This window comes from Falco biarmicus, chromosome 7 (genome assembly GCF_023638135.1).
Source record: "Falco biarmicus isolate bFalBia1 chromosome 7, bFalBia1.pri, whole genome shotgun sequence".
Taxonomy (NCBI): domain Eukaryota; kingdom Metazoa; phylum Chordata; class Aves; order Falconiformes; family Falconidae; genus Falco; species Falco biarmicus.
In genome coordinates this window covers 49,855,234-49,926,788 of record NC_079294.1, presented here as the reverse complement: position 1 = coordinate 49,926,788, position 71,555 = coordinate 49,855,234, and the positions used below count along the sequence as shown (strand labels likewise).

General features: G+C 42.3%; 2 protein-coding genes across 5 annotated transcripts in view; both read left to right on the top strand.

The window, feature by feature from the left end:
- RCN2 (reticulocalbin 2) overlaps positions 1-7,507 on the top strand; it is a 12,818-nt gene extending 5,311 nt beyond the window's left edge. For both annotated transcript variants that reach the window (XM_056347588.1, XM_056347589.1), the window contains exons 5-7: positions 967-1,063; positions 3,496-3,638; positions 6,706-7,507. In XM_056347588.1, the coding sequence (XP_056203563.1) occupies positions 967-1,063; positions 3,496-3,638; positions 6,706-6,858 (393 nt within the window). In that variant the 3' untranslated portion in view covers positions 6,859-7,507. The remainder of the gene's footprint in view (positions 1-966; positions 1,064-3,495; positions 3,639-6,705) is intronic.
- Positions 7,508-15,600: 8,093 nt separating this feature from the next.
- PSTPIP1 (proline-serine-threonine phosphatase interacting protein 1) lies at positions 15,601-70,343 on the top strand. 3 transcript variants are annotated; one of them, XM_056347584.1, is made up of 17 exons: positions 15,601-15,815; positions 16,184-16,244; positions 17,776-18,014; positions 37,044-37,144; positions 41,224-41,298; positions 49,751-49,785; positions 50,886-50,992; positions 52,840-52,902; positions 53,940-54,038; positions 55,790-55,835; positions 56,666-56,745; positions 59,365-59,463; positions 60,076-60,172; positions 63,229-63,313; positions 64,835-64,905; positions 66,503-66,603; positions 68,583-70,343. In XM_056347584.1, the coding sequence occupies exons 3-17, from the start codon at positions 17,982-17,984 to the stop codon at positions 68,712-68,714; spliced, it is 1,224 nt and encodes a 407-aa protein (XP_056203559.1). In that variant the 5' UTR covers positions 15,601-15,815; positions 16,184-16,244; positions 17,776-17,981; the 3' UTR covers positions 68,715-70,343. The 3 variants fall into 3 exon arrangements, with proteins under 3 accessions (XP_056203559.1, XP_056203560.1, XP_056203561.1); XM_056347585.1 differs by lacking the exons at positions 15,601-15,815; positions 16,184-16,244 and adding an exon at positions 17,659-17,736 and having other exon boundaries at positions 17,831-18,014; XM_056347586.1 differs by lacking the exons at positions 15,601-15,815; positions 16,184-16,244; positions 17,776-18,014 and adding an exon at positions 18,049-20,272.
- The last annotated feature ends 1,212 nt before the right edge of the window (positions 70,344-71,555 follow it).

Below are 71,555 nucleotides of genomic sequence, written 5' to 3'. Positions count from 1 at the left end.
TTAACCATCTCTAAACTCTGTTAGGTTGGAAATACATCAGTGAGATTTTGACTTGAAGAAGTTTTGTGCCTATGTCAGAGTTCAGTTCCCATTAGGGGGACTTACAGGAAAGATTTCTCTGCACAGGAAAAGGGCCAAGTGCCGGTTACTCTCACTTTGCTTAAAGGGACACAGTAGACACTTTTCTGGCCAAAAAAAAAGAGCATTCAAGGCTGTATGAAGCTTTAATATTGACTGCACTATGGTCAGAGTTGGGGGGTTATTATCTCAGCCAGGAACACTTTGTCGCTGGTCATGTGTTTCAACACTGCTATGACTGTTGGTGCCATTCCAGCTCGGTACTGACACTTGACCTCAATTAAAAGTACATTGGTGCTTTTCTGCAATAGAGCTTCAGTTCTGGCTGTCTGATGCTGCAGAGCCAGCTGCCAGGAGGAGTGCCATGCAAACAGTGTCTCTGTTTGTGTTGACATAACTGTTGATTATGGACGAACAAGAAAAGACAGAACTGTGAGAACAGGCGCACTGGCTTCACTGGGAAACACAGGACCAGAAGACCAACCAGTTTTCCTAACAGTTTCTTAGAAGTTGAAAAAATGCAAATTAGTGAATATATCACATGCAAAAAGAACAGTGAAATGAGATGATACAGCTTTGTACAAATTCATGTGTCTCAGCTACTTTTGTATTTTTGAATTATGCTGAAGGATTCCAACACTGTACACCTTTCAGATTTGGTTTTCATAAGATCGGACATCCTAAACTCCTAAGAACACATTTGTTTTGTTGCACAAGAGCCAATCACTGGACTAGGCTGCATAAAACAGAAAAGCAGATTTGAAATGAGGGAGTCTTTACTTCAAAGAATACCTTATTGCTATAAAATGATTTATTGCTGTTTCTCTTGATTGAAAGTTGCTAATTCTTCACAAACTGCTATTTTTGCTTTTTGTATATATACAAAAGGACTTTGTCATTCAGGAGGCTTTAGAAGAACATGATAAAGATGGTGATGGATTTGTTAGCCTGGAAGAATTCCTTGGTGATTACAGAAGAGACCCAAGTAAGGAAAAGGGGCTGGGGCATGAAGGAAGGAACAGACAAAAGCTTTTGGAATGGGGTGAATTGTATGCACCTTTATTTTCAGCTTCACACACCTCCACCTACAGGTTCTGAGTAACATTACCCTGTCTGTTAGAGTAATTCAGTTTCCTGGTACTGGGCATAGCAGCTCATTATTTCAGTCTGCCCTGTATGTATTTGGCAGTAGTTTGCGTATAGCACATTCCACTGTTTCCTTGCACGTTACGTATTGTTTTCCTAAAGACTGAAGCATGTACTAGGTATGCAGCTGAAATAAGATGCAGTTTTGCTAACTGAACACATCTGTGAAACCCGCCAGTATGAATGTAAGGTTAAACTTCCTGGGTCTTTTGTCAGCTTAAAGTGATAGCTGTTAGCTTTGCGTTAGAAGGATGGAAGCTCTGTGTGTTTCAGGAGGTGGAGGGGAAGTGTAAGGAGCCTTCTCACTGTACCAGATATCAAAAGGCTATTTGCTTTCACTTTTTGTTTTTTCCACGCTTGCCCTTCCTTAAACTTACCTATTCCTTCTTTAGCAAGAAAAAGAACACTTACCTGGTGTTTATCAGTACTTTTCTCTAACTATGTCACTAATAGAGAAATATTTTATATGTTGTATTTTACTTGCTGCAAGATAAGGCAGATATATCCTCCAGTTCCAGAAAGACTGGTAGCTTGAGGCATCTGGAAAGTCTGCTTGGTCCTAAGGAGTGCTAGTTCTTAAGTGTGGATTAGCATGTTAGCAGGAGAAAATGTTTAAGCCACATGAGAATATGGAGAAATTGGGGAACAGTCAGTTTTTCATCACTCAAATCAACCACCTGGATTTTCACCTTTTATAACCATCTTTGTTTGCCAGAGCCAGTAAAACAATAGATCTCTGATGCAGCTGCAGGGTTCTTTATCTTTTTCCTGCTCTGCCTTGAAAAAAGCTTTTGCAAGCCAGTCTATCCAGATTTGTTGGAAAGGAGTCAAATTGTTGCTAGGGTCCTTGCAGTAATAGAGAAGATAACAGCTTTGTCATTAAAACTTGTTAGCAAGAATTCAGAATCAGCTATAATTGTAGAAAATACATCAACTTTTCTCCAAATGGCCATCTCTTCTGCAGAAAGCATTTGTACAGCACACTTTGAAATGACTAATAAACTACATGGTGGGTCTGATTTCATAATTGTCTTGTGGTTTTGGCAACAAATTGTGTATGGTGAATTGTGACGTTAAGAGATAATCTGCTTGCAAAGCTAGATGGTAGAAAGGAAAGAGAGAGACTTCAGTCTTTTTGTTCTTTTATAGTAGCAACCTAATTATTTTTAAACTCTTATTTATCTGCTTGCGATGCCAACTACTTTTGACTTTCATAACGTTTAGGAAGTCTTAATATCTATTCGTGCTTGTCTGCAGTGTCTATCAGTTTGATGAATGGCTTCTAAATTTCTTGAGTTAGAGACAAGTTTAAGGCTGCTGGCTAGGTTGCAGTATGCAATAGCAGCGCATAATAGAAAACAAGTATACAAATGAACAAATAAATAACAACAGTAAATGAAATTGCTTTGGATATATTCCAGTTATTTTAGAAAACAAAAAAATTAGACAGTAAACTAATTTGAAAGCCTGCAGTGTTGGCCTGAGACTGTTGAGCCTGCACTAATCAAGAGCTTTGCCTTCTCTGTTACCTGTCGCAGATGGACCTCCCTTGATGTTAAGGCAAGGGAATTGACAGTAGAATGTTACCAAAAACTTCGTATGGCCTTATAATTTCATGATCCCACATACTGAAAAACACTATTTATTTGCCTGCTTTTTGGGACACTTTAAGGCTTTTCCCTCCTTTAAGTGCCGAGATGACCTGTGTCTGAGGCCTGTAGTACAGCTCATATTGCTGTCACATGGTACTGTCCACGTGCTATCTGCAACACGATTGCTTTACATTAATGGAGAGAGTAATCTTAACTTCGTCAAGACAAATACTGCAGATGTAAGATACCTATTCAGTGTTTTTCCTACTGATATATCAGCTGACCCAATAAGTAGGAAACCATCTCCTTGGCGGCACAGTCGATAGAAAGTATGCTTTCTCCACTATCAATTTGGGTAATTGTGGAGATACTAAAATAAACAGTTCAGTTGATGTTAAACCTTGAATTAAATGTCTGCTTAGTTCTACTGTAAATTTACAGTCTTACTATTATCTTAGCTTGAAAATCCTGTTTTATTCTATACAAATATTTTTTTCATATGTAGACAGATGCATTGATTTAATCTATTGGGACTGGTCTGTAAGGTTTGTCTTTGTGTAGTGAGATCACTTTCATATTAATGTTTTATGAGATTAAGTGAATTTGGTAAGGGCAAAAGGTGAAAACATCTGCTTTAAGGTAAAGAGTGGCTTTCAGTTTTACAAATGTGTCTTACTAGCTGCAAGGGAAGATCCAGAATGGATACTTGTTGAGAAGGATCGGTTTGTGAATGACTATGACAAGGATAACGATGGAAAACTGGACCCGCAAGAGCTGTTGTCTTGGATAGTACCTAATAATCAGGGTATTGCACAAGAGGAGGTATGTGTTTTGATTGCTGTTTAGATTTTAATTTTGAAAGTATCACAACAAAATGATAGATGCATTCAGATTTATCATATCTTAGTAGTTGAAAAAGAACATTTAGTAGATCTTTGCATGTATTTTTAACCTTGTTTCAGTTTGACAAAGAATGCAGGTCCTTGAACTGCATTAGGCAAATTTGAAGTTCCTATTAATCGTATGAACGTTTGTAAATTGGCAAAGTGCTTTTCTACAGGTTTAAATAGCTTATCTGGTTTGACTTAAAGGTACAGTGTTGTAATGGGTTATTTTTTCATTATTGTAGATAAATCTATTGAGATACACTACTAAAATAAGCTGTTGTATACTGACAGCATAGTTTTGAAACAAAAATTGATTGTGATTCTTCTGACTGCATAAATCACCATAATTTGTAGAACTAAAAACTTGTCTTTTCATAAGTACACGGAAATGGAAGCATTCCATGATTCAAGATGCTGTAATGCAAACTTTGGTGATGATAATTAAAATGGTTTAATCAGGGGTAGAACATCGTAATAGGTTTAAGTGGATTCTCATTTTAGCTGTCTGTATTTTTTTGTAGCAGGCAGTAGAAGCACTGAGTGTTCCAGAATAACCTGTTTCAGTAAGCACGCTTTACAGTCACGAACTGCAGCAGAGAGGATTTCTGCCTTTCCACTAGTAACTTTTTATCTTGATTGGTCCAAGTCTCTTTCCTTTGCACTGGAGGATTTTGGTGTTCAGAATGGCAGGAACAACAGGTCTTCCCATGCCTCCATAATGCCTAGTAAAGAGGGGAGATGCTTTGTGCCAAATAGTATAGCTTTTCTGCTGTGTTGGAGCATCTCGTTACTGAGGTCCCACCTCTTCCTTTTCAGCTCTGTTGATGACAGAAAAAGCAATGTGGCTAGCACACAGCACTGGGAGCTCACGTATCTAACCTTGTAGGAAGCTAAGCTGTTAAGTTGCTCTAGTAATATTTTTGTAAATGTGGATCTGCAAGTCTTTGCACAGACTTTTAACGTCTGACTCTTGAGGCTGGCTGGTTCCTGTTTTGCAGAAACAATACTGTTCTGACATCGGCTCTGGATGGTGTTGAGTCTATTCATACCTGTGTTGGCTTGGTTGGCTGGTTGGTTGTTTTTTTAGCAGTTCTTTGCTATTTATTCAAATTTTAGCTTCGAAGAAATCTTTTTTTTTTCTTTGTTTCTCTAATGTGCTGTTATTTTTCTTCAGTTAATATAAGGGCTTAGCATCATCACCTGTTCTAAAGAGAAGGTAGCATTGACTTAAGTCATAAACTGCTGCTTGAAAGCTGAATATTGCAGTTTCATTTCAGCATTTCAAAAACGACTTGAGAAACCTGGTAACTAAATAACATAACAAGAGAAAAATTACTATGCATTCCATTTGCAGGAATTATTATATGTTTACCAAGATGCTTTGTTTTAATAAACTTTTAGTTTTTACCATGCAGAGTGCTTTTAAGATCTGCTTGGCTGACATTAGTCCCTGTTATTTTGTTCAGTCCTTTTTTGGTGGTGTAGTCAGCTTAAATGTAGGTAATAGTTAATTTTTAACAAAAATCACTAAGCAGTTACACGGAACCAAACCAATCAGAAAAAGTAGGAACAGAAGGATTCTCTAAATCATTGTATTAATAGATGTTTAGCAAAGGAAAAAAAACCCACCCATGTAATACTGGCTCCTCTCTTTCTCAGGAATAATAGATGGGATAGAGCTGCTGTACTAGCTTGCTAGCTTTCAGCTGTGTGGTACTTGTGAATAAGCTGCAGCTGAAAAATTGTGCACTTGTTTTCTTGTTTTACTGCTGAACTTCCTTTTATAATACATAAATAAGGAAAGATCTGGGAATTATTTTAACTTGCAGTTTCATTTGACAGTCACGATTTAGTATTTAAAAGTTTTTCAGAAAAGCAGGCTTTTACTTTCAGCAAATGAGGGAAAACATGAATTGCTACCCAAAGTTGAAGTTCCTATGCATAGATGGCTCTCTTGTCCACTGTTGAAGGTAGAAAACCCTTTTTCATGATGCACATCACATACTTTCTAGTTACATTTTAATGATGAATTACAGCCATGGAGCATTTTTTTTGCAAATCGTAAATAGACAGAGAATATCCAGCTACAAATCTCTGTCTGTCCTTTCTTGTTTTGGGTTTGGTTTTTCTTAATATGCACATATGGTGGAAAAGTGTCTCCAGACATTCAGGGAATAGAACATGGCTTAGCACAGCAGATGCCTCCAGAGTGGAAAGCAAGCATGCCTACAGCTTAACCTGTAAGCAATGCTTATCTTGTCAGACACAGAGTAAGAATGTGACTGAGATAACTGGTGCACACTTCTGAAAGAGGATGCTCATCCCCAGTGCAACTTAGATAAACAGATTTTAAACTCCTTGTAAAATAGAGTGTAGATTTCACAGAAATCTAATATCTTTCGTTACACAGAGTGTGCTGGATTCTGTTAGTGAGGGACAGAACATGTTAGATGCTGCCTGCAAGGAAGGAGAAGGTTTGTATGCTTACTTGAAGACTGTATTAGCTCAAATCCTAGTTGAGGTCCCACACATCAAGGACTTGCTGTCATTCAGTGCCTGAACGTCCAGAGGGGCTCTCTGAAAACACAGGGGCTCTAGCTGACATGCTAGCTTACATTTTCTGCAGATGATGCACTGAAGACAGACATGTACTGCACTCACCCGTGGATTTCAAGGACAAGGGGCTGCCAGGAAGATGATTAATCTTTTCTGGTTTAATACTGTCTTCTGCCCTCGAAGTAAAGCTATGGGTTTGACGTTGATTTGTTGCTTTAGAATTGATAGTGAGGGTAGAGGTTTAATACTATGATTTTGCCACCAAATAAAAGAGGCCAATGGAAAAAAACTGAGGAAGGAAAGGCTCTTTGCTGAATGTAAAATCTTGCCTAGCTTGTTACAAATAGTAGTGGTGTGGCAAGACTTTGACAAAGCCATTCTAAAAGCATTATTTATAAATGCTAGTATCTATTAACTGTGCACATGGTGTTCCATTTATTTTAAAGGCTCTTCACCTTATTGAAGAAATGGATTTGAATGATGATAAAAAGCTTTCTGAAGCAGAAATTCTTAAGAACCAGGATTTGTTTCTTAACAGTGAAGCGACGGATTATGGTAGGCAGCTTCACGATGAACGTTTCTATCATGAAGAACTTTAGATTATTTATTTTGTAATCGGTTTTTCTTCCCTTTCTTTCATTTGGAGCTTTTGTTAAAAGCCCCTGTGAGCTATGTTGCAAGTTTTATGCTGTAATTACAGTACACTAATATTTGTGTAAATAATGTGCATTCAAAACTTAATTGCCCTCCTGCAGACTTCCTTGGGCCTCTTCTGGCCTTCAAGATTAATCTTACTTAGTTCCAAAATAATATTGTGTTGGGAAATAAATTACTCCAGGGGTAGTACTGTATCGTGAAGAGTTGTTCTGTGGTACTTGAAGAAAGTGGAGAATCTAAATGGTTCTGAAAGAATGCAAAACGTAGTATAACTTGAGAGACTACTATTTTTTCTAATTAGTATAATTACGGTGGGGAGTGGGGAAGATGGGGGGATGTTTAGAGTCAGTATTAACTGTGTTTTATTTAATACGTTTGGAGAAACACTTAGATTAATGCCTCAATTGTTTAAGAGGTTTCAACTTAAATGGTTTCTATAAAGTGTTTTATTGTATCATAAGACTTGCTATTTTTACATCTATAGACAATACTTGTTTTTAATGTACAATTCTACAGCATTAGCAATACAATGGTATTTTACAGTGTTGAGACTCTCTTCATTTGTTGGATTAAAACTTAAAATATTCTGTCTTTCTGTGTTTGTCCATTTATTAATTACTGTGGGCCACCTATAACAACTCTTGAAACGTGAACAGTGTATGCAATGTACATAATGTACAATGGCAACATTCTTGGCTTTTATAAACCAAAGACATCATCTCATACAGATGCCAAAGAAGATTCAAAAAAAGCAACATGCATTTAGCACTTTCTGGACAAGTGTGCAAAAACAATTGTGTTTGGGTTTTTTTTTATTTTGCAAGATATGGAACTCCAAAGCACCAAGGCATTATATAGTATTTGTAGTAATAAACTCTGAAAGTCAGCTTTGGTTGAGAGCTCCACAATTACCATTCATGAAAGTGAGTACTGTCCTATTAAGTGATTGATTGACATGGTCTGAGAGGTTAATGGCATGGCAGAATAAATTTAGGAAAGTACATTATTTGCTTTTTATCTCACAGAAAGTCACAGAAATTAGCTGAGTATTCTAAACAAAGACAAAGCCTTGAAGAACAGGTAGTGTAGAGTGTATTAGGCTTTTTTTTGATTCCTAGGTAACTAGCTCCTGTAATGCTCTTGCAATGTTCTTCTTGACTGATGTTTTCCTTCCTGCCAAATTTCTTTTTCTTGAGTGAAAGCAGTTAGTTCTGCCTTTGTTTTTTTCCCAATATATCATCTCTTAATTATTCTCAGAATAAACAGACATTTCCTTTTGACATAAGTTATGAAGTATCACCATTAGAAGGCGAGCAATTTTGATTCAGAACAAAAACTACATATACTTCTACTGTATATTTTTAGGTATCATAATGATAGACATGCAAAATGCTTTTTCAGTATTAGTGGTTGGGGTTTTTTCTACCCATAGTTTTTGGTTTAGTTCCTGGGAATATGAGTACAACTATTGCCGTGGTGGTGGTGGGATCTGATGTAAAAAAAAAAAAAGAAGTCTAATTAAATCCAGTGTGCTTAGGAATATTAAAACAGTTGCTGTCGTCTTTGAAATATACCCAGAGTTGCCCATTTGTTATTATTCTTTATGGCATTTTTAAACGAGTCTTAATGACGTATTCAACTGCATATTTAGTATTAAAAATCTTGTCATCAACTTGAAAGTTCAACTTCCAAAACAAGGAGAAAAAAATAATGCCTTTGGAAGGATGCCACTATCCTTTGCATTTTACTCAGCTCTAAGTCATTTGCTGAATTGCAATAATTTGCATAAACCAAGAATAAGAAGTGGTGTAGTAAGACTAGTAAAATACCAAACAGCATAGCAGGGGTCCTCGAACTTTTTAAACAGGGGCCGGTGTGTGGATGAAGTGGCAGGCAGTCATCTGCAGCTGCTTGGTTCCCCCCCCCAACCCCCAGCGGGGGGGTCTGTAAATACCGGGGGCCGGATTGAGGACCCTGGGGGGCTGTTATCCGGCCCACGGGCCATAGTTTGAGGACCCCTGATTTATACATCGACATCTTGGAGGCTGTGCCAAATACCCAATTTACTGCTTATTTTAATATTTTTGTAAGCCAATCGTGAGAGGCATTCTTAAAGCTTAGCTCACTGTAAGACAGAACTAGAACTACAGCTTCTGTTGCTTTGCAGCTCTTAATGTAATTTTATGGGCACTGAAAATGTACTTCAAAAGAAAACAGTAAAATCGTTAATGTAACCAAAATGTAGATTTGGAGAAATGCTAAGCTCAGTCCTTTAATAATGCTGTATTCTGTTGAATGTTTCTGTAATTCCTAGAGCAAATTAATCTAGACTTCTGATTTCTGATAATGTTTTTAAAGTTAGGCTTCTTTCACTTTAGGGTTAGAAGCTTAATAGTGCTTTCACAATCTTAGAAAGATTCGTGGCTTTTGATCGTTCGGTGTTCAGGTTGCGCAGATTGGCAGCCCACCACTTACATTCAATGATTTCCATCCAAGTATTCTACCCGAGCGTAGCTCCAGGATTGTCAGGGTTCTGCACTGACAGTCTCTTACCTAGTGTTTTTTAACTCTACTGAGAAAAAGTGCAATGAAGCAAAGTAGCGCTTACAACTGATGCACTGTAGATAGAAATTAAATAGAAACCTTAGTTCTAAGGAGTCAGAGTAGAGATTTTCAGCACTCCAGTGTGGCATATTTTGTTCTATGTATTTATAGAAGGAATGACTGGTACTGAATCGGGGATTACCAGAGCCTGTGAAAGTCACGCACAATAAAACTCAGGTTAGCCTAGTCCTTATGTTTGCTGTTGGCCCTATTCTTTGTAGAAAACTCAGAGCTTCCCTGTTCGGTGAAGGCTGAGAGCAGTGTCTGGTAGCTCCCTCCCCTCTGCCAGGTTTTACAGAAGGTTTTCCACAATATCCAAACTTTGAAAAACTAAGAGTGTTTGTGCCTGGTTTCTTAGGGACGTAACGCCTCGGCAGTCTCTCTGTGTTCCTATCCACCCCACTGCTATTGGAACTTTGATTCTTCTCTCATTTTCTTGCCAATCACAAACCTAACCAAACAACAAAAAATAATGAGGTTGTAGGGATGTTTTGGAAAGCAAGAGCAGATTCAGCTAATGCTACATTTCAACCCAGAATCCCCTTTTTGAGGAATGCGATTGTACTCAATTAAACAGCACAACTTCTACCTGTGGAAGTTTTATGAGCACAGTTCAGGTTCTGGTCAGTTGGAACAGCTCAAAACAGTCAGTCTGAAGAAAACCAGAAAGTTCAAACGCAGAATTGAAACCATAGCTTTGACTTGCGGGGAGAATAAAAAGAGAGATGGTGAAGGTTAAGTGTCACATTTTCTTTGTTAATACACCGTGGTTTACGGTGAGGAGGCATCCTTCTTCAGCATGTTGTGCTGAAGGTCTCTGATCTCACTGTGTAAGCAGCATAATGTAGAATATTCCTAATTCAAATATTAAGGCTAGTAAAAGCACTTTGTCTCCATGTAGTAACCACTCAGGTTTCTTAGAGACTGAGCATTTTTCTTGGTGAGGTAACCTCATTCTCACCCTCAAAATTAGTTATCCCTGTTCAGGGGCAGTCCCCAGCTCAGTGGGAATATGCATTAGGATGGTTCCTTGATCATTCTTCCATGATGTCTAAGTGAGAGAGACTTTCAGAGGAACAAATACTGACTAAACTCAATGAAGAGAACAAAATTCTTCTGTTTGTTCCAAAATCCTTCCATTTATAAAATCAATGATCTAGCAAAATGTGATTTCTAAACATGTCAGGTCAGGTGACAAGGGCAAAGGGAGACTAATATGACAGCAAGTAGATAAAGTATCAATGTTACAGAGCTTAGATTTGCAAAGGTTTCCAGAACATGAAGCAGCTCATCCATTTAATACTACAAAACCCCATCCTACCAGAAGCACAGTTATCTCAAGGAAAGTGGGTGGGTGACAGAACAAGGAAAAGTACATTGCTGGTCTGAAGAAGCCAGACTCCTCAGAGGTGCACGACGAAGGGAGAGGAGGCAATGGTCACAAGTGCCAGCAAGAGAAATTCTGACTAGATGAAAATGTCACGGTAGTGGTGGTTAAGCAGTGAAATGGGCCCAGAGAGGCAGTGGAAGAATTTCTGCCCTGGAGATAGTTGGAGCTCAAAAAGGACCTGGGGAACGTGATTCATCTTTGATGTTAGCCCTGCTTGGTGCCAGAGATTGAAGTGGAGGCCTGCCTTGCACGGACCAGGAGGCACAGATAATCCTCTTCAAAGTGATCCTGTCTAAACAATTTGGCAACACATGTTTGTTTTTTTCTATATTGTAAATTATTTTGAGGATGTGGCATTTCAAACTGCAAGCTATCCTTTCCTCTTCTGTCTTAAAAACCCCAGAGCTTGCTAGAAGTAACAAGAAAAACCTCTCAGGTGGAAACTGATCTCAATATTGGTTTTAAAGTAGCAGTTATTCTTGTTACATGTATATTGTATATGTATATAAATACACCTTCTCTATACAGAGGGTAGTGCCCCATGTGAAGTGCTTTGTGTCCTACTTACAAGAGGAAAAGTCACATTAAAGGGTAATTCCACAAGAATTTGGTCCTTAAAGCAGTATCCTTTGTGCTGCATAAATGCTGCTCACATGGATGTATACCAATGTCTCTGAATGAAGGCGCAGGGAAATACTTGTTCATGAAGAATGCTATTTTACCAGCCTCGCTGATCTATCAAAGCAAAAAGAAAGAAGCTGAAAAAACAATCCACAAGAAATTCGCTATAAATAAAAAGTTACATTGTTTTGAGAAAGCCGGAGATAAACCTTTCTTTTGAGAGTGTAACAGTAGAAAACCAAGACCGTGCAATGTTAAACATCAGGCATAATCACTCACCTAGCTGAAGTGTGATTCAGCTGATCAGCATTTCTGCATTTCAGGTTTGCAAAAAGCACAAATGCTACAAATGCTTTTACCAGTTCCCTGTTCCTCTTTCTAGCTATCGAGGTAGGACTATGGCAAAATATCTGAGAAGGTGTTTTCTCAAACAGGTAGAGGATTACAGTGCTAACTAGTTTGTCTGAACTGTGTTAAGTTACATTTTCTCTGGCAATTAAAACAAATAGACTTTAATATTTCAGGCTGTTTACAATCATAAACACGCAAATAATTTATCTAAAAAAGTTGTTTTTTAAAGATTCTTTTAAAAGATCTTTCAGATGTTCACTGTTGACTTGCTCCAGTTTTGCATTTCTACTGAGAAAAAAAATAATTACGGAACAATGGGTGATGTTTCTAAATGAGGAAATGTGCAGAATATTTACTAAAAGCTGATGAAGGCATCTAAACTGTTGCCTCCCATGATGCTAAACAATTCACTGCGTTACTGAAGAAGGGACATTTTGTACAGAGACAGACCTGCTGGAAACGGTACATTTTGGACAAAGGTCCAATCGTTTGAGCTCAGCTGAAAATGCCATGATTCTGCACAAAGCATATTGGTGTCTTTGCAAATGCCAGTCTGAACAGCTGTTGCCTATGTGCGTACCCCCGTAGTATCAATCAGGTAAGATGATTTCTTTGCAAAGCATATCCTGAACTTCTGTCAGTTTCTGTGAATGTGAAGCCTGCTTGCTTTCTAGAATTCAGAGTAATTTCTGAGAAGTGGAAACCTCTTCAGCACTGCAGGCATTGCCTACTTGGCTAATGAATATGCAATGCTTCCATATGAATAGTGATTTCCTTTGAAATAATGGGGTGGAGAAAGCCAGTATATTGGTAAAATGCAAGACATTAGAGAAATAAAAAACATCTTTCTGCAGGTACCTAAAATTATGAAAAGAAGGGGAGATAGAAACCCAAATCCTTTTAATTTTCTCTTTCACAGAGTGGATGTACTTCTCTCCAAAGAACTACCAGTTACTGTTCGTGTTAAGCCTCCTCTGACATTGCATTTTCCCAGTTTCTCTTCTTTTTTTGTCTTTGAAACACTTTCAGGGGTAAGGGTGGTAGCTAACCATGGTTAAACATGTACCAAGCACAAAAAGACCTCACATTTCTGCGATACGAACAATAATTTTAGGATATGCAGGGTATCATGGTGTTAATTTTAGAGGAAATGCATTCATGTGCTTCATAAGTATGGTGAAGACCACAGTTACCTTTCGGGTAAAACATCAGGGGCTGGGTTTTCCCTGAAAGGAAGGCCTCTGTTGGAAACCACTGTGAGATGCTAGATACTGGTTAGGAATGCACTCTATGCAATTACTCTTTGTTAGTTGTCAATTTTACTGAAGCAAATGCCAGCAGGACTGTCTTGCACTGTGAAACAGTGCTTCTGGAAGGGTGTTTGAATAGTTCCTTCTAAAAGAAGCAAAGGGAGTGTGTCTGAGAGCCGAACAGAGCTGATGTCATAGGGTCTGGAGCATATTGAATCGGCTTTCAGCCAGTAGCCATAGATGGGTTCAGAGGAGTTTCTAACAAATCAAGCTGGATGCTCTGAGGCTGCTGTTTCTGTTTCCATGGGAACAGAGATTGCCTTCTCACAGAAGGCAAGGTGATTTAAGAAATTTTAAATTGGCACGATTGTGGATAATTTGAAAGACCCTAACATTTCTCACACTGAAGCTCAGATAGCCATTTGTATGGAAGTAGAAATGGCACGTGCAGCTAACCAGCTAAAACACTGTGTATTTTAGTTGTGGTTTTGCTCTGGAAGTGGTTTCATTGCTGTTGGTGTCTCTAGGCTTTAGAACTCAGTAAGATACCAGAGGCTGGACTGTTTAAATTTTGAACATGACTGTGTTACAGCAGGTGTTGTGAAGCCGTATCTGTTAGATATAACTGTTACAGAGGCTTGGAAGGACTGTGGAAGTGCCTTCTATTTTCCATTTTCATTTCACAATGATCCCAAGGGACCCCAATATACCCTGGGAATCTTGACAAATACAATGACCTGAGTATTCAACATCCCTCTATATGCTGTCTTAATACTTTTCATAGACTTCCTCATCCTATTTCTGTGTAGACTAAAATGTAGACTCCATCAGACTGCTCAAAATCAGAAACATGACTGTAAAGAATGTCTTGCTTGAAGCCCTGGATGAGCACCGCCCTGTTTGTAGACACTTCATATTTTAACTACTGTCAGGTCCAAACCTGCCACCCAAACCCCAAATAAAAATCTTTGCTCAAAGCAGTATGCTGTTACTAAAAACAAAATGGCACTTCCATTCTGACGCAGATCAAAATTTGAAGGGTTTTAATACGGACTTTTTTTTAAATCACTTTTCATCACTTTCCACTAGAGAACAGATTCAAATGATACGTTCTGCTGCCAAACAAATTAATTACTGGAATACCCCCCCCCCCCCCCCCCCCCCGTACTCTGGCCTGGAGACTGATTCTTGGTCTTACCAAACAGAAAACCTGATTTTTAGCCTTTCAGAGTAGTGGTGGGAAGGGGCTGCAGTGGCTGTTGGGGATGTGTTATTGACACTTCCAAACTTGCGGGTGGAGCTGTATGTGAAGATCAGATGAAAAGCCGCATTAAAAGGGTGAGGAAGGGGAATTGGAAGGCCCTGCGGTTTCCAAAGCATCCAGCCTGTCAATAAGCAAGTAAATGAACAAGTGGCTGATCACTTGTCATTGCCAGCCTAGTCCCACGCGCTACAATGACAAAAGTCTAAGCCCCTTGCCCGCTGAAAGTGCTTCTGCTTGGCACAAATGTATCTGCCTAGCTTTTGTAGGGGAAAACATCATGAAGTTCAGGGTGATCTCAGTAGTTAGCAGTGTTGTCAGGTTCCCTGATTTTGGTGCCCTTCCCCCAGCCCCACAGAGCCCCCTCCCTCCCAGGCTTAGCCTTTCCAGCCTTGTGCAGCTCAGGCCGCTCACCCAGTGTGAATCCACTCATGAGACACAGCATTTAAGAACTGGCTGGGTGCTGTGTTGTTTCGTTTGTTTGTAGAGGATGGTTTGGGGAAGATTCCTTCTCCAGGTGCAGCATTCAGCATGACAGTTTTACAGAAGACTCGCAAGACTATCTTGATACATGCAGTTGGGACAGGGACTAAGACACATTTCTGGAGAGGTCGGGAGGCTGGTGTGTCTCTGAAGCAAGACAGCCTTTGGGAACTGCTATTTCTGGGTACTATTTCCAGCTCTGCTAAACAAGCTCACAACAAGCAATTGCATCCTACAGACTAGCAGTTGTAGTAGATCAGCTCAGTATAAATTTAGTAGATGTCCACTGCAAGGTATTAAGGTATTATTTGGTGCTTTGGCTTATGGGAGAAAAGGAAAATAATCCTTTACCAGTTTTCTTGAACCTGGTCACGGCCAGCGCAGCAGGCAGGTACGCCCGTGGCTCTGCAGAGAGCTCCTTACCAGCTGCGGAGAGAGGTTGTTATACCTTGGCCAAGCAGAGGTGATGCTGCTGCATGCAGAGGAACTGAGCAGTGTGGGCTCATGGATTCTGTGGCCGGTGCTGGTGCAATGGGCTGACGACACCTTACTCCCACCTCAGCTGCTGCAAAGCACAACCACCTGGAGAAGACTCCCTGAAGAAGGAACCCCCTCCCAGGTCTTCACTTCCAGGGCTGTCATATTTGCCGGGACTGCTTGCTGTAGCTTTCAATTTCTTCAGCTGCAAAACTGAGGTAATTTTCTCCCTCTTCCACAGCCCTGCAAAGCCTGACCACCACTGCAAGGCACAGCACCCTCTGGATATAATCCAGCAACACTGGGATGCGTGAGCAGTGATGGCTCCACAGGAAGCATTGCCCAACAGCTCTGTTTCATCAGAGCCGGGGGCTACAGCTCACACCAGCTAATGTCCGACAACAGCTCATCAAAATAACTGAACTAGAAACATGGCTGATGCAGGCCTTTCTGCAGCCAACGGTAAGAGACAAACTCATCGGCAGCACAAAGACTGCCCAGGCTTAAAGTACGTAGGGAGGCATCCCTGGCTGCTCCTCAGGGAGGTGACCCCGCTACACCAGCACTGTTGGGAGGGACAGACACAGGCAGAGCTCAGCGTGAGATTCAATCAAGTAATTGGCTGTTTGGTTGGGGCCAAACTAAAATAATGAGAAAGTAGCATATCACTTTGGAGGGCCAAAATGCATTTGATGCATTTTTATGAACCCAAACAGCATCAAAGCTATCCATTTCAAAACAGCTGTAATTCGTAAATACTAAGAGGAAACATTTAGTTTTAAACATGTAGAAAGACAGATAAAACATTCTTTTTTTTTTTTTCCTTACAGATCAAGCATTATGAAGTGTCCATGCCCTCAAACTACATTTTTTCAGGGAATTTTCCCTTCTGTAAGAAAGCTTCACTCATTCTGCCTCAGCACCCTCTGCAAGTGAATCCTCACATTTCTCCTTCTCCCCGTCTCACACAATGCTTTTCCCTGCTGCTTATGAAATCAAAGCCGCTGTGCAGCTCTGGCCCTGCAAACTCTCTCTTTTGCTCTCCTTTGCTTGCGCTTCATTTTTCCCTTCAAAGTCTCTGCATGCTCTTGGGCTTCTTCAGACCACCAGGAAGGAAACTTGCCAATTCTCCAAAATGCCACCTACCAATTGCTTAGGGAGTGACTGCTGGTAGCTCTGGCACCAGCTGCTGCATTGCTCTCTGAGCAGACCTCTGTGTCCCGCTGGAGCTCGGTGAAGTTGCGCGACTTCCTCGCTATGGAAGTATGCTGGCATGGCTGGTGCTGCAGGGGCAGTGAGAAAAAAGTGACACCCGGGCATCAGGAGCAATATTAATTAGCTATAGCAAAGTCAGGCCTGATGTGTTCTTGCTGTGGAAGGACACGTTTTTGCACAGGCAACCATGATAGGGAGGTTTTTTCTTCTTTTTTCCTACCCTCTGAAAATGCTAGTGAGTATTTAAAAACACATATTTAAGAATCCTTAAAACATTCCAAGGAGGCAAACAGAGGCAACCTCACCTGTATGACCAGTAATTTGAAGATGGTTTCATGGAAGTGTTAGATGTATTACCTCATTATCAAGTATTTACAGCTGCATTGTAACAGATCGGTTAGCTTATTTAACCAGCTGCCTGAAACCCTGATGTCAGGGCACACCGGGTGTGGCGCTGGGCGTGCTGCCAGTTCAGGCATGTGTGAAGCTTCACTTCAGGTCCTGGTGCTAAAAAACTCTTAGTTCTCTTATCAAGTTTTTTAGGAGTTTGGATCGTCCAAATTTCTCATATCTTGCTTATTCATATAAGAATTTGCGTGAGGGCATGCAAATCAGAAATTTTCTCTCTCTACAGGCATTCAGGTATCTGAAAGTGTGCTGACACCTGCATGCTTTACAGTGTTCTTAATTTAACCAGAGTCTTGAAAAGCTTTGTCACTTGCAAAATGCAACTTTGAGCTACGCTTCCCATGTGCAAATACATGGGCACCTGCCAGCCCCAGAAGGTACTGGAGAAATGTGGCACATACATTTCTTTTGCTGCTTTTTCTTTTCTGTGTAAGACCACAGTGCTATATGATAGTTTGTGATTTCCTCCATAGCTTATCTCTTTGTATTGTGCTGTTTTCCTTTGCATTTTAATTGATTTCTCTCCTCCTGCAGCTGATCAAATCATATCATTGAATTGTACTACTTCCCCCCGCCTCACCCCCTCTCTCTTTTTTTTTTTTTTTTTTTTTTTAATTTGCCAGCCACTCACATGCACACATGGCAGGGAGCAGCCTGACATCATTTGACATTTCCTTGCTTCCTCATTTCAATATTAACTGTTTACCAGAAGAGAAACAGGTTTGGGGTTAGGGTGCTGAGTGCATGCATGTCTATGTGTGTGAGCAAGAGCTTTTTTTTCCCCTCTGTCCCTTTGCAGCTATAGGTCATTACCCTGAGCTGCCTGAAACTGCCCAATGCTATTTTTTCACCAGCTTGACCTCAGAAGAGACAGGTCTGTGGATGTGCTGCGCTTTCTGCTTTGGCTGGGGTACGGCAACAAGGCTCGCTGCTGTGGCTGCTGCTGTTGCTGCTCTCATCTGAGAACGACCCTGCTGAAGGATTCCTCCCCTCCACAGGGCGACAATGACACAGCTGCAGTTTAAAGATGCATTTTGGGTAAGTGAGCATCTCATGTGTGTTTCCTCTATTAAAAAATAGGTTAAAATACAGGAATTCAAAAATCTGTTAAAATACAGCTTGGTTCTAGAAATAGTTTAAAACTAATCCTGTTTGGCATTTAGTTTAGTAAAAACACAAATTTGTCTCCAAGCAAAAAAGTACTGTTTGGTTGTCCCAGGTGTTTGATTTTAGGCAGAAGGATGCGTTGTAAAGGATATAGCCAGTCCACATAAACCAATTCCTGTGCTAGGTCCAGAGACCATTTGTGAAAGGGACCTAAGAGCACTTGCTTGCAGCGAGTGTCCTCAGTCCTAGGAGTGGCTCCCCAGAGCAGGTGAACTCTTGCTAATTTCAGCCTGATTCTCGTGTTTGTTTGTAGAGCAAAGTCAGCCGGGTGCTTGCAAGCTGCTAGGGCTGAGCCCCCTCCAGAGTCCATGCCTGCCTCCAGGTGCAGAGGGGCAGGCACAAGGCATGCAGCCACCCAGGGTACCGCACCGGCAGAAAGACCTCGTGCCCCTTGCCGTGCTAAGCCTGAACACTCACAACTGGCTTAAAACCAGTGAATACTAAACCAAGTAGACATGCGCTGTTCTTGTTATTTGACTTCTGGTTGAAGAACCTCTTGGTGTCTTATTTTCAAGCTCCTTCTCTGCAGTTACAAGGTAAAAAGACGCTAGTCATTTCTCTGTCAAGGATAACCTGAGGTTCTCTTGCGATTGCTTCTTCAGTGGAGATTTTAAGGAAAAAGACTCTCCCAACAACAAAATTCTAACATTACAAAGTTGGATAAACAGGATGTCACATGGTTGTCTCTTGTTTGGGCAAGCATTTTTCCACCATCTAGGGCTGACTTAAAGAAAGACATGAAGGCATATGAATTCTTGCTGCTGTTTTTCTATCAGGCCAACTAGAACAGCTCCTTCATGGTCTATTTGCTGCTTGTGCTTTCTTTCTATACAGTTGCTCTTCACAATAATCCTTCTCTTGGTATAAAATAGAAGGACAGATGCAAGAACACATTTCAGTGAACCACCTTCCTCCCAGCACTTCCAGGAAGCCCTCCCCACCCCCACTCTACTACGAGATTTGAAGAGTTTAAAAAAAAAATGTAATAAGGAAATGCAAAAGTTAATTTTGATGTCAACTCTAACTGTGCCTGACCACACCTACACAAGATTATCCGTGCCTCCTCTTTTATACAGCTACTAACTGCATACAGTTAATATATATATATACACAGTATATATACAGCCTGATGCACGGGGTAGGACACAACTGCAAGCCAGTGCTGCCCTGGGAGCTTCAGCTTTTGCATTTCTGGACTTCCTTTGAAAACGTGCTGTCTGATTTTTAGAGCTGATACATTTGGTATATTTACTTTTCAAGGTCTTGGTCTTTAGGGAGGATGAATCAGGCATAGTCCGTGGAGTGGAGTAGGGTTTGGGTGATTAACACCAGTTGACAATCCGGCCAGGCCAGTTCTTCATGGCTCTTCTTCCCTAAACTTTTTTTCTGTGCTTAGTCACATCACCACAACTATAATCCTTGCTTAGTTTTGATGCTAACACCTTCCTTAAAGAAAAACATCTTTGTTTTTAATGTTGTTTGGCTGGAAACATTGTATCACCAAGCTTGATTAAGAGGGCAGAAATAAACGTGGTTGCAGGATGGTAGTTTTAGCTATGCAATAAGTCTTTTAAAATGAAAACTTACAGGATATTGTACAATGCAGCAAAACCATACAGCTTGACTCTGAAATCACAAGATCAGCAATTACTTTTGCGTTCATAAGGTTCTGTTATGCTGATTAGTGAGAGGGAAATGTATTTGCGCGGTTTGCTTCAGTGAGCAATTATCTCCTTTATTTGATTTGTACTGTGAACGGAAACTGTCTTTATGATTAAGAACCAAAAAGTGTATTTGCACCATAGCAGATCACTCAATACAGATCCCTGATCTCTAAGACCTGCCTAAGGACACTGCTGCACCCCGTCTCTGTAATTCACCCTGACAACGTAGACCTGAGCAACAACTCCCTGCTCTTATCATCAGTAAACATTTGGGTACACAGAAGTTTCTTTAGTACCTATTGCAATGTAAGATATGTCAAGTAACCCTAAAAGCAGCAGATCTTCCCCAACTAGCAAAGAAAGAGCTCTGTTCATTCCTCCCCAGAGCTTCTCAAAAGTTCCTCAAACTTTGTAAGAACATGGTGTGCTGTCTTTCAGGAAAATGCAAATGGTTCCTCATAACAGGTAGAAGTTTGAATCTCTCTTTTCTCCTAGTAAATGTAGCAGTGACCTAATCTCTCTTCTCCCTGATTAAATGTAGCAGTGACAGTACTATACTAAAATTTCACACTTGTGCTTTTTTTTTACATTTTTCTCTGTAGCATGGACTGGGCTAAAACTAGTATAAGTTTTTATTACAATTTTTGGTTTTATAACCTGCACATGTTCCATAATGGTTTAAGGCAAAGTTGCTCAAAGCCTCTGCTAAAGTGTGCTTCTTAGCAGAAGCTTTCTACCCCTGAATAATATTTTTTGGAAAATATTAGAGATGTGAAAATACGAATCAGTTCTGATAGCCAGTGCAGGGCAGTTGCTAATGGATTAATATTAATAATGGATCTGCTGGGCTGCTGTACAAATGTGACAGATATTACCTGTCTTCTCCAGCATCATGTTAGACAGGTAGGTAAATTCCCCTGTTAATGGGGAGTAAGTTCGCAACACCAGCTCACCAGCTGAGTTTCATTTTAACAGGGTTATGTTAAAGCAGAGATCTAAGCACTTTTTTTTTTTTTGGGGGGGGGTGGGGTTTACAAAACAAACAGTAATCAAGAAAATATTTCCCCTTCTGTTACAGAGTCTCTTTCTTAGTCTCTTTCTATGTTCTTTTACTCATTGTTTGCTTTTCCTCTGAAATTCTTGTCATTGCCTTTTCCTTCTATTTTGTTTGTCTCCAACATGCTGCTCAACGCTCCAGTTGCAACCTTCTGAAATGCAGCTCTTTCTGGCCAGGAGGTAGGTAGGTGCTTACTGGCACCATGTACTGGCTTTGCCCCACTCATCTGGAAAGGGGGAATGAGGAAGACTTCCAAAGGAGGCATTTGGCTTTGGGGCAGGCTCCAAAGTGCCAAGAGTTGAGTGGGAGCAAGTCTGTTCCCTTCGGCAGCTTTGGATCAAACGCAAGTGGCCAAGTCAATTCTGAAAATGTGTCAGGGGGTCCTAAGGTGCTTAGGATTTTTTTTAAAAAAAAAGGTGAAAGTGTTAAGTGCTTGTTTGTTCTCAGCAGTGGGATAAGCTCAGCGCCTGTGGATTCTCACAGATTTAAAAGCACGAGTGAGCTGGAGGTGTGGGCCAGCAGATATGATGCAGTCTTTGAACATGAGATAGCAAGATTTGCCTCCCTGCCCTGCTGCGGACTTCTTGCCACATTCCTGCCTGTGCGTTACCTGTGGTTATGGCCAGGTGCTACAGCAGTTGGAGCTGGGGAAGTGCTTAAGATAAAGAGCCTGTTACAAAAAAAGATGCTTGCTTAATCTTTCTTGGTTTGACTTAAGGCTGTATTCTGCATCAGGTCCAATGCAAAGTTGACTTCATAGGTGAGCCTTTCAACTGTTACTGTAGCCTTTTCACACAATGGTCTATTATAGATGCCAAAAAAGATGTAATTACTTTCATAAATAATTTAACATCTAACAAGGCTCTTAACTGTAGTACAGGAGTGCAGAGACAATTATAAACATCACAGTAAAACTATTTCCTAGACTTACTAGGCAATGTTCTGAAGAAATACAATATCAACCATTTTACTTCAAAAAGGAAGTGTTTTTTTATACCAGGAGCTACCCTGCTTTCCTGTAGAGGTTAAGTTTTGCAGGGGCTGTTCTAAGCAGGCCGGCGCGGAGGAAGCGAGGGCAGCAGGTTGGTGGGGAGGGAGGAACGGGCAGCCCTGGCAGGGCCGCGGCAGAACGTGGCTGCCAAACCTCTCACCCTGGCATCTCGGAGTTTCATTTGGATTGGATTGCACCTGTTGCACCTGTATCTGCTGGCACAAGGCCAATGAAGATAGGTAATCTCACCACATGTGGCGCACGGGGAGGCCGGGCTCTGTGGTTGGTACGTAGCACGTCTCTCTGAACTCCAGTGTGACCAGAGGCAGGCGGGTGGCGGTGGCCCTGCTCATGCCCAGGGCAAGGCAATGCTGGTGGGTGTCTGTGGAAATGGGGAATAAAGGGGGAACCAACTCAGAAAAGCTGAACCGGCTCCCCAGCTGATGTCTGTGTTTGTTGGGAGGTCAACTTCATCTCCACGGAAAAGGCTGCTTTATTTGGTTTTTTACACGAATTTTTTTCCTACATTCCCCCCGCTGGTCTGGCAAGGACACTTAGCTCACTGGGGCGATGAGAAGCGTGCGTGAAGGGGGGTGCAATCTCCCAAAAGTCACTGAAGTCACAGGAAGTCACAAGTAGAAGACCTGGTGAGTTGTTGTGGCTGTGGAAACACTGGTGTTTCACAAATCACTTCTGAGCAGAGCCTAACAGCTAAAATGAAGCTCAAATGAACTCATGTTCCCACCACAGATATCAACAGCGAGACAAACACATCGATGTCTACTTCCATCTCCCGTATTCCTAAAATACCACCTAGGAGGCTCTCTGAGGAACCAAGTACAGCATATTTGGGGTGGTTTATTTCTTTGGTGATGAGCTCAAATGGAAGGACTAGAGTTTTGTGTTTGCAGCTTTTGGTTATTGCTCATTTGTGGCCTGCATGTGGCACATCAGGCTGAGCATCTTCCCTACCAGGACGAAGAGTATCTGGGGAGGTTTAAACAGTGTGGGCTGGTCCTAAGGCTGCAGAATGCTTTCCAGAGCTGGTAGATTAATGGGTTTACAAAAATCTTGTTCTAGGTCAGCGACTGAAATAATTAGACAGTTAAGTAATTACGTTTTATTAAAATTTTCTGATGACCATGCTAAAACTGAGTGGCTTATCTAGGGGTTTTGACTGCTTAAATTGGTTGATCGATGAAGCATTGTGACAATTTTGTTAACATTTTTACACATTTATGTCTGGTTTGTTTTAATCTGTCCTGCTCTGCAAAAGTTGTTTGGTTTTGCTTGGGCTCAGAGAAATGGAGGATTCTTATTTATGGCAACTTTAACTGTGCCATGAGTATGAATTTTAAATATGTAATAGCTGACTCATCAACTCTTTTCATCTGCACGTACGTGGACATACCTAATAATCACAACCAAGTTAAATGAGTATTTGTTGCACATGGCTTGAAACGGATCCTGTGGATCTGTAACAGCAATTCACACAAAGATCGAAGAGGGTGTCCTCTGGTTTGCTAAAGCAGCCTGCTGAGGTGCTTCTGATGATAGTCACAGAACAGCTGAGGTTAGAAGGGGCTTCTGGAGAATGTCCAGGCAACCCCCTGCTCAGCACAGGACCAGTGTTTTGAGTATTTCCAAAGATGGAGACTCCAGAGCCTCTCTGAGCAAACCGTTTCAGAGTCTCATCACCCTTGCAGCAAAAAAACCCTTCTTATACTTAAATAGGACTTCTTGATTTTCAGTTTGTGCTTGTTACCCCTTGCCCTGTCACTGGGTACCACTGAGAAGTCCTGGCTCTGTCTCCCCTACTCCCTCCCACTGGGTATTTATGCACATTGAGCCATCTCTTCTGCAGGCTGAGCAACCCCAGCTCTCGGCCTCTCCTACGACAGTCTCCAGGGTGAATCTCAGAGTCTCCCTGTGAATCTCACTTCAACGTATTTTCTTTCTTGCAGGACTGGGTGATTCATGACCCATCCCTTTCCTCCCACAAGGCTTGCACTCCTGCAATGCAGCAGCGCAGAGCTGCACCACTTCTCTTTCTTCAGTTTATAGGGTCTGACTGGGGACGCTGACCTTGTGCTGCTTTGCAGGCACAGTGGAAGACTCTGAATTTCAATCCAGTTACACTCATTGCATACTGATATGGGAGGCAAACTAGGCTGCCTGATAAACAGATTTTAGTTTTGTTTTGTTTGTAATTCTTCAGCTCCTTTTAGCTGAAAAAGACCTTTTTTCTGATTTTGTTTTCATGCCATACTGCAGCAAGGTAGATTCTGGCTGGCAGATGGCACAGAAAACACTTGTTTAATCTAGGTTTTGTAATAAAACTTTTCTTAGCAGCCACAGTTCAATAATGTACAAAGTTCACCGTGTTGCTCAGTAAGAGTTTGAGGATTGGAGTCTGAGACAAGGTGAGGGCTGGGGGGCACAGTTCTGCATGGGGATCACTCAGTGTTGCTCAGGGTGTCGAGGTTAAAAAAAATGTTGACAATATGCATGTAGATCCCAGCAGCTCTTCAGTTCCCCAAAGAATTGGTCCCTTACTGTAAATGGAATTTAGTACTTCTTCAAAGTGGTGGAAAACTGTCACTGAACAAGACTGAGGAATTGAAAAGTTCCATAGCTCTTGGTAAAACACTCTTGTGCAACTTCATTTTTGCTTGAAATAGAAGGCAACAGTTATTTACTCTGAATCTTGAGAATTAAGTGAAAATTGACCAGCTTGGGCTAGCTTAGAGATACCAGCTTCTGTTGTTCCATTCCGAGCAAATAAATAAACACAAACTTTTTTTTCTTTAAAGTGACTTTTCAAACCAAGATGCTGTTTGCTGCTGGTCTCAATCTGTCCAGGTCCCATTATTTCCTAAAAGGAAAGAAAAACAAAAAGTAAAGGGTAGGGGAAAAGGGAAAAAAGAAAACAGGTGGTCAACAACACTGAGGTCTGAGTCTCATTACTTCATACTATCTGCAATAGGTGCTGTAATTACTGGAGGGTTATTAGTGTCAGGACTGATGAACAGCAGCCCTGGGGCTTCTGTTCAGCAGGATGGAAATCCCCAGGAGCACCAGAAGGAAAGGAGTCACTGGCCATTGAAAGACCCCAGTCACACTTTGGTTAGGACTCACGTTTTTGACAAAATCTTTTTTGCAGGAAAACGCAGTTGAAGTAGGGGAGCTGTTTTGGAAGGTAAAGGTGGGTTTCTATGAAAAAGTTCACATCTGGTGAATGCTTCCTCTGGAGATGGAGGTTTAAGGTGAAATTTCTAACTAAAAAGGGGAACAGGAAACCAAACTCATTAAAATACCCAGAATTAATCAATTTTTTATTATTTTTGTGTGGAGAGACATTTATGCAAGTAGGAGCAAACACAGAGAAATGCCTCCCGGAAGGTAATGTAATAGTGGCATGGTTGTCCCACCTGGACAAATTGCTTGGCTTTACTTACATGAAACCCCTGTTTTAAGAATTTGTAAAAGCCTAAAGTTGATTTTGTGCTGCTGGATTGCACAATTCCCCAGGACTTTGTGATACACCACCCAATGGAGTGTAAGAATATGTTGCATCATATTGAGTAACAGGATATGTTGAAAATTATTATTTCGGTGGCGAAGAACCCTTGTAAACCAGAAATGGTAATATGTAGCTATTGGAATAATCCTCACTAAGAAATTAACTAAATCTTTAATTCATTCCCCTTGTACACCAAGACTGGGAAGATTTCCTGAAACTTTACCCTTTTCTCCATGCCCAGAAAAACTGCTGACAAAATGCCTGGGTCATTTATAGGGGAAGCAGAAAGTGTGGATGCAGCTGTATGTTGTATTTAGTGCCTTTTTCAGGGCTAACAGGAAACAATTCTAAGTTCTTTAAGACAGGGAGGAGAAAGACACATAGGTTTTTAAACAAATTAATGTACCAACTAAGCAGGTCTGGCTCCAGTGCCTGTGACCTTCAGAACAAGCAGGGTTGTTTCACGTTGCCTTGCTCAAAGCGGTCTGGGTCTGAGCCCACAGTGCTTGCAGATGGAGAGGAACTCTCATGTAAGAGAGACCTGGAAGCGGATGAACTAAAGAGGAAAAGAAACAAAAACAAACTCAGACAATTATTTTGTATAAAACAGAAGTATCTTCTACTTTTAAGATTCTATTTCTCCTTAGTTTACTTCCAGTTTCTCTTGTGTAGCTAATATCATTGAATAAGAGACTGAAGCAACATGTGATTTCACCATTGACTCCTTTATCTATCAGACTGGAAGGCACCATGGCAAACCTGTGCCATCCCTTAAGAAAGGTAGGTGCAAATGCTCACGTCAGGCCCCTCTGTTGGCTCCCAGGAGGAAGCTACCTTACTTCATGGATTTAGCCATTGTCTAAAGTCACCACATGGAGAAAATACAAAGGGATGCCACCACCTTAAACTCATGTCATATAGCCACATCAAGCTCCATTTTAAAACTAGTGAGGGATTTGGCTTCCTCCTGTCCCATATCTCACTATCCCCAACACAAAGGTTTTCCAGAAGTTTGTTATATCTGAATGTCCTGAATTTTTGTCACACTTTTACTTGGGACGTACATCTGGCTGCTGGTCCCTTTCTCCTTTTTCTAGCACAGAAGCATCAGGGGTTTGAACTGCTGCACAGCAGGAGCATGGAAGCTGGAAGTAGACAGAAACATCCTGAGACCCCCACCTGCAGGAACTTTAAGGCAAGGCTGAAGTCAGTGACAGCTCCTGGAAATGGGCAAATAAAAGCATGATCTCAACCTGGTAGAATATGCGCAGTTCAAGAGAAAGTGCATTGTTTTCTCTAGCTGCTTTATGATACCAGACACTTGGGATAAGCCAATAAATGACAGCATCTCAAGATGCTTTTTCTTCTACTCAGTACACAGAAAGAGTTCTTGTGAAAAAGGACGGCACAAGGTTTCCAGTTCCTGACTTTGCTTGTGTCCTTTGTGGAAGGTTCCTGAACTGAGGCGTTACAAAAGATGGGCAGATGGACAGCTCTAAGGAGGTGACACTGTGGCATGTCCCCGAAGCTCTATTTCTGCCTTGCAAAAGGCAAAGCTCCTTCCATGTAATGTTTGAAAAAAGCTGAAAGTTCAAAGGTTACTGTCACATTCCCCAGTCCTCTGGCTAAATCTTGGAGGACTGCTTTTGTGATTAGTCATGTTAGAGATGTAGAAACACGGCTACGCAAAGAAAAACAGAACACTTGCTCTTTTATAGACACCAAAAATTAAGCTACAGTTTTTCTTCCCTAGGAAGCATTGCACGTTCTCAGAATATTATTGAATCATATTATTAAGAAGGGAAGCTATAGTGGAGGTAGCAAGCACAGCAGAATCCTTTTATTAGGCTGGAACTGAGACTTTCCAAGCCTGTTCCTGGTGTGCTATTAGTCTGCCAGCCCAGCAACCCCTGCAAAAGTTGAGAGGGCTTTTGTGCAGCCATTACTTTGTAGCTATGCAAATCATGGGGTGATTAAAATATGAAGAGAGGCAAACCGCATGCTGTGACTATGAGAATGTCTAATCTGTAACGCTTGAGCAGCTCAGGATGTCAGTGAGGGTGAGGGCTTAGGAAGCTGAGGAGCAAATTCCTCTGTCAGCAGAACCCTAAACCAACCATTTCCTTCTCAGAGAAAACCCGCAATGTCATAGAGAGCAAAAGGCCACAGGGAGGCTACTGGTTTGCTCAACGTGACCAATTTTGCAATGCTACTGTGTAGTTTGTGAAACCCAAATTTCAATTTATTTCTGAATATCCTAGCTGCTGTAGATTGGTCTGATGAGAATCTCTGCTTTCCTTTGAGGTTCTCCAGCCTACCTCATTACAGGAAGGAGCAGAGTTGGCAGTTGGAATGCTACAAATGCAATGTTTTTTTCCTGCTGATTTTTGAAGGTCCCATTCAACATTCACATCTGTGCTATGTCTGGCAATAAATACTCTTTGCTCACCATGACAAGTACTGCACCTCAGCTTTAGGTCACAGGCTGCAGTGAAATTGCAAACTAAGCCTCATGTTGAAAATGCCTGTATCAACTCTTCAAATTATCACAAAGTCCCAAGACAGCCACCTACATCCTTAGCAAACATTTATGCTTCTAATGTGCAACCAGTGAATTTACAAGAAATGACAGAAATGTTACACAGGCAGCTCCAGCCCACCTACTTTTTTCTGCTTATGTGGAAAAATCATGTACTTTAAAAAACAAAACAAAACAACTGATTTTTTAAGTTCATATAAATTCTGTAGTCAGTTCAATCTTGGAAAGCACGAGCAACCATTGCATTCCTGGCCATTCCAACCAGTTCCAGGCAATAAGAAAAAGGAGGTTTTGCCCAGTACAGCAGTATGCAGCACAGTTGTATGCTTTTAAACTCATTAACCAGTTGGTTATCACATGAAAATTTATAGAAAAGGACTCATATCACGTAAAGCAATGAAGGCAGTGGGTTGATTAGCATTGATAATCTGCAGCCGTGGCCTTGCCTTGAAGGCAGTGGGTTGATGGACATGGATGATGTGCAGCTGTAGCTCATTCCACTAAGTAGTTATATAGCCCTGAAGATGGTGGGAGAGGGGGTCAGGTGGAGAAGGAGCAGTGTGGTCTGGCCTCTGGAGGAAGGAGAAGCAACATGGACAGTAGAATCTGACTGATGGTAAAAGCCTTGTTGCGGCCTGATGGTTTGTTTGTGCTGCAGCAATATCACACCAAGCATTGGCTGGAGGAGACTGTCTCTATTAGAGGCTTCTGCCATGCTATTCTGCTCTGGACACAGATGATCCTCCCCTGTTTATGTGCTCACCTCTTAATTAGGTTGCATAGCTGGGTTGTCAGCTGCTAACACCTTTCCAGACAAGGGCAGCAGAGGGTCAGGCTGAGACTCTCAGGTTTTATGTTGAAAAAAGGCTCTTTCATGTCTTGCTGGTGTAGAGCAGAGCTAGGACAGCATCTCACATAAAGGGAAGCAATACCTTACTGCTTCTTGCTGCACCAGGGCCCTGTAGGGCCTGGCACCCCTCCTCAGTATCACAGCTGAGCTGGAGCAGGGATTTAAGCTGTCACTTGGACATCAGGTACACACATCAGTGGTGCTTACTGCTGTCCCATTTTATTTCACAGTTTATTTCAGGGTAGCTTGAGTGGTGCAGAAAAAGAGCAGTAAACATCCTAAACCATTTGGTATCATGTCAACGTATTCCTAGAATACTAGGAAATTTTAAAGTATCCCAGGGGAAAGAAAACCACCCCAAAACATAAAGCAAGTGATTCAATTACAGTGAAAGACCATGACACGATAGAACATGTCCAGCCCAGTCAAATGTGCTTTGAGATTATAAATCATGTTTGACTGTTGGCTATTCAATCTGTTTGCTGCCCACCTGCAGACAGTAAATACTGAGCACTTGACAAGGAGTCTAGCAGATCAAGAGATCAAGAACTAGAAACGCTCTTTTTAAGCAGTGCCAGTACACAATGGTGTGATGCAATGATACAGTTCATTGATATAACTTGGTCAGAACAGGTTACTTTCAGTCCAGGACTGAGATAATGTGTGATACAGCTATGGAGAGAAAGGATTTCTTTCTGACGGTTGGAAAAGATACCGGCAGAATGATGCTTGTTCAAAACTCAGTATCCCCTGTTCTGTCTAGACTTCCTCCTCACACCAGTAGTTTTTTCATTTCTGAACCTGGAAAAATGAATCTTAAGTTTCTGTTTTACTTTAATTGTCAAGAGCTTACCTTAATTAAACAAGGTAAGTTATGATGAAAAAAAGTTTGATTTTTTTTTTTAATTCCAAAGATACCCATAACAGATTCAGCTGCTTCTTTTTTTCTTTTGAAAATCTGTATGAACACTTTGTTTAGGTGAGTTAGCAATATGTGTATAATTTTCAGTCCAGATCCCATCTTGATAATACTTCTGATACAAGCCTTGAGAAAATACCATTAAGAACAAAGACAAACTTTAGAGAAAGTGGGTTTCTTTTGAAGATTTTTTTTTAATATTTGCAGATAATACATTTCAAGTAATTCCTAAATGAAGGATCATTGGGCTATAAGAATACCTGATAGCTATAGATAGATTCTATAACTGTCAGGGCTCATACCACTACACTTGCAGCCAGGCCCACCTTAGATATGCAAACCAACGTGCGGATTTTGATACTATCTTTCTCACCACAGTAGCTCAGCACTATCCTGCCATGAGCAGGCAATGCACCCAGTGTCTGTTACCTGGTTATTTCTTTTCCAGCCCTTCTTCCCTGTCAGGGTAGTGCAGCTGCTCTGCTGTATCTTCGGAGTTACTCTCCCTGTGTACCACCTTGGACCTAGTTCCTTGCAAAAAGCAAGTAAGCAGGCTTTGCAGCTGGAGGTGCTGGCAAAGAAGCTTTTTTTTCTGACAGCCAGCACTGCAGCTCCCCTGAGCAATGCAGCAAGCTGAGGTGGAGCTGCAGTGGCATTTACCAAACAGGACATAGGACCTCAGCTGCACTTCCCTGGGGCTGCTGACAAGCCAGCTTACCCTGCAGGAGCGGTTAGAGGTATAAACTGTGGTATGTAAACTACCTGTAAAAAAAGCTCTGGATGGGCAAAGCAGGTCCCAGTGTGGTGTTAGAAATGCTCCAAGAAAACCAGCCACAACAGAAGAGCCCGCAGGCTCCTACAGCACAACCACCATGACTTGATCAATTCACGTCACTTTCTGAATATTAGTAGTTGGACATACAAGGGCGCGCAATTTAGTGAGCGCTTTGGACACAAGCCTGCTGGGATGTTTTTGCTTCAGTCCACTGTAACAGCTGTTTACCAAAACCATGCTTCAGTAACCAGGAAAGCATTTTAGTCTTTCCTACTTAAAGTTATTGCAATAGTACCCTCATAACTTCAAAACACAGACACTTGATTTTCTAAAATCCTTGCAGTACCCTCAGAGCACCCAGCAGCACAGGGCTCATAAAAGAGATTCTCAGCTAGTTAAAGATGCAAGGCACAGGACAAGGTTACTAGGCTTTGAGCCACCAGGAAGTTAAGAAGAAACTATATTACCCCCCCGCTATATTCCTAATAACTTTCTGCCCTCTGGGCAGGGAACTGACACCATCAGTTTTCCTAGTTGTGGCCTTTGTTACCAAACCAAACTCCTCAGAGCTTCTCCTTCAGGGCTGCAGGAGCCAGCTCAGAGCCAGCTCAGAATAATCTCTCCCACAATTCACTCCCAATTTTTACCTGCGTGATTGCCCATGGAGAAAATTTTACTAGATGGGATGGCACAGTCCCAGGGTGCCTGTCTCTTTAGGAAAGTGCTAATGTGAGGGAACAGCATCCTTACGCCTCAGAGAAAAAAAGAATTTGAAAGAGGAAAGCATATCCCAGTGTGCTTACTGCCAACACCGCTGCTTGCACTCTTCCATGCCTCCTTTCAAGTATTCTAGCTATTTCGGTTAAACTAGAGCATAAAATTTGTGGTTTTCAGTCATATACTCCCTTTCACCTTCCTTCCATCTCTGGAGGAACAGGGCTTATTGCACTGGAGGGAAGCAATTTTTGTAACTGGGAAGAGGAGAGGAGATGCTACTTCTCCATTAGTTGTGATTTTCCCCATGAGAAGAGAAACCCCGGGCTCTGGGGCAGAGACCGATGCACGTGTGAAGTGTTAATGGAAGACTCTCAGGACAGTGTGAGTCTGCCTGCAACACCGACATCCCTTTGTCAAGCACTTTCTTACTAGTGATTAAGGGTCTGTTGGACAATGCAGATTAATTTGTCTTTTTTGTTAAGGTAACAAAGAGTAAATCCTCTTTCACAGCCACGAACACTTTGACTATGCAGAATCACTTTCTTGGAAATGAGATGAATTACTGGTGGTGATTCAAATCACCCTCCTCCAAAGAACTAACTAGATTTTGTTATAAACAAATTATGTTTTACACATGTAATGAATATATTCATTATCTAATTAAAGCATTTTTTCCAATTAAAAAAAATAGCTCTTTGACTATTCATTAGTTCTTACAATCATCACAAAGTCCCAGCTGAGACGTACCCAAGCAGTACCTGAGCAGCCTTTGCAAAACTATTCAATGTGAAAGCTGACTGTGACAGAACGTGATAAATGGAAAACAGAATAAAGGCAAGACAACTTATCAAGGCTAAACAGTTGTTTAATGTGATGCAATCTTGCTGTCTTGATTGTCTTGACAAAGAAAATGAGGGGCCTGTTATGGTGCTACACAGGAAATCCTTAAGAAACGAGAGGAGAAAACCGAAACGGCAGAGCAGACCCAGGAGGAGGAGAACTGTAAAACGGGCAAAGACACTGCTGTGGGGCAGCTGCTGGTGGCTTGGGCTGAAATGGAAATGCCTGAGCTGGAGGAAGGGACCTCGAAAGCTGGTCTCGGGATTCATTTCGCTCAATATATTCATTGGAGATACTGGCATAAGACATTAATGGGCTGGAAGTAGCTGTTGTTGAAACAGATACATAGAATGAAATATTGTACGGGATAACTTTCAAGCCTGGGGTGACAGCACATAAAATTTCAAAGTGCAAAATGAGAATAAGAGATCAGAAGCAAAAAGGTCCAATACACTCTGGGACCTTGTTAAGTAAAATTGCAGAAGAGGAGAAAATTAGAGTTATATCAATAGAAGGTAGCTCAATTAGGTGCTACTGGTGTGATTTGATAGTGGAAGAAGGCAAATACCTTCCTCTGATGTACCAGAAGTGTTTCTCAGATAGCACACATGAATGCCATGGTACAAAGCATCAGTCCTTACTGGCGTAGTAGAGCATCATCTTTGTCCAACAGGGATTTAGTCAGCCTTGAACAGGTACTACAAGAACACACAGGAACCAACGGAATGAAAGAACAGTATCTCAGGAAAGGGCAAAGGAGGCTCATCTGGATTCAAGAAGAGGTTGAGAGATGATGCAGTTGTGTAATGCATGAAAGAAGAAAAAGAGCTGTTGAAATGAAAGGGAAATGTTTGTGTAAGTAAACTTAGGCCTATATGATTTACAGCTACATTGTGGTTGGAAATTAAGAAGCCATGTTGCAGGGTGAGCAACCATAGCAGCCTAAACTTGTCTAAACCTGGGCTGTCAGCTGCCTGTGTTTCCTCTCCCTCCTTGCTGTAGCCTGTGAAGTGCCAGAAGCACGTGCTATTTAGACCACAGCCAGACCTGCTGCCCGGGAGGCTGAGGCAGCCCTGCTTTCTGTTTTGGATGCTGTGGTTTCTGAAATACGGCTTCCATGTTCTTCAGGAACACATAGTGAGGACAATAAAGCAAATTTTGAGATTGATGCCCCCCAAATGAAGAAAGATTAAATGAGTACCTGTGGTAGGAAGCCCTTTTAAGACCTGCATTTATCTGGAGCCAAATCCCTCTACAAGGGTCAGCCACAGGGGCAAAACCCCCACAAATGTAGCGGGCAGTAAGTGATGCCTCCTTCAGAGGAGACTTCAGCTCTCCTTCACACGTGGCTGCAGTGGCTCCATTTTTGACAAGTTCATGTCTTACTCATGTTAGCGGGCAGCAGAAAAAAAGCAAAACTGTTGAGTAAGGACCTGGCTCTTTGCACTTCACATACACATGCACACACAAGTGCACAGAATGAGCAGTGAGAACACTACTCCCATACCCTGCTTGGTAGAAAGCCTGCGATCTAGGAATGTGCAAGTGCTATTACAGATTGCACATTTAAACGGGTATCTTTCTATCTGCATTACAGGGCTAAAATATTCCTATAATTATAATAAGCAAAATCTGGCTTTTGCATTTCTAAAATCATTGAAGTAAGCAAGTAGGAAGGCAAAAAGATGGAGCACAGAATCTGTCATGAGCAGTGGGGAGCAGTAAGGGAACAGTAACCTGTTCCTTTTGCATTAGTGCTGGTGAAAAATGCTGGTAAATGTCCTGGAGGCAAGCCTGTTTGCAGAGCTCCAAGAAGGCTGCACTGCTGTGCCACCCAGGGCAGCGTAGTTCACAAGGGGTCCTTTGACTCAGACTGTGTTTTGTATCTTGTTAGACATCAGAGAGTGTCTGGTTAGGCATGCTGCAAAATTAATTGTCTTAGACACCAAGGCAGAGTGAACCTCGATGCACTTTTCAATATGGCATTTCTTCTCTGCATTTTTATGGTTTAGAACAAGATGTCTAAATGGCTGAATTGAGTGCATTAGGTAGTTGTATCAGGCCCCTAGAAGGGTTGCTGGTCAGCAGGCTGACCCCCAGCACTCTGGTGTTTGCATGCGTGGTGTTGGGTTGATATTGAGCTGACGCTGCATTCTCCATTTAGGGAATTTAATAAGCAGTTCTCTTGGACATACGGAATTTGCCATCCTTTCATTAGGGCAACTAGGCCAGTTTAAAAGAGGTGGGGGAAGACACTAAGTGAGTTTTAGCATTTACTAAACAAAGAGATATGTTGAACAGAAACAGCAGAGTAACTTTACAGTGTGATTGTCACTCTCAGTTTGTTGCTTGTGGCAATATGCCTGACTGCTGGGATGATAGAAACCCATATAATATTTTCACTTACCTCTGGGCAGCATTTCTGGGACAAGGAAGCTGTGTACAAAGATATGGGATGTAGTTAATTGCATCTGAAAATATACAATCAAAATTTTTGGGCTGTGAGTTGGTTGTGGAGCATCTAACCAGAGTAGTTTCTGCCAGGCAGAGGGAGCAATTTCTGAGAGTTTTTTACAGCAGCAATGCCTTCTGCCATTGGGATGTCCTCAAAAAAACAGGGAGAGGGGGGATGTGAAAAGTCCATTGTTGGGGTATTATCAAGAACCTTTCCTACTTTCCTCTGTGAATGTCCAAAATGTGTTTCTTTTCATATATTTCACAGCAGGATCCCTCCCTGGGATGTGTGTGTGTAATTTGCCCTTGGAAGCATTAAGAAAACTGATGTTTTGGGTTTGAGATCCTGTTTCTTAAGGGGTGATCATATTCATCAGATAAGCATATGTAATCCTATAGTTTTCCTCTGGTTGCAACAGTGGTAACAGCAGATCCATTGCATTCTCTCCATATTCTTTTATCTACATTATTATCTTGCTAGCTCTGTAGTGCAGACACTTTGCTGGTAGAGGCATTTGTCTGTGTCTCTTGTGAACCATTATCCTACTGTCTTTCCTTTCTCCCCACTGCTGGTAGTAAGAGTGTCCATTAAGGAAGAAGGAATTACTGCTGTCAAGAAACTGTAGCACTGGAAATGTTACTAAAACCTGTAGGTTTACTTGAAGAAGCAAAACCCGCTGCCCCCCAGGCCTGCCCATCCCCACAGATGTCCTAGGGCGAGGGTGGGTGAGCAGCACTGGGGCTGCCATTGCCGCTGCCGTTCACCCCCAGAGCTCGCCCTCTTCCACTCCAGCCCCAGCAATACGGAAGCAAAGCTGGAAGCTCAAGTGTCCAGCAGTTGCTTGCCTGGATCCTTCCCGAGTCCCAAAACTTAAACAGCTGTCTTCTTTGCAGTCATGGTGGAGAGCAATGAACTAACACATTTATTAAACAATAACTGCTTAGAGGACAGTGGATAGATGTATAAACTCTATTCAGTTCGCATATAAGCACTTGTATTGTACATAAACTGCTTGAGGGAAGGAACGTATTCATTCTCTTTATGGTTACACAGTCTATGATTTTACCATAATGCTATAACGTTCACCACTACATTGTCAATAACATTATCACTATGTACTGGTTAACTGAGGCTCTCAAAGTAAAATTGGCTTGTCCTGATCCTGTTGTGAGTCAGTGGGAGACCTGGAGCAGAACACAAAACTCCTCTCCCAGTGCCACACTCGGAGCACATCAGAACTCTGTTTATTCCCTTCCCTTTCTGGGCTCCCAGCATTTCCCCAGCAGTGCTGACTTTGCTGTGACTCCGATTTACCATTGCAGTAGTGCAATCTGGAAGTTGGGAAAAAGATGAAAGAAGTGCAAGACTAATTTATTTTTCTTCTCATTACTCAGATATTTTTGTCTGAGATGACAGGGCTGTGCTCTGATGGATCACGTGGAGAGGGATAAGTGTGATGCATGGACTTGTGTGATGGGGAGGGATCTGCAGTGGCAGCCCACAGCAGGGCAACACGGCCCTGAGCCACGCAAAGTGCAGAGCCCTGGTAGGAGATAAGAGGCTTTGGGGCAGCAAACTCCACCCAGCTCCACAACCTGGCCTGTCCAGTGTGGCTGGCTGGAAATCACAGATTGCCTTAGCTAGCTGCATTTGCCACTTGGGGTCGTGGAGCAGGACAGGCGGCAAAAATTCCCAAAGGCACAAGTGAGTCCCATGTATTGCACAGGAGCTTGGGTGGTGACCACAGAACCAAGGGAAGCAGCGCTCACTGGCCAGTGTCTCAGAAACACAGACTTTCAGTTTCCTGCAGATCCAATGTCCACATTCCAAAGCTCCCCACATGCCTGTCTTCTACTCAAAAAAAAACCCCAAAACCCTGTCACATTGAATTTACACCAGAGACAGACTCATTCCAACAATGAGAAGAGTTGTTACAGCACTACTAAAGGAAAACATAACAGCACATCAGAACCCATGTTGTCTAACAGCAAATTGCCTCCCTGTGCTCTGAATCCTCTCATTAATCCACCCCACCGCTGACTGGGTGGCACAACGGCTGCCCCATGGATCAATACGAGCACAAGATTCCTTCACTTCTCCACTCATGTCTAGACAGCAGATCACTGTTTTTCTGAGAGTCCTGTGGCAGTGACTTGGTTCTGACCATTCTTTCTAGAAAATGTATGGTAAGAGCATCTGTTGTCCTTAAGAGCTGCTCTACCATACAGCTCTGCTCTGCAAAGACCCCACACCCAATGCTAGATGTGACTTCCCCAAACAGACAGCTAGTGCTGCCTTCCACACAGCAAAATTTGTGACTCACTTCTCTTTTTCAGTATTAAAAAACCCTCTTGATTTAATAAAAACTTCTACAGATTTTCACTTTGGATAAACCTCAGCTGTACCTGTGCCCATAGTCCTGCCCCAGCTGCCATTACTCTGGGCAAATCTAAAGGTGCTTTTGATTTTTCCAGAAAGTTAATTTGTTCCATATGACTGACAGTGGGCATCTGGTAAACCTGCAAACTATGTGCACAAATCACCTCAGCTCTTTATCTTTCTGTCTCCAGTGCAAGGAGTTCACCTTTCACACTGGCTATGAGGTGCTCATACAGCGGCTGTTGGATGGGAGAAGGATGTGCAAAGATGTGGAGGATTTGCTCAAGCAGAGGTAAGAAAAATCAGAGTGAAAATGTTTGAACAGCCTCCATTTTCTTCCCTGTTGGGCATCTGGAAGGGAATAGTAGGCTGTTTCTGAATTTGGTAGTGATACTAGTTTGTGTAGAAAAGCCTGGGTGATTTGAATCCTAGCCTTTTGATGTGATTTGTGAAGGCAGATAACAAATAGAAATTTCAAAGATTTAAGAAGATTTGAGAAGATTTGAGAAAGAAGAGAAGAGAAGAGAAGAGAAGAGAAGAGAAGAGAAAAGAGAAAGAGAAAGAGAAAAGAGAAAGAGAAAAAAGAGAAAAGAGAAAGAGAAAGAGAAAGAGAAAGAGAAAGAGAAAAGGGAAAAGAGAAAAGAGAAAAGAGAAAAAAGAGAAAAGAGAAAAAAGAGAAAAGAGAAAAAGAGAAAGAGAAAGAGAAAGAGAAGATTGAAAGACAGAAATCCAGAGCTCCATTAACACCCAGGTCATTAGTGGCCCAGGATCACAGAGTAGCACATACCTCCACAAGTAGCATTACTGAGTTTCCCCTTTTATGAGGAGCAAATGACTTTCTCTTTGAACATGCTGTTGCTACAGGCACTGTTTCAGTTTCCTGCAACTACCAAAAAATGGGTGATTTTTCAAATACAGACAAAGCTACATAAGATGCTACCAAAAGCCTCTCCCAGACACCCAAGACAGCCAACATCACTCGCCAACCTTACCAGACTTTGAATAAAAATGTAGTTCATGTCTGACCTTTACGGGCTTCTTGGGTGCTGCTCAACAACAGCTATGGACAGCTGACACATTTGTGAGTGAGAAAATACATACTACACAGCTCCTCTGACTCCTTTGACATTCATTTTTGTACTTCAGTCTTAGAAAAATATACCTGAAATTTGCTTCTGAAGTAGCTGGGTTTCAACATGTAGCATGAGACACATACACGCTCATGCGTGACCTGTAGAAAAGACCATGCAATCCAGAGTGTACATTGAGCAGGTAATCCTACAGCAGTTCACCTCAGAACTGTCTCTTTACAAGTATTGTTCTGCTTTCCTCAGGCACAGCCTGTTTTTTCTTGCCATGCTGTCCCCAGCTAGCTTTCGGGTTTTAGGTTGGTGTCTGAAGGCTACTTTTCAGGCACGGGGTCTTCAAGGCAATGCGAGCTGTCAAACTGAACCCTGACTATTTCAGAGTGTGACGAGTCTCCCATCAAATTCTGAAGCTCTCTGAATTGCTTTTTTTTAACCACCAGTGGAAGCTCTTTTACTGCCATATCTCTCTCAGTCCTGAAGTCACATCTGTCTGATGGTAGTTTAGCTTCACTGTTTAAAACAGCTCCTTTGTGACTCATAACTTACAGAGATCAGAATTACATTGCAGGCTTCAGGAAGGCTCTGCACCGCAGCATGCACCTGATGCTATGTATGCCTGTGTTTCCTTCACAACATTACACAGGTTTCTGCAAGTTACAGGATAAGGTTCTTCCTGGTTTGTGCTGGAGGGAGGAAGGACTTCCCACAAAGAATAAAAAATACACATACAGTCCTTGCGCAGATCTGAAAGCCACAAGTACAAATGTTTCCATGAACTTTTGCACACCCCCAGAACGTTCTAGTGAGTGTGCATATGTGTGTGTACATGCACGTTGGGGGAGGAGGATAAGGAGAAAAGATAGTAAGCATTGAGTTGCAGAAAAGTTTATTTCTGGAAGATGTTTGTTCAGCTTGTCCTCATGTCATTCATGGGAATGACCTAGGAGGAGATCAAAGCATGGGATGAATCCCTGTTCCTAGAGGCAGCCCATACCATGGGCTTCATGCCAGAATTTCAAAAGGGACTCTTGCAGCAGCTGCCCTAAGTCCTGAAACCAACTGCCCTCACTACACTAACACTTTATCAGTTTTCCACCCAGGTCAATTACTTTTGCTCACAAACACCCCTGCCTGGTCCAGAGGAGGGCCTAAGAGACTGGGAAGGGAAAAAGCTGTTGTATTCCAGGACAAAGCCCCATATTTAAAACACAAAATATGTTCCAGCTCCCAACAGCTGCAGGGAAACGTAGAAGAGGAGTGCAAGAGTACTGGAAAGCAGGAAAGGCAGCACCAAGACGTGAAAAGATGGTGTGAGCCTCCTGCCACACTCCTCTGACCCTGGGCTAGGCCAGGCCCATGCCTGAGGTTTCAGAAAGGGTCTGCAGGAGCTGGGACTGGCGTAAGAGCCGGCCGTGCTTTTTCCCTGTGATACACTGTACTGAGCAAGCAAAGTGGGACTGTAGCACCGGAGCTCTTCTCATTGCTGTACACCCACTGGCACTAAGCAAAGTCTCTGACACAGAAGTGTTTATTATTATTAAAATCAGAAGAAAATCAATGTATTCTGCTACTGCAATATTATGTGTCTCTGGAGTATATTTCCATTTCGATGAAATTTCATACAAGTAACATGGAAATAAAGCGGTACCTCCGTGTGGCCTATCACCATATTTTGCACCCTGTTCTTCCGGGAGGAAACCCAAAGCAGTGATGTAGGAACACCTCGCTAGCAATTTCTAGAGCAGGATGACACCAATTAACTAACTATACATCTGGTGTTAGACACATGGGAGCCATGGACAGAGACCAAGAACAGCCTCCACCCTGGGCTGCAGCGACTGTAGGCTGCTGTATGACCAAGCACTGTGGTTCCGCCAGCCTGGCCCATCTCCTCGGACTAGGGGAAAGTCCCCAGGACCAGCCTGCCTCAGATCACAGAAGATGGTTGCACCAGGACCAGTCTGCCTCAGGACACAGAAGATGGTTGCACCAGGACCAGCCAGCCTCAGGTCACAGAAGATGGTTGCACCAGAGCCACTGGTACAGCTGGTTACAACGCAAGGTGCTCATAGCCATCGGACACCGAGGAACAGTCGAAAGGGCCGTCAATGACCTTCCCAGAGACCCACCCCAACAGCTGCTGTGCAAAACCCACAGAGAAGCCCTCAAACCACTGGAACTCAGCAAACAGCAATAATCAAGCACAGCCTGACTGAGTGGGAAGGTAGATGGAAGAACAAACCATCGGGGTTGCATGGCCTCACACCCACGTCAAAATTCCATTTTTGAACAGAATACATTTCTCTAATTGCCAAGTTTCAGGCTGAAAACTGTTTGAAATGCTTTTAAACCCCTTTTGGGAACTGGAATTACCCTAAACAAACCGCTCCCCCCCATCCAACCCTAGCACCAGGCTATCTGTTCATTATTTATTATTGACCATTCCATCGTTTTTAACAGCTACTCAAAGACTGAAACCTCAGTTCTGCCCCCATCTCGCACCCAGGAGAAAGGAAATAAGATCTTTAGTACAAATACTTTTATTTTTTCTTTTTAAACAGAGAACAGACATTTCTTCCAGAGCTGGGGGTGGGGAAAACAGTGAAGAAATGATTGTATTTCTTTATTAACTATAGAAACAGAACTATGTTCCCGAGTCAGTAGTTACAGTTCCCCATTAGGTGAGACATCACATCACACTGCCCAACCTGTAAAACAGTCACAGCCTCACAGCTAGCAAGGCTCCTGCCCCCTCTGCCTCCCTGCCACTGTTCAAGCAGCACCTCGTGTTCCTAGCAGACTTTTCCTGCTGCTCCTGGCTCCTATTTATTCACAACCTCTCTTCATTTTGAGGAGTCAGGTCACCCACCATCTTTCAGGTTTCTTTTGCAAAAAAGGACCTCTACTCTGAGCATCTTCTGTACACTTCTGTACACCTCTTCTAATTGAATCCAACTTTTGGGGGACAGAATTGTATGTAGTAATCATATATATGTATGTAATCATATAGTATGTACATATGTAAATACTACATACATACAAAATGTATGTACTAATCCACAGTAATCAAAGCCATGGAGATGGGCTTCATTTTCCCTTATTTCTTCTATAAACAGCTCACCCAAATTATTTGAGAGGTAACTAATAGCACTAGGATTGAGGAGACAGAGAAATTAACGAAATTTTATTTCTCATGTTTTGTACCTTGTATGCAATTACAGTATTTATGTAAACGTGATCCTGGTACCACTAAGAGAAATTGAGTAAGTTTTTCTTTTAACAGAGCACAAGCGGAAGAGAGATATGGGAGAGAGCTGATTCAAATAGCCCGAAAAGCAGGAGGACAAACAGAAATCAAGTAAGGAATTCTTTTATTAGTAGTACAAAAAAAAGTATTTCGGAAACAGTATCAGACTTGTGTGTTTTGCCTATGAATGGGGTCATAAGCTGCTCGCTGCAGTGTGTCACACAGCACTTCACAGTGCAGAGGAAAAATGGGGAAACACCAGAGGCCTTCAAAGCAGGATTCACAAAATCTCTGTTTGAGAATTGCTGGTAGGTCTTTACTGAGACAAGTTTTAATGTCAGGATTCCTAACAATGTTTAATATTTGCTTCCAAAAGCAAACTGATGTGAAAAAAGGGGAAAGGAGAAGGTTGTGGAATGTTTAGGATGGTGGCTTGGCAATTCTGGGAAGCTGGTAGACACTGAGAGACTGTGTCAGAACAAATGCAAAGTGCAAAGACACCAAAAATTAGCTTCTGCAGCAGGAAAAAGTCTTTGCTTAGGAATACAAACTCAAACCTCTTTGAAGGGACTTAATCTGAAACAAATCAATGGAACTACTGAAATACACTAAAATGACATATTTTTCTCTGTCTCCTCTACTACTATCTTAGATCACATATAAATTGTGTTGGGAGGGGAAGATATATGTTGGCACTGAATTTAACTTCATAAACACTGCTGATAAACTGCTGCTATTATTGATGGTAGCAGCAATAATTAGATATTTTGTCATTATTGTAACCAGTAATAATACAGTAATAAGGCGGTAGAGGATGAAGATTTGTGGTCACAGAAGACAAGTCTGAAAGAGAAGACCTCAATCTAAACACAAAACAGCTGTATTGATCCCTGGGGCTTGCTACCCTCATCCATCCCATATCTCATTTCTTAATTGCAGTCTCCTTATTACATAGCTTTATCACTCTTGGTTTCCTGTTCATATTTTATTGGAAAACTTGACCTCAAACCCTTGCACCACCATGGCATGCAAGTGCCAAGCAATTACCCATAGCACTTGCTATCAATTTGGTGGTGGCGCATCCAGGCTGACAGGGAAACTTGCATCAGTCCAAGTGCCTGGTAGCGCAGAGAGCACTGAGGCTCACTCTGGAGAATGTGCAAGCCTCTCCTGCCCTGGTGCTCCATCTCTCCCTTGCTCCTGAGCAGTGCGGTAAGGTATAGCAAGGTTCCTAGCAAAGACTGCTGGAGACGGCTTCTACCTTTCTAGTGTCTCAAATCACAAATCTAATCAGAGAAAAGGAAGAAGAAGAAAAAATATTTTAAATTAAAATAGTGAATTAAGGATGGATGGCTTCTTCCCTAAACAAAGGTGAAGATCAGCATTCCAGGATTAACAAAAGGCTCCACCCAAATTTCTTTACTGGCCATGGAGGGTAGGCAGAGCAAACATGTTCAGAAACAGACAGCTTTGGTTGCCCTTCTGTGACTTAGTGGATAACTCATGGGTCTGACCTTTCCTAAGAGATTATAAGAGCTTGATTTAGGGGCAGAGCCAAGTCCCAGAGTTGGGATATGGATCCAAGTTCCCCTCAAGTTGGGGGAAGTTTGGACTCGGGTCCAGCTCCACTTTGATCCAACAATTTTATAGCTTGGCATAGAGAGAAGGCTGAATATACCGACAACATTTACTATTTTTCCATAAACCCATGCCTGGCCTGGGTGGTGACCAGCTTTGCACTGATATTTTCATCAGAGCAAATGTCTCACTGTATCTGTTCTGAAGCAGAGAGAAGACACTTTGCTTTCTGTCATTCTGCATCCTCTGGCTGTTTGAGTTACACAGATGGGCAATGATGGGCATTGGTCTAGAGTAAACACTTCAAAATCAGGGAAAACTACAGTCTATTCAGGGCAGGAACAACTCATGAAAATTAAATATTTGGTTTTAATGCCCTAAAAATTTTGACATGGTGTGAAGTTTCTCTTTGTTTATATGATGTTGATTGCTGACAGCGCCTACTACTCCCAAGGTCAGTCCTTCAGTGAGGCCAGAGGGAGGGAACCTATATACTACCTATAATAAGAAAAGCTTGAAAGGACTATGCTACAGCTGTCCCTGTGCATTATTCCTGTGCTTCCTCTTTACAGGATTCCATATTATTGCCATAGCACAGCGAGTCCTAATAGTATTACAGCTACTTGACAGGCTGAACAGGGCTGTTTGCATCTTTAAATGCAGCTTTGGGTAGCAGTATTTCTCAAAGTCTAATGAAGGTGTTGTGCAGGTATTTGTACCTAAAATTTGCATTTGACAATCACCAAGAAAAAAAGTATCTTCCAGGGTTTTTTGCAGAAGATTTTACAGAACTTCCTGTGCCATGCTAGGTATTGCAGAGGAGCCGGAATTACTAATTTTACATCACTCATTTTCCCACTAATGCACAATTATTATCCTTTAGTCTTAAATTCAGTCATCTTTTAAACATCTGAGAGACTAAGGCTTCTGTCACTTCTCCTGGGAAATTATTTCACACCCCAGTAGTTCTCCATATCGGGAAGGTACCCAATACCCTTTCAAAAAGTCGATAAAAAGAACATAGGAAATCAGTCTGCAACAACCACCCAAAAACTTCCAGTACCAGAAAATACCCAGAAGACCTTAAGAGAAACAACTGCATGACCAATCAATTCCGTTTAGCACAACTTCTGAAACTAATTATTTGGCTGCAAAAACTTCCCATCACTCCCGCAGGACAAAGCGGTGCTCTGTGGCCGCTACGGAAAGCAGAGCAGCAGAGAAGCGGCACTAAGGCAGCGTGAGCAGCGGTCCCCCCCATGCAAAGGCCTGTTGGCAAAGTGTCCGTGGCAAACCCACAGCTCAGCCAGTGCCAGATCTACTGAACCGGCAATGGCAGCACCACCACATGCAATGGACAGCCCGGCAGGGCCTCGTGTGCCAGTATCCACCCAGGAGCAGTGTGAACAGCTCTTTCCAACCTCAGAAATGCAGTCCCTGGCAGCTGCCCGGACCCCCTGATCTGAAAGGAGTCAAAAAACGCAGAGAACCCCCCACCTTGCTGTTGCTTCCTGCGCTTGGGGAGGAGAGGGGTCTGCTCAAGGGAGGAATTAGGCAGCAGTGGGGAGGTGCTGCCTGGGTTGTTACTTCAGCACAGTCAGGGCCAGCACAAAACAAGAAGGTGAAGAGAATAAGCATCAGTAAATACAAGCAATGGGGAGAGGCCCAGGGAAGTCTATGGCACACTGCACCAGGCAGCTGCCATTGCTGTAGAAAACAGCTCTCTCCCAAGCCTCCCCCCTACTTTAAAAGCTTTTAGTTTTGAATCAAAGAAAAGAACAATTTCAACATCTTTTCAGACTCTTCCCTTCTCCCCCAAACTTTTGCTTCAGCTGGAGCAAATTGCTGAACTCAGCTAAATGTATAATTAGATTCAACTGCCCATTTTTATTCACTGAAAGACAGATGAAGAAATATGCTGCTGACTCAACAGAAAGATAGTAGGGAAGGCTCGCTGAAATGTAACACCAGCCCTGGGACTACCCTCCATTGCTTTGAGAAACATCTAGGTGACAGCAGCCACCAGGTTTCCATCCCACGTGCTGTCCGGTGCCTGTTCCCTCAGCGCTGTCAGGGCCAGAGGAGAAGTGACCCCTCAGGCCCCGCACTGCTCCCGCTCAGTCAAGACACTTCACTACTGAGTATCAGCAGTAATACAACATCATGACCTAGGACAAGAGGACAGCGTTGTGCCTCCACCTCTGCAGATTCCTTAGCACCAGAAATGTGGGAAACCGCTTTGACCTGAGAGCTAGCAGGGGATGAGTTTTTGTAACTGCCAGGGGAGGTGCAGCTGACTTCAGTGAGGTCCTCGCTGTTCTTTTTCAAACCAATATTGGAAATGGCCATAGCAAGCCTGCAGCTACAGAAAAATTCCTAAGAAAACTAAAATGAGAGAGGTAGACATGCCGCAATGAGGAGATGTGCTGCAATCACTTTTTGTTTTATTTTTTATTTAAAAAAAACCAAAGACAGGGTTTCTAAAAGAAGCTGGTGCTGGTTACCATGGGCATAGCAAACAAACACTCCAACTTCCAGCTCAAGAAATAAAAGTTCCCTGTAAGCGCTACTTAACCGCCAAAGGACACAGTCGTTCAATGTTCAGCCTGATTCAAGCAAATTCAGGCGTTCCGGCTGCTTGCCCTTGCCTCGAGCACTGCAGCTGGGAGAAAGTACTTCCTATAGGGAAGGAAGATACCCTCTTTCCAACCCATGACACAGATCTAACTCAGCAGTTGCTATAGGCCTTGGCAAGTTCATTCTAATGTACAGAAGGATGCACATACTTGAATCTAAGTGTAAGACTGCAAGAAGGTTCACACAGGCTCAGACCAAAACCCCTTCAGCCCAATATTGTGTCCCCAACACTAGATCCCAAGGGAAGAACAGAAGAATAGGGGAAGCATGAGAGGACATTTCTCCTAAATAATCTTCTAGCCTTAGCAAATGGTAGTTCAGGGGCTGCCACACCAGCAGCAGCTTTGTATGTAATAGCCTCCAATAGAGTTTTCTTGTGTCTTTTTCTTATTTGAAACCCTGCAACATTTTCACATCTACCGAGTCTTAAGGTAAAGCAATGTACTTTCCTGTTAAGTGCAGAAGTGCCATTTTCTTTGTTGATTTTCAGCTCACCTCACCACACTTGCCATGTGAGATCAGACATGCATGACAAAGGCAGATTAGCTTCTTTCCAGCGGGGTTCCTCAACACCTCTGCACTGGTGAGCTGCACTCCCACTGCCTATTCTGGTTCTTACAAACAACTCAGGTCCGTAATAACGCCAAGGCTATGGAAAAGGTCGGCTGCTTCCTCCAAGCTAATCACCTGGATGTGTCAGCACAGTCCTGAGAATGTGTATGCCTGGGAACATGGGTAGCTGGGAAGTCTTAGTGAAAGCATTAGAAGGAGAACATGTCAGGGCTAAAGTGTTTAAAATCTTTAAAGATGTCTTCATTCCTACCTTATACTATTTTCAAAGCCCTGTTATCCCACTTTTTTAAATAAAAAAAAAAATAATCACAATTTCATAGTCTCTACTCATAAAATAAAATTTTAAAAAGTTGATTACAAAGCTACAGCCGTGTATTCTTGGCAAATGCCAGGTTACACCGACATCCAGCTGGGGAGAGGGAACTACATGTTATTAAGTTTAAACTGCGGTATAGTTTTGCGCTCACCATATTCTGTGTTGCACACAGGGGACAGGATATGCAGAAACTGGGGATTTTCAGCTGAGTTACAAACTGAGATCAAGTTTGCAAGTATTTGATGGTAGCACATGCAGTAATGATGTCTCAACACACTATAGATGATTCTCAGCAGAGCTTGTGCCTTTCAGAGGAAACACCTTTCAGGCTGCAAGGTGACAGAATTTCCAGGCAGTAGCTTTGGGCAGCTCTTTAGCAGAACAATATGAAAACAAAATATGGTATGAAGCTCAGTTTTCAGATACATCCTTGGCTTCAGCTAAAATAGAGCCTCTGGAAACTCCATTCTTTCGTAAAATAACTGATGTAAACATGCAGTAGCTGGTTAAATTCTGCCTAGTCTGACAACAGCTATTTTTGTCATTTTCTCTGTTTGTCTCTTCTCATGTATATGAATTCCTGATTTTTTCCTTCCCTCTTTTCCACTACCATCTCATTCAGACCTTGGGAAAGGGTAGTTCCTTCAAGCCCATGTCTGCTCTGCCCTTTTCTGCAGCGCCTGAAATAGAGTATTTCAATGAGTGTGAGATGGGGGAATCTGTAACGAAATGCCAATTGCTGCTTCCTGTGTATAAATATAGAGTGTGTGTCACTTAATATACAGAATCCTCTGTATTATTCACACAAAGCAGGCATTTTTGAACTGAATCTAGAAGTCATTTTGGAAGGTCACATCTTTCCATGACTAGTTATTCTCCACTCAAATGTTCTGAACCTGCACAATTTATATGCTTGTACTTTGAACTTTCAGGACTCTCTGAAAATGGGCTCAAGCACATACTCTGAAAGACCTAAGCCTCTGCTCAGTTCTTGTTAAATCCAACCTAGATAAGTCCTCTGGTGATGAGGATAGACATTTTTGAGCAGTGCTGCTCTCTTTCCAAGAGACATGAGGAAACAGTTTTATGTTAAAGGCACAAAAGTTGTTTTGATTGTTTTATGCTTTGATATGAATGGCATAGGTCATTCTGGAGTCACAAGGGGTCTAATTTTGAGTCTATGGGCACAGCTTTACATAGAAGAGAAGGTACATGGAGATACCATCCTGCTTGCTCCTCTACCCCAGCAAAGTCAGGGATGATGTGTCCACGCTCCCACTAACCGGCCCTGAAAGTGACGATACAGGCCCCTTTCCATTCAGTTTGGGGCTGTTTCCTCTTCTGGCACATATCTGAAAATATCCAAGCACCAGAAGCAAAACACGTATGCAGACACACCACAGCACTAGAGGATTTCTTGCTCTTTCATGAAAGATATGCTACAGCCAACCTGACACTAAGTCTGGCCTGCTGCATGGCGTGGCCTCCCTTAACAGCTGATACGACTATTCATGCTAGCTAATGCCTTGATATTGTGAATTTATAGAGACAGAAAAGTAGACTCCACTGGTCAGAGAAAGGGTGCTGCTCATGCCTTTTCTCCACTACAGGTGGCTTTGACATCACACCACAGCTGGGACCGTACAGAAATCTTTCCAGTTGCATGGAGTGGCATTGCCTTTCTGTTTATAGCTCCTCTGAGAACCAGAAGAAAACATCCTGGCAAAATTAATTCTTTGATGCTTTCACCACATCCCCACTAAGCAATGTTAGACATGATTCTCTTGTGAAATACTCTGGCCTGGCCTAGGACTTGGTGGTGAATTAGTTACCTCCCTGTTAAAAGAGCGCAACATGTCCCCCTTCTTTTCTTTTTTGCAATGCAGACAGAATCCCAGGTGCAAATTATTTGAAACCAGATGCTTCTGAACTTGTTTCCCCATGCTTTGCTACTGCCACTGGGCTCCACAGAAAAATGTTAGTGAAACCCACACTGGATCTTCCCTGTGTGGCAGGAGGAAAGACAAATGTTAACCATGGCCTCAGAGGAGATAGGTATTTGGTTGGTTTCCTTACTGTGTTATCAGGATCTAGGTTACTGGAGGCAGGGGGTAAACACGGCTGCTGGAAAATGGTCTGTAGAGTTCATCTGGCAGAGGCTTCTCTCAGTTTCAGAAAGAATATTTTTAAAAATTACAATAAGAACAGAACATTGTAGACCACATTGACGTTAAAACAGAAACCCTCCAGAAAGGAAGGTGGGGTAATTTCACCGTCTATTCACCAAGCAAAGGTAGAAAAGAAAGGAAATTTAAAAAGAGTTGTGGTTTTCCGGTTAGAAGAGCCTGTTTGCCTTCCTGTGTAAGGGTGTAAAGGGACTCTCTGAATTACTCAGTTAAACCAGTCTATAAAGGCAAAGTACTGAAAAAAACCATAACCAAACCATCAAGCCTAAAGATGCAAAAAAAGAAGAAAAAGAAAAAGCTCCAAATCACACCACAGCCCTGGCTTCTGCATATATAAATGACCTGCCAGCCTGCAAACTCAGAGCTAGAGAAAATTATGAAGTGGAAATGCTTTTAACAGACTATGCTCTCTCCTCTCCCATCACGTCTATGCTGGTATCTCTGGTGCTTTCTTAAAATGGACTCTGGCTTGCCAAAAACCAGGACATCAGGCGATCTGTCGTTACCCTTTCATGCCCTTCTGTAACTCTACCTTGTAAGCCCACTTAGTTGCGTAGGTCCGTCTGGACGAACAGCGTAACATCTCTTTCTGCTCATTCCCACCCGTTCTTCACAGCCCAGCACTGAGGCCTGATTTCACAGCGTGGTTTATTTATGCTGTGCTTCTGGGATGTTGAAAACCCCTGGGAGCATCAAGGTTTCAAAGCCTCCGTAGGCTGCCTACACCATTTGTGAGTCTTTGAAAGGAGAGTGAGCTGTGCCACATGGGGGTGCTCAGAAAGCGTAGTATGGAGGATGCTGCAGAGCAGAGCTGCTCCAGCTTCAAGGGTGACTGAGAAGGAAAAATTTGCTGGTGCTGCATTCGAGACAGAGGGTGGAGCTGGTTTCGCTCTGCCCTTCAGACTAGGGCTCCAAAAGCCAATTCCCCTTGCCCATCTTTATTGCACTCAGTTCAGTTGTATCCATTGGCAAGGTGCAAGAACAGAGAAACGCCTGTTAACATTCACAGTCACAAATACAGTGGGATTAAAAAAGAGGCTGCACATAAGGAATAGTGCAATTCCTTGCTTCATGGAGTATTTTATTACATATCCTGATGGTAACAAATTGATGATATTGTGCTTGTTAGCATGATCAACTTTTGTTACCAGACTATTAAGAGTTTTATCTCTATGTGGATCTTTGAGATTCTGAGGGAAAGTTTTTTTCTCTAGATTCACAACCCATCCTTAGAAGTTTATACTAATAAAGTGCACTTGTTTCTCCTTCACAGCACACTGAAGGCAGCATTTGAAAGGCTCAAGCAACGTAAGTATTTACATGTTTATTTCTGACCCAGGTAAGAGGCACATGAAGTGTTCATCTCCTCTGGGGTCTTTCATCCTCTGCCCCCCTCTATTTCCAATTTTTAATCCCAGTCTGTAGTGTGGAGAGTGGAGGGAAAGGACACTCACTGAGAGTCCTCCAAGGCTGGGCACTCAATCCACTCTCTGGTAGCAAGGAAAATGGCTTATTGCTCAAGTTAGTTTTATCTGGATCAAGTCACAAAACATCAACTCTGTTCCCTCTTCTGCAAACCACTGATGTCAAAACAACATGCTTTCTAAACGCGTCCAAGGTTGAATGGAAACCTTTCACACACAGAAAATGCTACACCATCACAGCCAACAGGACAGCATACCTGGCTACTGGCACCTGCTGTTTAGATGAAAGCACCTTTTGAAAAGCAGCTGGTGAATTAAGGTATTTTTAGAGCCTGGGTGGGGGAGCTCAACATTTCTGGAAAATGTGGGGTTCCATTTCAGAGGCACCAAAGCAAATAAATGCAGAGAAGTTACCAGCCACTTCAAACAGCACCAGCCAGGTGCTTTGAAATTCAGCGTGTCTTTGCTGACCCTCGGAAATTCTCAGCTTGCAACCTTGTCTAATGACATTTGTGCAAGGCTGGATGCAACTGGCAAACAGCTGCCACGAGCAATGACAATCCAGCAGTGTAGTGGAGGGAAAGCAGACACAGGGGGTGAAGGAGCAGGTCAGAACTCCCTCCCTCCCTCTGCACCACAACATCTGATCTCCAGCTCCAGAAGGAAAAGGGGTGGCTGGGGTAAATGGGGATATGAAGAAATGCAGCTGGCTCTGCACTTGCCAAGGCTGCTCTGAGCAGGTGTTGCAGTTCTGCAGTGAGGAGTCTTGCCCATGCATTTTGCAGGCACTCGAGAGGACCTGCAATAAGCCCCATTCGGGTTGTGTGAACCCTCGACAACATCAGTGCATGCAGAAACATAGGAAGGTCTTTTTTAAGGCTGCCCTGTTCACTGCAAGTCACTCCCAGAAACATCTCCTGAAAAATGTAACTTCATATTTAAAGACCTTTCTATTGACTGTATATGAATTCTGATTTGCTTTAGAAATCGAAAGTGTTGGAAACTCTCATATCCAGCTGGCAGTAATGCTGAAGGATGAACTGAAAGGCATAGAGGAGTTCCGAGAAAGACAGAAGGAGCAAAGAAAAAAGGTGAGGAACTACAGAAATATTGAAACAGATTGGGTCACTGGTCCACGCTGGTGACCTTTGTCCAGTCATAGGCTGTGAATGCTGTAAAATATGATAAAGCATGCCCAGTGTGCCCTGTGCACTCCATACACTAGACTGGAAATAAAGCAGTGCTCAGAAAGCACTCAGTAGATAGAGGCTTTAGTTACTTTTACTCTCTCCAGTGTAACTGCAGATTCTATTATTGTTCCTGTAAGAACTTAATCCTTCCTTTTCTCTTTTTTATACCCTTGCTAATTGGCTTTCTTTTGTATAATCCTGCATGATCTCCAACGTGCACTAAAATAAAGGGGTAACACAAACATTTAAAAACATAAAAGCAAATGAGTATCATGCTGAATGCAACACCAATACATGTCGAATTACAAATTTTTTGAATAAATAGCACCTAGTTGATGGTGTATAATAAAAACATACAAGTATATTTAAGGTGGTTTCATCCCCTCTGATTTTACCAAGCTCTAAGTCCCTTGAAAAAGTATCTCTCAACAGAGACAACAGTGGTAACTCTCACACCTTCTCTGGGGTTGAAGACAAAGATGGGACAGCCACTTAACACTGAAAGCACTGACTGATAGAGGAGTAAAATAAAATATCCAGTTCTGTTCTAATTTTAAACAAATTAAAAGGCATATGACCAGTATCCAATGCCACAAAAATCTTGTATCTACAACCCTGACATAGGAACTTGAAACAGCAAAGAACTCTGAATATGAAGTGGGTAAAGCTGAGATTTGAGTTCCACAGTGATCTGATGAAGCAAATAAGGCATATAAAAGCAGACAGCACGTAGTTCATCAGCACCTAGTTCATCAGCAGTTCTGTCCCACTCCTCACCCATTGCCACTAGGATTTGCAAAGAGGGAAGCACACTCTCTGTTGAAAACATAAGCCTACAACTCAGCTGGAAACAGTTGAAGGGGCCTGGAAAAAAAAAGAAAACCTGCTCTGGAGCCTTAGGCAAACTTTTTTCCTCCATCCAGCATGTGGCTGTTAGGAAGTCAACATTATACATGCTAGATGGTGTCAGCATTTTTGGTAACCTCCCAAAATGCTGTGATTCATATTTCACTGTAGCTGCTTTTGGGACTGTGCTATTTAGTCCAACGTGAAGCAAGCCTCTGGGTAGCCCCAGAGTTTTGCTTGAGCAGAATATAAAGATTAAAGGACCAAAAGTCCTGAAGAAACCCATACCCTGCCAAACAGGAGCATATCGCGCTGTCACATAAGGCTGTGCATACCACAACTAAAGCAATAAAGGCGAATTCAGCACTGTCCTTCCACTGCTGACCAGATGACAGTCTGGAAATCAAATCACATTGAGCATAAATTTGCCAGAAGCAATGGAATAAAAATTACACGTTTGTGTTTGAAATGGACAACTATCCTTGCTCACATGGGTGAGAAGCAGTTTGGTCTGCAAAGATGTGGGATCCGGCTCTTGCACCAGCAGGAACTCCACTGCTGGCAGAGCTGATGGGCACTGTGACTGGGTGTTACACTATTTAATCTCCTTATGGGAAAAAAAAGAAAACAACAGGGAGGAAGAAAATTAAGATCTACATCCTCTCTGCTATTAATGGAAACCACTGAAGCAGAATTGTCTTGGATTTTTTTTTTTTACCTGGCACTTGGATGCTCTCTGTACCACTTAGAAACCTGTCATTTATAAAAACAGAGTGAAGTAATTTTCCCCACAGGCACATGGCTTCTAGAAAGGCCCTGACAATGGCTTTCCTATCCTGACACTAAAAAGGGGAGGAGAAAGTCCAAAGCAAGAAGTTCTTACCTCTGCGTGTTTCTTACAGTACGAGTCTGCAATGGAGCGCATGCAAAAGAACAAACTGTCCCATTATAAGAAAACGATGGAGGTAAGCAAGGGGGTTTTGTGCAGGTTTCTTGATACAGACTGACCCCAGTTTGAGACAGGGTGGAATCTGTATCACATGTACCTATATTTAAAGAATGGGGAGGGGGAAATATGTGCCTCCTGCTACTAGAAGGAGGCTCATCTTCCCTGCTACACCCACTGAAGAGTCTCCAAAACAAATACGCAGAAAGTTAATGTGGAATGAACATTACTCCAGGTCAAACCAGATTTCATTCTTTCTAGGCAAGGATACTTACAGAAGCAAATGTAATTTTTCATACTGTAAATACAATTTTTAAATTGGTGAGGGAATCTTGTGAATAGGAGGAAACCTCTCCAAGTGGAAAGCTTGCATGTACAGGAACTGCAGGCAGCTGGTTTTGGTTTCCAATGGGCAATTGCCTCTAAAGAAAAGTAGTTGCACACCTGCCAGCGCTACAGCTGGAACTGTACTGACAATTTTTATTTAAACATGGTTGTTCTAAGTGAGTCTCCAAGACAGGGAGGTCTTTTGGTGCAAATCAGGATTTATTTGCTTCTGGGGACTACACTGAGACTGTTAGCTATGGGGTGCTGGCTCTGTCTCACAGCTTGGAGCAATGGGCAAGGCATCATGCTGACTTCAGCCACCTGATGCTCCAAGTCACTCTGCAGAAAGGACAGCCCATCCTCAATGGCACCCTGGGAACATGGGCCCCCAATTTTGTCTCTGTGCTGTAGCTCAGACAGACGTCTGATGCACCAATGGTGCTAGAGCTGCCTGTGCATTTGTGACTACCCCCCTGCAGGGAGCTGGCTGCAATTGTACAAAGCAAACAATTTCAGGACTGCAAGAAAAGGACCCAATTTCTGCTGCCAGCCCCAACTCCAGTTTTTCAGTTCTATCATCTTACAGTATCATTGGAAAATTTTTCTGTTGCCCAGACTTGGGCACTGATGTTCTCCCCCAGACTGCAAAATGCCTATAACATCACACTGGAGACAATCCAGCCTTGTTCCCTAACCCAAACCCTCACATCTGATTTCATTTCAATACAGTCAAAGAAGACCTATGAACAGAAGTGCAAGGAGGCGGATGAGGCCGAGCAGTCCTTCGAACGGACAAGTGCTTCAGGCAACCAAAAGCAAACAGAAAAGGTACATTAGATGACAGACAGAAAACTGTGGGGTTTTCTCCTTTACCAGGTACAAGAGAACACAATTTAACAACCCATTGTTTGGGATGCCAGGGGCTGCTTTCCCTTCTAATTAACTTCTTACAATCAAAATTAAACCAAATCGCCTCCCAAGAAGGTCTTCCTCCACAAATTCCTTTAGTAATCCTGATCTTGTTCTGTGATAGACCAAGCATTTTTAAAAAGGCTGGGAAAGGACTAAATTACCTGATTCATTTATGCCAGGCTATGATCTAATTGTTCTATGAATTCTGAAGGGAAACTGAATGAGATTTTTATCAGAGATTACTCACAGAAATAAAGAAACAAGTCAGAAGTATTCATGCACTTAGTTTTGCCTTTTGGTCACTTACATTTAGTAGGCATAGTATCTGACATTAAAATGCATATTTTTCCTCAGTATTTTTCTCCTTATGGTTAATTTTATTTCAACTAAATTTACAAACTCAAAAATAAATCATTGGAGATTGAGACACTGCAGTCCTTCATTGCATTGTCTTGATACTGGTAGCTGACAATTCACTAACTTTTAATGGGAACATTTTACAGCAGAACAGACGGGAGAAAACAAAATAAATTAACTCCCTTTGGCTCAATAAAAATCAGTGCAGTGTAAGCAAAAAGGGTCAAAAATCATCTCAAGGACAGGGGGATGGAGACTAGAAGCAGATCAGAACTTTACATTTTATTTCTAGCATTTGCTAATCTTTGATGAACAAAACCCTCTAGCTTAGCTGTAAAGAGTGGATGAAATCCTGGCCCTACCGAAATTACACCAGAACACTTAGCAACTACAATGGCATCAAAATCTGACCCAGCTCCTTTCATGCAGAAGGATCCCAGGGTGCTTCATTACTTCCACACACATGCCAGCATGTTTGAAAGGCACAGAGGCATTTCACAAGAAACACGTCAGCTGTTTAATTCTGCACTCACAAACAGTTTGGGCCAGGAAGCAAGTAAGAATGAAGCTTATGTTCCCAGTTTACTACACATTTTCTAACCAGCTGTGATGAGGAATATGGGCATAAGAAACCGTACCTGAGCCTTTCCTTGAAGGGCAGAATGGAAGAATGTCTAGAGCTGTGCATTAATGTACTGTCATCACCATCTGTGCAGAAAGATCTGGGAGTACAGAGCTGTCAATAACAGCTGTATTTTCATTTGTTAAAAGCTGCAGGTTTTAAAAAAGAAAATTTCTGCTTACAGTGAATTTTGCTTTTAGGCTTCTGAGTTATGGGAATAATCTAGCATTTGCAGAGTGTTTTAAAGGCTGTGTTCTTTCCATTTGTGTATTACATGAGGAGCTTGGAAAATGAAGAATTCTAACTGCCATTTATTTCTGCTTATAAATATCTATTTCAAAAGTGCATCAAACACTTCAGAAAAAACAATTCAGCCAGTAGACAGAAACTTCAGATCGATCACAGTAGCACTGAGCTCTTATGGCAGGGATATTTGAATGGAAAGATGTAAATCACCACATTTCCCTTGAAATCAGTAGACCTATGGCTGCATTTGTGAAATTCTGGTCCCTTCTCTTCCATAGCGCACATTCAACAGAACCATGCATCAAGGCAGGACAGCCAAGAAGTGTTTGCAAGTTTGAGCCTTTCCTCTAGAAAAGGAAAGGGAGCAGGCAGCAAAAACCCTTGGTCAGAAGCAAAAAATACAGTCAGAAATTAATTTGGGTTGTTTCTTTTCCTGTTTCAGAGCCAGAACAAAGCCAAGCAATGCAGAGGCGCAGCAAATGAAGCAGGTGATGCTCTATTTGCAACTGAACTAAGATTTTTCTCAGCAAAGATCTACCACCACACTGATTTTGGTAAAGCAGCATCCAAATCACCCAGGCTGGCTCTGTCTGAAGTCAGGTTTCCCAGAGTCACCTACCCAAAGATTAATGAAGAAGCTTCTAAAGAATGACAACCTGATAGTCACCCACAATCACTTTCCTTTGTGGAAATGCAACTCTCCTGCTTTCATTAAAAAATTTATATAAGACCTCCTTTAGGGACTTCACCCAGAAAAGAAAAACTCTTCTTGAAGCAAGTTTGAAAGCACAAAAGAATGACAGTTGAATTGCTCCCAGCCAGCCCAAACCAGATACGCAGTCCTCAGGTTCCCTGTACATGAGCATGGTAGCATCCTCAAGCCAGAAACAAAGTATATACCCAGAAGGACCCACCAGCAGGCATCTGAACTGGTTCATGAGTTCAGACTTGTCCCTCACTGCTTGTAAAAGTTTCCATGCCTTACCTGTCTGGCTCAGCACGGAAAGAGCCTAAGGAGGCTCAGTGCCCAAGTATAGTCCAGGCTTTTCATCTCTGACTTGCATTATCCCCACTGTAAAGTTTATAGATGATCTGCAAACCATACAGACAGATTCCTTACTCTAATATATTGCAAAGAAAAAAACATATCTTTGTGACCCACCAGTTTCAGGTTCACATATTATTGTGATACTCTAGCAAACCAGGCCTAAAGTGTAAGAACTGCAGCAAAGTCCTAAGAGGCGGAAAAAAAGAAAGCCTGTATCTTTTTTTTGTTTCCTAACTGTTGGATTTCTATTACGCGTGTCTGTGTTTACAGAGAATGTGTACAAACAGAACATTGAGCAGCTGGATAAGGTCAGGACAGAGTGGGAACAGGAACACATCAAAACCTGCGAGGTAAACATTGACTTTTGTAGCAATGTATTTCTGCACTGGTTTTTTTATCCTACTTGCAGATATCAGTCTAAGATCTGAGATACTGTCCCAAGGGCTTTGCTGTTTGCTTTATATGGAATCTCAGTAGATGTCTTTGCAAAAATACTGCAAAAACTAGAGTTGATTTAGGCATAGTTGCTACCTGTCTTGCTTACACTCTCCCTGCCTGTTTGGCATATGTATGTAAATATTAAGGAGGGGAATAAGTGCAGAGGTGTGGGAAGGGGAACAATATATGAACTGGTACAATCTATTTGCAAGCATTTTCTGCCAGTTTTCACTTACAACTTAACGTAAGAATACACTAGCTTTGAGATGCCCTTTAGATTATGTTTTGCAAAAAGCATCCAGAATGGCTACTTGTTCCAATGCAGGAGAGGTTTTTGTCTTCATTTCATTTTAAATCTTACAGGTTCAATGGAGATTAAAAATAAAATTTTCTGGCTAAGCTAAAGAAGTACGTACCATAGCATTCTGAGAGCAAAAATATCTAAGGCACTCAGAATCTTTATTTTGTGTAGCACTTTATATCCACTTGCAAGAATATTTGCCGTCTGCTGTGGACTAATCTTTCAGTGGAAAGGTGGTGGTGAAAAACTGTTTCCATTATGTTTGAGGATGGACAAGATTTGCACTCGGCTAGTAAGTTTTGCACAATTTACAGGAACCCAAATCAGCCACACATTTGGTCATATTAATGCTTCAAGTACATTTGCCCATCTGCTGAAGTATGATTTCGCTATGTTTACTCATTGCGGGCTTTATTTCCAGATAAAATAAAATGCCAAGAGCATAGCTTTCCAGTTCTCTGCTTCCTCTTAAATATTCCCTATCTGGGAGAACTGGAAAGTCCCATGGCTAGCACAGCAGACTTTCCACAGGAATTGTGCCAAGCCTTATTTTTTCCCAAGATGCACATTTTCCCCTTTCTTAAAAAGCCATCAAACAAGCAAAATGTTCCACAACCTAACACACTTCATTTCTCCTCCGTGTCTAAATTCTGAATAGCCCACAGAGCTTGTGGCTTGCCTGCTGCTTAGTTCAAACAAGCATTCATAAAGGAAGGGCATCTTTAACACATTCTTTTAGAAGTGGTTGTAGATAGAAGAACTAATAGATTTTTTGAGGCGTTTAAAACTAGTAACCAGTACAAAAAGCCAGTTATCCCTGTGGTAACTTTTCTGACACCTCCTGCTTAAAACTACTGGCTGCATAGTGGGGAATCTGGAAGTGCCAAGGTTGCTTAGGTGTCTGGCTGCGCACTGCACATTCATGGCCCAAAAATCTTGGCTAGCAAGTGGCAGTGCTGGGACTACCATCATCATGGGGGCTGTGTGATACTCCTTGGCATGAGACGCCCCGGTTCACAGTCAGTCTGGTGACACAAGCTGAAAGAACCACAGGGGCTGTGTCTAACACACCACCCAGCTGTATTTTGCAAAGGGCCTGACAAGGCCGGAGTCACTACACTTGCCTCTCTGATGATCTGCATTTCCCGACAGGACATCATTTATCCGCAAAATTCCCAGCTGGCTTTTGTGCTATTTCAGCAGCCCCTTAGGGGCTAGGCTGCAGCCATAGGCTTTTTGTTCAGAATGGATATTGAAATACTCTCCACCCTTCAGGTTTTCCTTAAAAGCTTTTTCTGTCAGAAACCGGTTGCAACGCCAGCTTACACCCTTGACAGACTTTTTTCTGGTGTTTTTTTTTTAGATAGTAAGATATTCAATGGCAGGCAGTATGCCCAACTGAGTGTTCTGCTGAACATTGTATACATTTGTGGCATTCTGGACATAATTACTAGCAAGTGGAGATGGAAACAGATGGCTCGAAGCATCTGAGCTTTTCACACCTCATAGAAAACCAAAAATTGATGTTCTACTTATAACAGTACAACTTAGAGATCAGGGTGGGTTTTGTTGTTTTGTTTTGATTTTTTGATTTTTGTTAAGTTTTTAAAGCATTAGTTTATCTGCCTCTTCCCCCACCTCAGTTCACACCTCTCTCTCTTCCCCCTTCATTCTTCTCAAGCTGTGCCACAACATGAGAAAAACAGACAGATGAAAAGAAAGAAAAATGCCTTCTCTTTAGCATGAAAGTAACTTTAGAAACGAACAGAAGCAACTCAAGAGAGCCTCAAAGTTTGAAAAGAGAAAAGTTTGGAAAGACATTTTAGAAGGCAGAGATGGATAGTTTTGGCTCTACCTTTATCATAAATACAGCCCTTTCACACCAGCATTCTACTGATCAGTTAAACATCAACATTTCAGTGTGATGGGCAGACAAGACACCGACTCAGAAATCCTTGGCAGTAGAGGTAGTGGTCAAATCCAGATCCTGATTCCTCTCCTCTGCTTATTTTTGTCTACAGAACATAACTTTAATTTGATGCAATCAATTAAAACAAATTCTTGAGCATGAACAAGTAATGTATTTTCTCCAGTAATTGTAAACACATCCTTTACAAAGGATCCTTGCAGACTTATGAACCTGACCCAGAGAAGCCCCAGCCCTGTTGCTCCCTGCAATGCAAATAAATAACTACCATGAGGCTACATCACATCTCCTCTTTGGCTTTAGGTCTTCCAGCTCCAGGAGTGTGACCGCATCACCGTCCTCCGCAACTCGCTGTGGGTTCACTGCAACCAGCTCTCCATGCAGTGTGTGAAGGACGATGAGGTAGGGGCACCTGCCAACTCGCTTCATGTGCAGAGGAGCAAGGCTCTAACAACCAGCACTAGCTCGCCCTTCTCTGTGCATCCTGTCTCCAGCAAACCGGCTGTTGCGCATGTTCAGTGAAGGGGGGGTACTCCCAGTCTAGCTTGCTCCCTCCAGATGTAAACATGCCTGCAGACAGTCTGTGTCACACTTGCTGGCACTTGCTGTCTCCCCTCAGTTTGCTGGGGAATGCTTCCAGCTACCAGAACGCTCAGTTGAGTATATCTGGGCTCAAGCACAACTTTCAGAAAGGCATCCAGTCATGGTCTCAAAATTGGAAGACAAAGAATACGCTAGTTATGACGCTGAATGATTGTTTCCTCCTGTTAATTTGTTGCATTGAAAAGCCCTGGACTGTCTTCATCCTCCTCTCTTAAAAGAATATCCAGAGCACAAATAAACAATTGCGTTTACAAGAATGTTTGTATGGGGGACAGGCCAAAGATCCATCCAGGTCAGACAGGTACCAAGTATAAAGTGTCTCCTAAGGGGAAATTACTAGAAAAGCATTAACTGTTGATTCAATACGAAATGTTAAAAATTAAATTAATTTTTTTTTATTCTGTTTTGTAGCTATATGAAGAGGTTCGGGTAAGCTTGGAGAACTGCATTGTAGAGTCAGACATAGACTACTTCATTAAGACCAAAATGACGGGAACACAACCTCCAGGTAATTATTCCAATTGGTCTTGTTAGATGAGTCACCCATCAGGCTGAGGCTGCAGGTGTGTGCTACACGCCTGTTGGAGCTGAAGCCAGCCAGAGCTTCTGCTCTGGCTATTCATTCCTACCCACTGCAGCTCACTTCCCCCGCACTGTGCTGCCACCGCTCCTTCTGCGGCACTGCGAGTGGGATAGCTGAATGATGCAGGTTAAAAATAACATTCCAGAAAAGAAGAACACAAGTTGTCCCGGCTTTGCAACCAGGCTTATTTCACAGTACTGACACCGCTAAAGAGGTGGCAAACTGCCTTGCAGAGATGGCAACTTCAGTTTCCTGCAACGGTGACAGGTCAGAGCCAGTTTATTGTGTAATTGCACCCTGGTGTCCCCTTGACAGACATGCTGCCTTTTAATTTATAGCACAGAGAAGACCAAACTTTGTATTGTTTTGTTCCACCTGCCCAATGGGGGATAGCATCTTTTGTCCACTCAGGAAGTTGTTTGTATAAGGGCAAGATTCTAACTGGGGGGAATTTTGAATGAAATTGGCTTTGCCCCAGCATGCAGAAGCCATGTAAGGTTTGCAGACTGTCCGGTAAAGCCAAAGCAGCCTTTTTATAACCTTCAATGATGAAGACATCTGGGCTGAAACAAGACCAAGACAGCAAGAGCTAAGAGCAGTTGCAAAACGAAAACATGCTGCTCCAGGGTAGGAGTTCTCCAAACACATCACCTATCTAAGGATAGGCTACCTGATGTTTCACACAGCCAGATACAACCCCCACCCTCGCACTTCAACAAGCAATACAAGATACCTACAGACTGAGTGAATGCTTGCACTTCTGTGCAGCTGCTGCAGTAAACAAAGATTCACAGCCTTTGTAAAAGGAGAGAAAAACCCCTACTGCATCTGCTGCATCTCTTCATTAGTTGATGATACATAATCTGGGCTGAAAAGATCTGTGGCTCCTTTTTTAAAAAAAAATCCGTGCACAGATACTGTTTCACTTCCACTAACCGCTCTAACACCGGACTGGAAGTCACAGGCAAACCCCCTTACCCTGCCCCCCGCAGTGTCCGCAGCGCTTATTTCCCTTCAGAGCGGGGAAATAAGCTATACTGGCATAAGAAAATTTTATACTGACAAAAACCTTTCATGCTGGGAGTTGTATAGGTACAAACACCAGCAGTCTGAAGGCCCTGTCCCAAGGGATAATTATCTCATACAGGAACAACTCCCACCCCTCTGGTTTTGTTGCAGAGTGCAGAGCTGGCAGCAATTACAGCCCAGGGACTGCTTCCGTGGAGCTGGGCGCTGCCACTAACTCAGCACTGAGCTACCCAAGGCGTTCTTCACTCAGCCTTTCTGTCATTACACCTATGATGATTAAGAATTAGGATATAGGGATTATTTTTTTTTTTTAATTAATATATCGAAACTGGTGCACTGGATGCCATTTTGCTGCTATAGTTTATTCTTCACAGAAGGAATTTAAATTCACTGATATAGAAGCATTTATCAAGGAAAAACTACATTTTCACTGGCAGAAGGGAGAACATTGCCTTCCAACAGTGTGAAACAACTTCTGTATACTAAGACATTTGTAATTCTCAGCTAGGTTTTGTTGTTTTTTTTCTGTGTGAGATTTCTCATTCTCCGGTTGCCTAGGCAATAGTCTGCAAACAACTCTTGGCTATGACAGGACTAAATTCTAATAAGAAACAGGTGGAAAAACCCTTGAGAGCTTTACAAAAGGCGAAGAAAAAGGCTTGCTTTTTTGTTGATTTTTTTGCCATCTTCTAGAAGTTCTGTAAGTAATATCCTAGTATCTCCACAGCTCTGGCTAATGACTTTGCACAGTAGCACATGGTGAGCTGTTGGCCTGTTTTATTGCTTGCAAAATGCAGGAGGAAAGCCACGTGTTTTGCACCTTCATCTTGACCAAACCTTTTGGGTTTCTTGATGCTGTTGCTCACTCCCCTCTTCTACCTAATCTTACAATGCATTATAGACTAGAAACTATACCAAGGTAACAATCTAGAAGGGTAACAGGAGACCCTTAAGTTGGTCAGAAAAATCCCTAATTAATGTGAGCCTTATTTGTAGGGGTTTTTCATACTCACTAGTTGTATGTGCCTGCTCTGCTTATGATCTTGGCTGATCCAATGTGAGAATGTCAACACAACCTTTAGCCGAAGTCCAATCTCTTTTCTTATTTTGCAGGTATCAGAACTGAGATAATATGGTATCACAGACTTAACTCATGTTTGACTTTACCACAGAGAAGGCAGAAAGGGTATACGGCCACCAGCTCTAAGTAACTAGACTAGATGTTATGAGACGCAAAATAAATAAATCCATCTGTAACTATTTAATCTGTAAAGCTAGACTTGGAAATGGTCTCCATTTCACCCTTAACGACACCATAAGGGAGAGTGAAGGAACTCTAACATAACTATATTTGAGAGAACCCCCAGATCTCTGTGAGTAAACAACAGAGGTGGACAGGGGAGATATGAAACTTAGGGAGACACTCAAGCACAAGGGGAGACCAGGAAATTCCTCATTATTGCTGCTGGCAATAATGTTCAGAAATCTCCCCAGCTCTGACAAGAATTCCTGAGTCAGTACATTAAGAAAAAAAGAAGCAAAACACACTGCAGCCAGCTGTATCATGAACATGGTCCCAGGCTCACAATGACCACGCTCTGCTCCCTTAATTCCTGAGCTTTAAGGCAACAGAGGAAACAGTCATGGAGCTAACTGCCTTCTTAATTAGGGTTAGCCACAGCCATTAGAATGGTTCTTCAGGACCTTGACTGTGTTTGGTTCAGGACAAGCATGCCTTTCTACCAAGGACACACCTGCTTAAAATCATCTGAATGCCTTTTCTTAATTCCCCAGCCCCCCTGAGCTGCTCCAGCTGCTTTACAGGCAGGAGCAGATAGGTGCTGTATTGTGGTTTGGTGCAGCAACCCCTGACAGTTGCATCTGGCTGCATTCTGGTGGGGAGAAAAAAGTTTTGCCTGTTTGAACATCTTATTTTTATTTTCTTGTTGCAGATGCGATAGGATATGAAAACTATTACAGCAGAGAACCAAACAGAAGCAACAGCAGCCCAACCCAGTCTTGTGGCATGATGAAGAGGTGAGTGGCACGCTTCAGTTCCCAGAATAGGTATCTCTCTGTATGAACAGCAATGTAAGATGACAGGCAACAGGACTTGTAAAGTTATTACTTCCTTCATCGTAGCAAGAGGCAGCTATGTATCTATAAATATAACTTGACAAAAGAAGTAAACCTATTAAAAACAGTCAGAGTAATTTTGCCATGTCCTAGTGGGAGGAGAGAGGGGATGAGTTTATAAAACAATTAGTTGGCCAGCAATGGATAGCAGCCGCTATTTCCTCTTTCCTCGTGAGTCACAGCACAGAGCAACAAAAATAATTTGTTCAAGGGAGGGCAAAGGTGAATCTTGCTAGGAGCAAAGGCTGGGGAGAGCTGTCTTTTCCAGCAGTATCTCCCAGCTTACTGCACCGCCCCACTGAGCAGAACAAAGAGCTGTGCTCTGTATCTAGAGCAAAGGAGAAAACACTTAGCAGAATAACTGTAATGATTAGGGAGGTGATTTTTCCTTTTCTGATCCATTTATGCTGGTAAATGCTGTAGCATGAATGCAGTTATATCAGCAGATGGGCAGGGTAGATATATTGGTTTAAATATTTTATACTAAAATGGCTAATTCACAGTGGGAATGGCATCATATTTGAAGCAGAGGAGCTTTACACTTTGACAAGCCTTATTACATGGCAAGGAGCAGGCTGTGAACTCCCCTTTAAAATATGGTCCAGGCTTGTTAGTGGGCTGATTAGGTTTATATACAATACCTTGTTTTTCAGTGGGAAACCGGGTCTTCTATAATAATGAATTCTAACACTGCATTCTATAGTTACAGCAGACAACTGTACTGCCATTGAGAATATAACTGTGCTCTGCATGGGCAAGTAGCGCAGAGAGACTCAGTCCAAGTTTTTCAGAAAGTGTTGAGTTTGGACATCCGTCTTCCAGAAACACTGAGTGTTCACCAGCTGAAAAATCAGACCTTTGAAATATGCCTTAAGCATGAGATGCTGTTTCTAGCTGTGCTTGAGAATCTTAACCCATTTTCTCATTTTAGTTAGTCTCCAGTACCCAGCTGTGATACAGAAAATAACTAGGGATAGATTAAAAAAAAAGAATTTTCACTTAAACTCAGTTTTTACAAAAGGCCTGTTATACAAGCTTTGTATGTTAAATTGTATCAGAGTTTTCCTTAAAGACAAAGAGATGGTAATTTCTTACACACAACTAATAATTCTCATAATATTAATGTTGTGAAATAATGGGAGTTTTGCATCACAAGCCTTTGAATCAACAACAAAATAGTATCTGATCCATTCTGTGGACAATTTAGTGATGGCCAATGGTTCTGCATTTTTAAAAATATATTTTTAACTGAAGATAAATATATCTACAGCATAAATGAAAACAGTCAGCCACAGGAAGAGGTGACATCTACCCAGTGCTGCAGCAGATGGAGGGAAGGTTGAGTCAGACAGCTGAGATGAAGGAATGCACATACCCAGCCCTGCTTACTCATTTTGTCATTGGCTTCTCTTCGTTCTGCAGATTCTCAGGACTACTGCATGGAAGCAGTAAAAACAACATGGAGATTGCCAGTCCTTCAGCCCCTCCTCTTGGTATGCATCTTCAGGAAATAAGTTTATCAGACGTGTTTGTTTTAGATCATATTGCTAAATCAGTCTTTGACACGGAGCAGAAAATGGTACAGCAAATATTCACATGTTGGCAGTCAAGAGTAAAGAGTAGTTTGGAAACAAATTTAATTGGATGTGTATTAAACAAATTTCACAGTTTGAACTGCCAAATAATCCATATAGTCTTCAAAACCTCTGTCTAGGCAAAAGGGAACTGTACATTCAGAATGACACGGTATGACTTAAATAGTTTTCTCCTAAGGTAGAATACGCTACCTCTAAAAAGCCCAAGAGAATACCTAAAGTTTTTAACAGACCAGGTTCATGCCTTATGAATGCAAATATCCATCTCATTTCACAGTTACACTGCCTTATTGTAAACCTTGCAGCTAGGCATTTATCAGATGACATTTAAAACATAGCATTTTGACTATGCAGAAAGTAACAGGTTATGACATTTTCATTGATTTAAAACAAAAACATTTTAACTGTGATTCTTGCCTGGTGAAAATAAAAGCTGTTTTAGAACAGATTTAAAACGTACCCAGAACAATTTCCTTTGTCAGGCCTGCCTGCCTGGGCATCCAGAAATGAAGCCAGACTATCCTATTTGGTGCTCAGCCAGGGGGGACTCTCCAGTGCCATCAAACAGCAGCTGGACCTACCAGGCACCAGCCTGGGCTTGGGCACATGTAGAGCAACGCAGTGCTGAGCAGCTGAGGGTCGTCACTCTTCCTGAATGTCCTTAGGCTAGGGACAGGAGGGGAGAACATTCCCTGGAGAAGACCCTCAGGAATGGCAAACACACTGTGTTTGGAGTTTTCAACTGCTTCCATGCTTGTCTTTCAAAATTTGAGAAGTCAAGGAGCTGACGGTGCTCCTTAGAGCAGGACAACTAAACCACAGATTGACTGGGGGAAGGTACAGGCACCCTGGCCGCTCCGTGCGGTGTCGGAGCACTGTCATCCCACCAAGGGGTTTTATGTGGGAAACTTCTGCTCACCTCAACAGCAGGGGAAGCTGCCAGGCAGATGCTGGGAAGGAGTAAAAGGTTTCCCTAAGTATGACAAGCTGGATTAAAACATCTGCCAAAAAAGATATGTCAGTGACAAATAGCTATCTGGGAACTATGTAAACTACTGGAAAATGTCGGCACAATATTTTGCATTTTTCTCAAGGGAAAAAGAAAAGCTTTATGTGAGTCACTGAACTACCAGAATTTTATACTACCAGTAGCAACCATTTTAAACCACATTAATCACAGCATTTCCCATTTAGATCATTTGGATTGTGCTTTAGCAGGGTAAACATTTTTCCCAACCTGGATGAGGCTAAAGCTAGTTTCTGACCTCCCACAAATTTCAATGAGTGCATTGTCCTCTGATTAATGGGACACAGTTTTTGTGTAAGACTTTACCTACAGTTCACAGCAGCTTTTCTATACATGTACATCTCCAGACAGAGAGAACAGAAACCCTTGTATTTGTGAACTCTTGCATATGATCCTATGCATTTATAAGCAACTGAACTCTTTGTTTCTGTGGTGGTTTTGTTGTGTGTGTGTCATCCCCTGGCCCAGGAGAGAAAACAGACAGAGTCTATGCATCCATTTTTGTAAATGAACAAGCTGGAATCACATCATCACAGGACTACAGAGTACTTTATGACTACACAGCTCAGGTAATGAAAGTCTTCAAAATACCTCATAGCATCAGATTTAAAATAGATTATGTTGATCCAAACATTTTGAAAGTGTTAATTCTGTGAAGGAAGTGTTATCTTCACTTCACAGCCAGGGGTAGTTCAAGAATTATCGGTCAAGGTCACATGCAGAAGCCAGGAATCCCAACTGCCAGTTCTTGGTGCACATCACTAGACCATGCTGCCTCAAGATGAAATAATAAGATTTTTTGCAACTGATTAGTGTAATCACTCCTCAGCTGTTACAACCTCCTTCTAGAGATACAGAAGACAGCAAACACAAGGAAACTTTATTTTTTAGGGGGTGATGGCTAAGTATGCAGTATTGTGCATTTGGAACGTAAGTCTCTTGTGAAATGTTTTCCTAGGGCAAATGGCTACAAACTGTAGAATGTAAGAATACGTGACAGATACATATCTAGGAACTCTCCTCCATTTGATCTCACTTAGCATCTGGAGAATCCTGCTCCAGTTTAACACACTGGCATTCCATGCTGGAGAGGGCTGCAGGGCTGAATGTCCATAAAAAATGACACTCTTTCCCTGTACTTCCAATGTTGCAAGTTGCAGAACCACAGTGGACATGGTCCACGTACCAAAAGATTGTTACAAGGAGCAACCTGCATCCTTACCTGGGATATTGAACTCCCACTGGCTTCAGACCTATGTAGGCACAGTACCATTAGTAAAAGGCTATGAATGGACTGGTTATTAATGTTTTCTTACCAGATGGACTCCAGAACCTCTTGGACTCTTGCTAAACCATTAGCCTCCCCTAATGGGACTTTCACAGTTTAATTACATGTCAGTTTAAAGGTTTCTTTTATTAGCTTTAGATTAGCAGAAGGAGCAGCTAACAGTGCAGAGAGACCCTCACACCAAAGGGATCTGCCATCAATAGCCAACATTGAAGAAATGCTGGCATGTGACAAATTAGATAGCCAGAGAAATTATGAAAGCAGAGAAAGGGCTGGGAAGGAGCGCTTTCTCTTAGGTACAGTAACATTCTGACACCGTTTATTATAAGCTCTGTGTTTTAAACACTGTATTATTATCTGCCTGAAATTTCACCCAAGCAGAGCTGAAAGTACCTCACTATTAATGGCAGTTCCCCTGAGGAGACTGCAGGATATCTTTGTCAGATCCTTACTCCAGAAGTTGCCTTGAAAATATGACACACAGAGATTTTCCCTGCTGAGAAAAGACCCTGTTACTACTTTTAGTAAATTGTATATTGAGGCTTCTCACTTTTTGAGTCCGTTCTCACCTACTCATGTACATTAAATTTAGGTTTAGCTGATGCATCAGACGTATCTGGAAGCCTCTCCTACCCTGCTTTGTATTTTACTACACTGCAGGTAGCAGAGCGGCTTCCTATGGAAAATATGGAATATAGAAAAACCAGCAGCACTGAATGGGCTGATAGCCACTTGTGAGCTCAGCACTAGCTTACTTGCAACTACTGCATTTGTCTCGGAGGTAGAAGTTACCTATCGGAGGAAGAGTCACTGTACCTCCACTGGTCCTGCTGTTCCATATTAAAAGAACTGAGAAACCTATTTCAGGCCTGGATTAGTAGAGACGCTGTTGTCATCTCCCTTGGGAATTAAGCTGTCCACTGTATTATGTAGCAACAGCTGCAGCCTATGGAAGGGTCATGGTTTAGGACCGTCGTATTTAACCCTTTCTGGCATTCCCCAATGCTACAACAGTCAAGTTGCTCAGGAGGAGATACCATGAAGCCTGGGGAAATTTGAGGATCTTAAGGAAATAGCCATCTCAGTAGTGCTTAATCCCTCACTGTCTGGTATTTCAGGTTCATTCCCAAACACAAGGACACTGGCAGGCTGTTGATGAAAGGCAGGATAAAAAAACCCCAAACCCATCAGATATGATACATGCTTGGGCTCTCCTGTGCTCTCAGGTTAACCATGTTTCCTTTCTCTATTTCCTTTCAGAATGTGGATGAACTGGACATCACTGAAGGAGACATTGTAGTTGTCATTGAAGAAAACGAGGATGGCTGGTGGACAGCCGAAAGGAATGGGCAGCGAGGCTTTGTGCCAGGGTCTTATCTTGAAAAGCTTTGATGAAAAGAAGCCCCAGTCATTAGACTGGAAAATATTCTATTACCGAAAACAAACAACACACAAGGTCTGCTTCAGCTGACCAAGGGCAACCCATAATACTATTTTCTGCAACTACAAGTCAGGAAATAACCAACTGACCATGCCTCCCTCTTCCTTACTCCTGCCCCATCCCAGAACCTCCTGGCCTACACTGTCTGCAAAAACCGTCTTCACCTCAGAGAGATTAGGACTTGCATTTCTTACCACAGTTCTTCCTGCCCTCGGCACACTGTGCTGCCATCAGTGTCACAAAGCTTGGCCAATCTGGGAGGAAAATCCGGCCCAGAACTTAACCGCACTAAAGGAAAAAGATGAAGGAAACAAGTGCTGTTTCTCCAGGATGGAGGAACACCTCCAGCCAGCCTGTGAGCCACCCTCGTGGTCACAGCAGCCATATTCTTGCCATGGATCCCCTCCTCTCCCTGCACAGCCCATGCACGCATTTTTGACAGTGAGGTGGAAAGCACACACAGAAAGCATATAGTTTTGATGTTGCAGGCTCTTAGCTGTACAAAGCAAGGAAGAAGCTCTCTTAAGTTCCTTTTAACAGCCCCCTTTCAAGCTACCCCCTTACAGCATGGGAGTAACCTGAGAGAAAGATGGGGAACCCTCCACTGTTCTTTGTCAGTCAGATGAAAATACAAAAACAAGGAATGCAGAGGGAGAGGAGAACCTGAAGGATTGAGACACATCACTAGTAAGAAAACATAAGGCACTTCCCATCACAGCCATCTCCTAACAGAATGAAACCCATGCTACCCATGGCTCTGCTTTGCACTGGATTCTGGGGCAGCAAAATAAGGACAGATGGTGAGCCAAAGGCTTGCTTGGTCAGATGGTTCCCCTGACACCTCACTGGGCTCTCTCATGTTTAAAAACCAACAAACCCAACAAATAAGCAAAACCTCCAGCAGTGCTGCACTGCCCTGATCCCCCTCCTCCGAACACCACAGAGAAGTGCCCGTTACCTCCTCATGCGATCTCCATACCCATGTCATCGATGCATTCTCCTTTCAACTCCTCTGTCCATCTGGCTGATCCTCTCCTTCTCTTCTGCCCACAGGCTTTTCTGTCTCTAACTGCTATCTACAGCCTCTGCACCTCTGGGGTGTCCTGGTTCCTTTCCAGACACTTTTAATGTCCTTGTTTTTAACAAACCAACCCTCTTCAGAGAAGTCGCACTGTGCAGGTTCACTTTATTTCAGATTTCAGCTCTATCAGTCTTTCTAGTTTAGTATTTAAGAACGTTCCCAACCGCCACTGTACTTATCAAGGGATCAATAGATACTTTCTGCCACTACTCCCTTTTCAATATTTTGAGACGGTTAAAAAAAAAAATAAAAAAAAAAAATCAGTGATTTGATCTGAAGCACAGCATGCTATTTCTGGGGGCAGAATGACCTTGTTTGCCAAGGTTTCAACTCTTAAAACTGAACCAACTCAATGAAAATGAATCAAATTGCTACCCACAAGGCACAGACAGGGAGACACTGTTAGCTAAGACCCAGCAGGAAAGACAAAGAGAAATCTAGACTGAAGAAAAAGCCAAAATGGTCAACACAATTACTCCTTAAACGAAACAGAAGGAAGGTTAGAGGCACTTGCAGTACCTTATTATAATTTCTTGCCTCAAGAACGGAATAAAAGTTGCTGCAGGCTCTTTTTCTTTAATTCCCTGCAGTTGCTGCGCAGTCCTCTGCACAGGCACACTGGTCCTTCCCACAGTTCCCCAAGTCACTCTGCAGTACATCTGCATCAGTGCTGAAGGGCTCTTAGTACCTTGCATTAGCACAGGCTCAGAGGAACTGCAGGAACTCAAATGGCATTTGAGGCACGAGGTTATATGAACAGCACTCTTGTTCAGGCTCAAGGAGTTAATGACAGGTTTCTGTGACCACATCTGAATTGAATAGTGATAGAAAGATGGTCCACAATAGCCTTCAACGAGGCCACAGCACTGTAAATAGTAGCTGTCAGAGACAACTACAACATTGCTCATTATGTCCAGCATAAGAAGAAACCTAACGTATGAGAGATTTAATATATTTTCTTCTTGAACACTCAATCTTCCACAAAGAGAACTGCAATAAACCGACAAATACTTAAATAAATTTAGGGAGGTATTTTTCAGATTATCTTAATTAAAGAGAAAAAATAAACCACTGAAATGCATCTCCTTTAATTATGTGACACGCAGATTTTGCTAAGCCACTTCGCTTCTCTGGGAGCCCAGACAGCCTCACACAAGACATTGCAGTACCCAGCCCTAGTTACCCTGAAATCCTGTTACAAATCACCTTTGCTTACATGTACCGCATGGTCTACATCACCGACAGCTAGTGGAATGGTGACTGCTGTTCCTACCCCATCATGTAATTTCATATTTTTGCTGTTAAACTCAGGAAACTGGTTTCCTTTCTACCCCTGTCATCTACTGTCAAGTAAATACCATTGTAAGTGCAAGAGGCTATAGACATTTCAAAATCTACTCAGTGTCATAACATTTGGGTCCCACATGCTAACTCCAGACTGTTCAGGAAATGAAAAAGCAGCAGCAACGTTTTTTCATGATTCCTCTGTTATTTACATTGAAGAATTTGGCTGATAAGTAGTTACCAAGCCATACCTAGGCAGTTTGCCCTATCGGTGTGGCAGCACTTGTCAGAAATAGAATAGAGATATCAAGAAATACCCACACCCTCTGAATACACCCACGTTTTAGGCGTCACCCACCCCTCATCAGTAGGAAAAGCAGGAAGGTCAAATGTAGGTTACTGCCTTAATAATATTGCCTTAATAACA

What these genes read in the sequence shown, in the direction of transcription:
- PSTPIP1 (XM_056347584.1), top strand. Translation starts at nt 17,982, where the DNA reads ATGACACAGCTGCAGTTTAAAGATGCATTTTGG. An exon ending in GGAGGACAAACAGAAATCAA is followed by an intron (nt 41,299 to 49,750) that starts GTAAGGAATTCT and finishes TCTCCTTCACAG; the next exon opens with CACACTGAAGGCAGCATTTG. An exon ending in ATTATAAGAAAACGATGGAG is followed by an intron (nt 52,903 to 53,939) that starts GTAAGCAAGGGG and finishes ATTTCAATACAG; the next exon opens with TCAAAGAAGACCTATGAACA.